The sequence below is a fragment of the Nicotiana tabacum genome, chromosome 19 (genome assembly GCF_000715075.1).
Source record: "Nicotiana tabacum cultivar K326 chromosome 19, ASM71507v2, whole genome shotgun sequence".
In the NCBI taxonomy this organism is placed as follows: Eukaryota; Viridiplantae; Streptophyta; class Magnoliopsida; order Solanales; family Solanaceae; genus Nicotiana; species Nicotiana tabacum.
Window position 1 is genome coordinate 83,677,875 of NC_134098.1, and position 72,089 is coordinate 83,749,963.

Consider the following 72,089-nt stretch of genomic DNA (forward strand, 5'->3'; position numbering starts at 1 on the left):
TTTGGTTGATACTGGTGCCCAAAAGCAGTTGTCTGAACGAGACACTGGGTTGGTTGAAGAGGTAAGGATGCTAAGACAACACATGGCAGACATGTATCAGGCTTGGATGACTGGGAAGGCACCACCCCCGCCACCACCTAGCTTCCTAGATGCTACCCTCACCCAAGCCCCAACCATATTGTCAGATGATCTACCATATTCTCCAGATTTTCCCGCTTATCATAGCTTTCCTAACCTCACTAGTAGCTTCATTGTTCGTCCTCCAACTACATTTCCCAAAAATAGCCCTCCTGTCATGTCCACTATTCCCTCCATCACAAATTCTCAACAACCTCTCCTCAGGTCCAACAATGAACACCAGTTCAAACCTCATGATGCCCAATACTACCCCCTAGAGGTGGTCCACCAGGTCCCGGACTCGTATAATCATAACCCTCAAAATGAGCCTTATGTTGAAAATGAAATGTTCGCAGGAAAAGGAGGGCGGGATGAGATATCCAGAAAGCTGAAAGGCATAGAACAGTCCTTAAAGAACATGCAAGGGATGGGAAATCCGACTAACATGTCTTACAATAACTTGTGTATGTTCCCTGATGTTCATCTGCCCACGGGGTCTAAAATGCCAAAGTTTAACTTGTATGATGGGCGTGGAGATCCAGTGGCCCACCTGAGGGATTATTGCAGTGAAATGAGAAGTGCTGGCGGGAAAGATGAGTTGTTGATAGCGTATTTCAGTGAGAATTTGAGTGGGGCAGCCTTGGAATGGTATACTCGTCAAGATGTGAGTAAGTGGTATGCATGGGATGACATGGCTCAAGATTTTGTTCGACATTTTCAGTACAATATAGACATTATCCCAGACCGTTCCTCCCTATCTAAGATGGAAAAGAAACCTGTGCAAAGTTTTAGAGAGTTTGGGCTCAGATGGAGGGAACAAGCTGCTCGGGTCAGTCCCCCGATTGATGAAGAAGAAATGGTTAAGCTTTTCCTACAAGCTCAAGGACCCACCTACTTTAGTCATTTGATCCCGGCTTTAGGTAAGCCTTTCAATGATTTGATAAAAATGGGGGAAATGGTAGAAGAAGGAATCAAGTCAGGCAAAATCATGGGCTATGCTGCATGGAAGAGTAATACAGAAGACATTTAGAACATCTCTGTAAGTTTGGGCAGAAGGAAGAGAAATAGATAAGATGTTGAGCCTCGCCAACAACAAGATCCGGCGGGCGTTCTTACTCAACGCTTTCAGCCTCAACATCGACCCCATGAATATCCCCGTATTCCAGATAATCCTCCCCAATGCTACTTCTCTCCACAAAATCCCCAAAGTCATACCTCACCCTCCCAGTACTCTATCCACAATGCACCGCCATATGCTCCACATCCATAACACCCACAACGGTCGGCACCACCTCCACAAATGTCTTACCCACCTCTACAAGCATATCAACCACCTACCCATAAGAGGTTCCAACTGAAGACTGAGTACAAACTGAAAAGGCAGCAACAAAAGGAAAAGTCTTTCACTCCTATTGGAGAATCATATGGTAGTTTGTTCCAAAAGTTGAGGCAATTGGACATGTTGAAGCCGATTCAGATAAAAATGCCGAACCCTCTTCTAAAGAATTTTGATTATTCTCAAAGGTGCGCATACTGCTCTGATGCCCCGGGGCACAACATAGAAAAGTGTTGGCATCTGAAAAGAGCAGTCCAGAAGCTTATTGATGCAGGTGACATTACCGTGCAAAATCCAGTCGCAGCAGATACTAGCCAAAGTCCTTTGTCTGTTCATAATGAGATGCATATAGTGGGTATGATTTGTGTTGAAAAGGAATATGAGAACTCTTCTGAGCTCCTTGGAGGGCCACTTGCCACAAAGTTTTCAGCGCTATCAGTCTCGGTTCCAGAAGTTGATCTTAAGAACGAGTCGGCAAAAGGGACCCAAAAGCTATTCGATGAGGTCAATGTGATTGAAATTGGTAATGGTCTTAGTAATATTGATGTGGAACTCAGTGGCTAAGATGCCGAGCTTGGTAATTGGAAAGACGTTCCTTTCTTGGCTAGCTAGGAAGGAGTCTTGGTGGTTTTTTTTTGTTGTCATTTCTGTTTGTCCGGGTTATTTCAGGGTTGTAATCCGGATATTGTCTTGTGACTCAAACCCTTTTATCCTTTTGTTTTTCCTAGTTCGTTTAGTTGTAGTAACTCATCTAGTGTTATCTAGGATTGTTCCGGGGTTGTAACCCAAGTTTATTTTGCTTGTTTTTGTTGTTCACACTTTTTCACCATCAGTTTAATGTAATCTCCGTTTTCTATTATTTCTTGTCCGTTTTGTTTAGTTCATTTTTTTCCTTTTTATAAGTCTTTCCATGTTGACTCTAGTGACATGACATGCATGCGTAATTCTCAGCCTGGTCTTAAAAGTTTGTCTAATCATGAAACAATAAAATAAGGTTTGAAGATGACATGGACATTTGAGGGAAATAAGAAAAGATTTGGACATTTTGAGATCATTTAAAGCCTTAATTGTCTGAAACTGGGGCAGATAGTTTGGGAAGTTAATAGGACGACAAGAATTTGTTACAAGAGAGTGCGTCCCAAACAGTTGAAGAAAGAAACTCTGAGTTCAAGTGCACCTCAAGTTACAAGATAAAGCCAAGGGAGTTTGTCCCAAACTGATGGAAGGTGTCCATTGCGAAGAAGAAATCACCCAAGGAGAGTTCTGTACTTGACAAGGCACTAAAAAATGATGGAGGGCATATCTGTGATATCAATGTTGATGTTGCAAAAGAAATATTGTGCATGATCTTCATTTTTCCTCCTCAAGTTGCATGTGTTGTACTTGGCATTTTCAGAGAATGGGAGGCCCTCTTTCAGCTATCCAAACACTTTATACCCTTCGGTACCCTTTTGAGCTTAGGCTAATTTCTTTGACCTCCCCTCTTTTGGAATCAAGTTACAGTAGTAAAAAAAAGAAAAGAAGATAAAAAGTCCATGTCCCCATAAGTTTGTTTTAGAAAGTTCATTCCAAAAGAAAACTTCAAAAAAAAAAGGATTTACAAAAAAAAAAAAAAAGAGGAAAAAGAAAGAAAAAAGGAAAAAAAAAAAATAGCAACAACAAAAAGTATTCTTTTGAACTACGTTCGACCTGATTCTTGTCACCACAAGATACGTAGGCAGCCTTACGGTTCGGTCGCACCAAATAAAATATTTCATAATCCCACGAAGTCAAGAGCGGGCAGTTTTCTTAGAAATTCCATTTCAAAAAAAAAAATCAAATTATCTTGTTTAGAAATTGGGGCAAAGTTTAAAATGGATTCCAAAAGTTGTAAATAAATTAACCCTGTTCTTTTAATTATTTTGAGCCTTCATGATATTCTTTCTTTCTAACCCCGTCCAAAAGCCATGTTACAGTCCAAAAAAAAGACCTCTCAGATAATTTTTGAGAGTGCCGAGATAGACATGCTAGGAGCATATGATGTTTGTACTATGGTCAATGCCTTGCCATCTGCAGAATTGGAGAAGATAAGAAGAAAATAATAATATGAGAGAGTCTTATTGGTGAAAACCCTCACGGGCACCATAAGACGACGGTGAGTTGAGAGAAAGAGCAAAATGAGAGAGGCTTAATGGTGAAAACCCTTCGGGCACTACAAGTCGAATAAGGATCGTGAATCAAACAGGATAATTAGAGCATTGAAGCCCAGTTTCACGGCTTAGAGGTACAACAAGATTTGAAGATCAGACTTGCGTGACAGATCATGCCACTTAATCCAAAATGCATGTCATGGTCATTAGAGTTGGTATCCACATTTGATAGGCAACACTTGGTAATTTTCTTGTTAGATGTCATTTTTTTTCATTGTCCCCTTTCTCTGTTTTTCTTGCTTTGTTAAGTCCTCTTGGGTCTGTTTTATCAGAACAAGTGAGAAATGACTTCAAAATTTTCTACCAGCTTTCCGATTTCACAAAGTGGTGCTTTGGCTAGCACATCAAAGTGGCATAAGTCAGAAAAGAGCAGTATGCGCACTGAGTTGGCGACAATTGACGTGCTTCGGGATTCATGTGAAATGTAAAGGTTCGGTAAATGTCAATTCATGAGCACAATGCAAGAGATAGAAGGTATTGGTTCTGAACGGATCAATGTTGTTTTCTGTGACAAGGGTTGGCAGATAAAGTGGTTAGTCAATAACAATCAAGGTCTTCCAAGTTGAAATCAAAGTTATCATGTCAAGTGTAGGAGCAATCACCCTCACGATCAAGGCCACAAACCAACCACCATGTTTTAAACTCACAAGTTTTCTTTATTTGAAATAGGGACGAAGACTATGTCCAAATCAAAGCTCGAAAGCTTGAAACTTTCGGGTGTCGTACCCAGATTTTGTCAGCACAAAGGCTGTTTGAGAAGGTTTGTACCCTTTAGACATCATCCATAGTTGAAAAGAACCGTACCTCCTAGGCAGTCTCCCTAGTCGAAAGAGTCTTTAGCTTTCTTTGCGTTCAGGGGTCCCGCCTGGAAAATAGGGCCAGTCTTTAATTCTCTTAAGTTGTTAATCTTAGTTTTCCTTAGTTCAGGGGTCCTGCCTGGAAAATAGGGTCAGTTTTCAGTTCTTAGTTGTTAATCTTTAGCGCTCCTTAAGTTCAGGGGTCCCGCCTAAAAAATAGGGTCGGTTTTTATTCTAGTCAAGCTCAGTTTATAGTTTTCCTCAGGCTCAATCTCACATCTAGGAGACACACTTCCTAGTTTGAGTTATTCAGTTTATAGGAAACGCACTTCCTGGTTTGGGTAGTTTGAGTTCATCTTTAGGAGGCACACTTCCTAGTTTGGGTCATTCAAGTGTCACCCCTAGGAGATGCACTTCCTAGTTTGGGGCATTCAGGTTTAATTTTTAGCAGACGCATTTGTTAGTCAAAATTTTCTTGGTTTTACTCACATGAGACGCACATCCTAGTCGAGTCTCTAGTTTTATTCTCATCATTGCATCCTTCATCGTCGCATAGGTGATTTACAACTTTGCTAATAACTCACGAATCTTCCTAGTGCAAACTGGGGCAGAAAATTTTGTTTGTTTTGATTGAAGTCACCCACTTGGAGAACGAGGGTCAATATTTCAAAAATCGATTTTAAGTTCAAATCAGAGAACCATCAGGAGCCCACCTGAAGAACAGGGTCAACTTTTAATTTTCAAGTTCAAGAGGCATCAGGAGCCCGCTTGAAGAACAGGGTCAACTTTCAATTTCTAAAATTCAAGTTAAAGAGGCATCAGGAGCCCGCCTGAAGAACAAGGTCAATTTTCAATTTTCAAGAGGCATCAGGAGCCCGCCTGAAGAACAGGGTCAACTTTCAATTTTCAAGCTCAAGTTAGAGAGGCATCAGGAGCCCGCCTGAAGAACAGGGTAAACTTTCAATTTTCAAGTTCAAGTTAGAGAGGTATCAGGAACCCGCCTAAAGAACAGGGTCAACTTTCGATTTCAAGTTCAAGTTAGAGAGGCATCAGGAGCCCGCCTGAAGAACGGGGTCGACTTTCAGTTTTCAAGTTCAAGTTAGAGGCATCAGGATCCCTCCTGAAGAATAGGGGTAACCTCGAGTCTTTTTAATTTAAATCAGAAGTAGCACGAGCCGCCTGAAGAACAAGGTTTGCAAGCTCAAGTCTACTCCAAGTTCAAGTTTATTTCAAGTGCAAGCAGCAGGATGCCAGCCTGAAGAACATGGTCAACTTCCAGTTTTCTTCAAAATCAAGTCAGCAGGACGCCCATGTGAAGAATAGGGTGAATTTTCAGTTTCAAGTTGAAGGATCAAGTGGAGATTCAAGGAAGATACAAGACAAGAAGTAGATAGGATCTTGTATTTTTCTTTTATTCTTGCTGTAATTTTTGCTTTCAATTTATGATGTAATGGAAGGGACCGCGGACCGGAACCTCGACAGAACCTCACTCGACCCTCTCATCCTCTCCACATACTCCATCACTTCATCTACCTCTGAACTACACGTAGCTTGATTCCTTTATAGCCAAGGATATATAGGCAGCTCAGATACCAAGGCCCGGTCACAATCTTTTACCCATATTTCTTTTCTTTTGAATAAGTGTCGGGTCAGAAATCAATTACGGCGCTTACTTGTTTCTTTGCTCAAAAACACTTTGTATTTTCAAGCAAAGAGGGGCAGCTGTAAGCACGTAATTTTTGACCCGTACATTAGAATTACCTTTAATAGTCCTAGTATTTTTAGAATATTTATTTGAGTTTATTTCTATAGGATTTTACTTTATTATTAATTTTAATTCTATTTTAAAGCACAAAAATTGAAAAATACAAAAATAGTTTCATTTTTCTATTTAATTCAGGTATTAGGTATTTTTAGAAAGATATTATTTGTAACCCATTTTTTATTTCAGTATAATCCTTGAAAATAAAATACAAAAAAAAGTAGTTTCATGTCATAACATAGTTGTTTTAATTAATTAGGATTAATTTTACATTTTTATAGTATGATATTTTAGGAAAAGAAATTAATATTTTAGCTTTGTAGAATTAAAGGGCCACTTTAAAGGCAAATTTGGCCCAAACTTGAGCCCAATTTCTGACAGCCCACTCCCTTCAGCCCATTTACCCATTCCCTAACCCACAACCCTTTTATAATAAAAAAACCCTAAATCCCTACACTAAAAAGGCCAGCCTCAACCTACACAAAAAAAGAGCACGAGAGAACAGAGAAAATAGATCTGAAAAAGGATAGAAAACGAGCAACCATTTTCTTCCTCTTTCTTCCTCCAGAAAATCCAGTGAAAAACCTCAATTCTCACCATGTAAAAGCTCCTCCTTCAGCCATGCAAAATCGTCACCTAAAACTAGCCATGAAAGTGTAGCCAAAAGCTTCACAGAAATTAGCATAAACAATGTCCCAAAACAACTTCTTCCTCAGCCAAAAACCACCGATATTACCATGAAAACATCGATGGAGTTTGAGCTCTTGGGCAAATCCAGTCAAGGCGGGTTCGTTTGAGGTGCAGATTTCCGGCGCGATCTTAGATTGGTGGTCTGAGCTTTGGTCTGTGATACCGTCCTTGGTTGGGATCCATTTGATTTTGGGTATTGGTCAAAGTGTCTCAATTTGCTCTATGTCTTTCATTTGAGCTTTTGCCCAGATGCTTCCAAAAAAATATTGTCAATAAAGGTCCAATTTTCTTCTCATTTCTCTAACATCTCATTATGTCTACCTCTTTTTTAATATTGTTGTCTTCAAATGAATTCATGAGATATTTTGTTGTTATCATTGTGATTGGTGAGATATTCTATTCTTCTTTTCTTTTTAATTCTTTGCAGTAGGATTATATTGATGTCGGTGTTTATGGGTAATTTATCTTCCCCATAAATAATTTCATAACTCTTAGACCTTCTCATTTAATCTTAAATTTAGGAAATGAATAATCTGAATAAACATCGTAACTTACTTTAGGCGCGATTAATAAATTATTGTGGCGATGGGTACGGTTCCCGTGGCATGGTCACGATACGTAATCCCAATTCGGGTGTACATTTCATGTGGCCCGATCATAACTTCAAACAATAACTAAAACAAACATGTCATAAATTGTGGGTGCATTTCATGTGACGCGGTTTGCAATATGTACCAAAACGACAAGTGTACGACATCGTAACTTGTTCCAGGAATAATTCCGTAAGCATTAAAAGGCGATTAAATTAATTGAAAGTGGTTAGAAGTTAAAAATGCAAAATATGTTTCAAATATGAATTAAATCAGATAATTAGGCCAATTATTACAGTTGAGCGACCGTGCTAAAATCACGGAACTCGGGAGTGCCTCACACCTTCTCCCGGGTTAACAGAATTCCTTACTCGGTCTTCTGTGTTCGCAGACCATAAATAAGAGTCAATTTTCTCGATTTGGGATTTAAAATACACCGGTGACTTGGGACACCATAAACTATTTCAAGTGGCGACTCTGAACAAATAAATAATCCCATTTCGATCAATGTCACTTTAATTGGAAAAACTCCCCTATTCCCTATCCCCCTCGGAAAAAAGGAGGTGTGACAACCGACGCTCTTGCAAACTTAGGTTCGTCATTCGAAGATGACGAACTTAACTCAGAGGCTGTCGTACAACTCATGAGATCAGTAATCGAAGAAGGTCACGTCGAGATAAACTCCATGAGTTTAACTTGGGATTGGAGAAACAAATACATAGAGTACTTCAAGAACGGGAAGCTTCCGTCATATCCAAAAGATTCGAGGACTCTGCGCACAAAGGCAGCACGGTTCACCTTGTCCGAATACGGAACGCTATTTAAGAGGACGTTCGATGGTCCACTGGCAATATGTTTAGCACCAGGAGACACCAATTACATCTTATGTGAAATTCATGAAGGCACTTGTGGAAATCATTCCGGTGCCGATTCGTTGGTCCACAAAATAGTCAGAGTAGGATATTATTGGACCGATATGAACAAGGATGCAAGGGAGTTCGTTCGAAAATACGATAAATGTCAAAGACATACGCCCATGATTCATCAACTCGGGGAGCTCCTGTTACAACCCAAATTCGCATACCATAGATCACACCGTAAGTTAGTCGACGTAAATCCAAGAAGAGATTATCTTTGAGATGATAAGAAGTTAATCCTATTGGTCTTAAACGATACAAGGGTGTATAAGAGTGGTTAACAAATATTAGAAGTTAAACGAATCAAGGATGTTGTAACCCGTATTTTCGGGTAACACTAGAGGTGATTAACTGTCCCAAGAGGTCTTGTTTTAATGTATTTGAATCATATAATATCCGCATCATAAGTCTTGAAGTCAAGCGAGTTATGAAACAAAAGTCGATAAAAGTTGTCGCAACTTAGGTTTATAATTTTACTTAAACTTTAGGTCAAATGTTACTGCATTTTTCTCCCAATGTGCTTGGAATTATGGGATGATCTACCTATCAAATTGAAGATCTATGAGTCTAGTTTCCAACTCATTAAACCGTTTGTTAATACGATCTCGGAATAGAGAGATATTCACATTTTTGCGAGAGTGCGCCAAGCTACTCTCTATGGGGCCCACAAAGGCGATTTAAGACATATGGACATATATAAGATACCTCAACCCCATTTTAAGTCATTATTTTTCAGTATATTCAGACCTTATAACCCTAAAATCAGTCTCTCAAGGTTCTCTCATGATCCAAGAACCAAACAAAGGGCAAACAACACAAATCAAATGTCAGGAATCCCGTGGCGCTAGTAAGTTTCTTGTTCTTCTTGTTGTTGCTGATTTTTGTGTTGTTCCAGCTCGTGTGGGAGGTTGTTTTAAGTGTTTTATGTCCTGTAAATACACCTTCAAGTTTTTAATATCAACCCTAGGTGATTTCAAGTCTTCTAAAGTAATTCTAGTGCCGAAAAACCCGAATTAATTGCTAGTTTTGCTTCCTTGTTCTTGTGGCAGAATTGAAGGGATATTTCGTGGAAAATTAAGATCAAATTGGAGTTGTTCTTTCTGTTTAAAGGTAAGGAACCTCTTACTCTATATATATATTTAAGATTATCCAAGTTGCAGCTAAGTCGTTGAAGCTAGAACTTGTGAAATATATATCGAAAGGCTTGGTAGTAATGTTGTTGGTTGGTAGACTATTTTGGAGGCTCAATATGATTATTAATGATGTTGTTTGGGCTGTTTGGTGATTGTATTGACTTGTGGGAAGTCATATAAATAGGGGAGGTGCTGTCCATTTCATCGTAAAATAGGTTGTGGTCGATACATAATAGTTACGACGCTTAAACGATAATGATAGTGTCATTTGTCTTATTGTAGACTAAGGAGTCGTGACATTTGCATAGCTTGAGGTTGGGCAGTATATACAAGGTATGTGAGGCTATCCCCTTCATTCTTTTGCACGACTCCGATTGTACATAATGTAATGAACGAGCTCCCAAAGATACTCTACTCTTAGAAGCTAGCAGTACTTACATTGCTGCCCTTCTTATGAAACGATTGATATTGATGTTACTTCTCTTATTCTTATATTATCAATGTTGTTGGTAGTTCCTTATTCTTATAAGATTCTTGATGAAGAGTTAATCCTAATAACATGTACGAAGGATACCGACCTTACGTCACTCCGAAAGGTTCAAAATGTGATTCCAATGAGTCCAGCATGCATCATATATATGTATCTATTTTACTCTACCGAGCTGCGCTATAGTCGGCCGGGTATGGCACCTATTGTGCAACCACTGATCAGTTGGGTTTTACCGAGCTCCACGTGACCGGGTATGATTCTACCGAGCCCTATGATGGCCGGGTACGTTTTACCGAGCCTATTACGGCCGGGTACGATATGATGATGGTGATGCCCACAAAGGCGTATGTTTTAAAAGTTTATGTATATATATGTATGTATCATGTATTTCATGTCAGTAGCCCTCAGAGGTACCCAGATGTCACAGGTTGTATATTCTCTATTCCTGTTTACATTACTGTTCTCACTTATGCTTTCCTGCCTTACATACTCAGTACTTTATTTGTACTGACGTCCTTTTTATTTGTGGATGCTGCATGTCGTGCTGCAGGTCCTGATAGACGGGTAGACGCAGCTCCCCCATCACAGTAGGCTATCCGGTTCAGCGATTATTGGCGAGATCCCTTCTCCGGACTTGCCGTGGTCTTGGTATGCATTTTTGTTATAGACATTATGGGTATGTCGGGGCCCTGTTCCGACAATGTTGTAGCATTTATGTTCTTTTAGAGGCTCATAGACAGGTGTCGACTTATGTATGGTTTAGAATGCCTTGTCGGCTGATTTTTGTTGTATAGTCTTTCATGGCATCATGGTAGCTCGTACCTTATATATAGTTTCTTGACAGTCTTGTCGTCCCATGTTATGTATGTTCATGACATTATCTTTCATTGTTGGATGTTCATGATCCATGTCTACTATTTATATTGATCTTGTTGGCCCTTAAAGATAATAAGGAAGGTTAGATAAAATGTACGTTGGTGCTCGGCAAGTATGGCCCGGGTGCTAGTCATGACCCTCCAGTTGGGTCGTGACAAACTTGGTATCAGAGCACAAGTCTGTCCTAGGGGTTGTCTATGAGCCGTGTCTAGTAGAGTTTTGATTATGGATGTGTAGCGCGCCACATTTATAATTAGGAGGCTACGTGACATCTAGGGTTGTTACCTTCTTCCTGAATCTAGATCGTGCGTAGAGTTGAGTAGTAAGTGTTCATATCTAATATTCACCTTGTTTTCTTTCAGCGATGCCTTCGACTAGGAAGCAAGCGATTAGTAAACGGCTTGATACAGCTATGGGAGAGGGTAACATTCAGGTGCCTCCAGCCAGAGCAGGCCAAAGTGAGGCTCAGAGTGAGATGCCATCTCATACCTCTCCGTCTCCTCCAGAGGATATTAGGAGGCACCCAGTATATCCAGTTCCTCCGTCTGGCACTACAGACCACGATATACGCAGTGCGGTGCAATTGTTGACTCGCTTGGTAGCTGCTCAGGCTCAGAGGCAGAATACCGGTGCTGCTGATAAACCGGTTAGTGCGAGAGTTCGTGATTTTATTAATCTAGACCCTCCAGTGTTTACCGGATCAGACCCCAAGGAGGACCCACAAATATTTATTGATCAGATTCATCGTACATTGCGGGTTATGCATGCTAGTGATACGGAGGCAGTAGAGTTGGCTTCTTATCGGTTACGGGATTTAGCGATTTTCTGGTATGATAGTTGGGAGAGATCTAGGGGTCCGAACGCTCCTCCAGCCGTGTGGAAGGAATTTTCTAAGGCCTTTCTTCGTCACTACTTGCCAGTTGAGATACGACGAGCTAGAGTTGATAAGTTCTTGAACCTTCGACAGGGTAATATGATGCTCCCCATATGGTGGCCGAGATGAGTGATAGGGTGCATCTGTTCGTGAACGGGTTGGGACCACATCTGATAAATGAGTGCACAACAGCCTCCTTGGTAGAGGGCATGGATATTTCCCATATTCAGGCTTATGCCCAGACCCTAGAGGATCGTAAGCGCCAGCAAAGGGCAGATAGGGAGCAGGATAGGGGCCAGCATAAGAGGGCGAGATTTGCAGGGTATTCTGATGAGTTCAGAGGCAGTATCAGGCCCCAATCTTCGAGGAGTTCGGCGCCACCTGTAGCTAGTGCTCCTCCACAGTTTCAGAGGCCTCGGTATGATCGATTTACCTATTCTGGTTCAGGTCAGAGTTCGAGGGCATCAGGCTCACAATTTCATAGAGATACTAGTCAGACGAGACCCCCAACACCTCGTTGTGATCAGTGCGGCAAGGCCCACTTTGGACTGTGCCGTCGAGGTTCCGATGCGTGCTATTCTTGCGGACAGCGTGACCATATGATGCGGGATTGTCCTAACAGAGGAGGTGGTGGTATGGCTCAACCGACTGGATCTGTGTCTGGTTCTTCCTCATCAGTTCGACCTCCAGCACAAGGTTTTCAACAGTCGACAGGTCGTGGTAGAGGTAGAGGTTCAGTGCCGAGTTCGAGTGGTGCTCAAAATCGAACCTATGCTCTAGTAGGTCGACAAGATCTCGAGTCATCTCTGGATGTTGTTACAGGTATATTGTCTGTGTTTTCTTATGATGTATATGCGCTAATTGATCCAGGATCTACCTTATCATATGTTACACCCTTTGTGGCTAATAAGTTTGGCATTGAACCTGAATTGATAAGTAAACCACTTGCGGTATCCACTCCGATAGGAGATTCTGTGATTGCTAGAAGGGTTTATAAAGGTTGCACTGTGATGATTTGTAGTCGTCAAACCTCGGCAAATTTATTTGAGTTAGAAATGGTTGATTTCGATGTGATAATGGGAATGGACTGGTTGGCCTCATGCTATGCAAATGTTGACTGTCGTACGAAGATGGTTAGGTTTCAGTTTCCAGGTGAACCCGCCATTGAATGGAAGGGGAACATTGCTACGCCGAAAGGTAGGTTTATTTCCTATCTTAAGGCAAGGAAGATGATCTCAAAAGGTTACATTTATCATCTTGTTCGCGTTAGGGATGCGGAGGCGAAGCCGCCTACTCTACAATTAATCCCCGTGGTCAATGAATTTCTAGATGTTTTCCCAGATGAACTCCCAGGCCTTCCTCCTGAAAGGGAGATTGAGTTTAGCATTGATGCATTGCCTGACACTCAACAGATCTCTATCCCTCCATATAGGATGGCCCCGGCAGAGTTGCGAGAGTTGAAAGTACAGTTGAAGGACTTGCTGGATAACGGTTTCATTAGGCCTAGCACTTCACCTTGGGGTGCGCCAGTCTTGTTCGTGCGGAAGAAAGATGGGTCGTTAAGGATGTGTATCGATTATCGACAGTTGAATAAGTTTACAATAAAGAACAAGTATCCACTTCCAAGAATTGATGACCTGTTTGACCAACTCCAGGGTGCCAAGTATTTCTCCAAGATTGACTTGTGTTCAGGGTATCATCAGGTGAGGGTTAAGGAGAAGGATATTCCAAAGACGGCCTTCCGGACAAGATATGGGCATTTTGAGTTCTTGGTGATGTCGTTCGGGCTAACAAATGCCCCAGCAGCTTTTATGGATCTCATGAATAGTATATTCAGGCCCTATCTTGATGTGTTCGTGATCGTATTCATTGATGACATTCTGGTGTATTCTCGTTCGGAGGCGGAACCTGCGGGCCACTTGCGGATAGTATTACAGACCCTTCAGGATCATAAGTTATATGCTAAGCCCTCTAAATGTGAATTCTGGCTGAACTCAGTAGCATTCCTTGGCCATGTGATATCTGATGAGGGTATTAGTGTCGACACTCAGAAGATCGATGCAGTGAAGAATTGGCCGAGACCGACAACACCGTCAGAAGTTCGCAGCTTCCTGGGGCTAGCAGGATATTATAGGCGGTTTGTAGAAGGGTTTTCCTCTATATCAGCACCATTGACTAAGTTAACACAGAAAGCTACCAAGTTCCAGTGGTCTGATGCTTGTGAACATAGTTTTCAGGAGCTAAAGAATCGATTGACATCCGCGCCAGTGCTCACTCTCCCAGAAGGAACAGAAGGTTATGTGGTATATTGTGATGCCTCAGGTATAGGTTTGGGGTGCGTATTGATGCAACGTGGGAAGGTGATTGCTTATGCATCAAGACAATTGAAGAAGCATGAAAAGAATTACCCGACTCATGATTTGGAATTGGCTGCAGTAATATATGCTTTGAAGATATGGAGGCACTACTTATACGGCGTCCATGTTGACATCTACACAGATCACAAGAGTTTACAATACATCTTCAAGCAGAAGGAGTTGAATTTGAGGCAGCGTAGGTGGCTTGAATTACTGAAAGACTATGACATCGAGATATTGTACCATCCCGGTAAAGCCAATGTTGTGGCAGACGCTCTCAGCCGTAAGTCAATGGGAAGCTTAATACATATTGAGGCAGGTAGACAAGGGTTGACCAAAGAGCTTCACCAACTGGCCAATATGAGAATCAGATTGTTGGACTCTGATGACGGAGGTGTTACTGTACAGAATACAACAGAATCATCTTTGGTAGCCGAGGTAAAAGCACGGCAATATGAAGATCCTACCTTAGTAAGATTGAGAGAGGGAATTCAGCAGTGTAAGATTACAGCTTTCAAGATCGGAGGAGATGGGACACTGAGATACCAGGGCCGATTATGTGTACCTAGTGTGGCAGGGTTGCGAGAGAAGATTATGATTGAGATTCACCAGTCCCGATATTCTATCCATCCTGGCTCGACAAAGATGTATCATGACGTTAAGGAGCAGTATTGGTGGGATAACATGAAGAAGTCTATTGCAGAATTTGTAGCCCAGTGTCCTAATTGTCAACAAGTAAAGATCGAGCATCAGAAACCTAGTGGATTGATTCAGAATATAGAGATTCCGACCTGGAAATGGGAGGTGATTAATATGGACTTCATTATTGGATTACCTCGCTCTTATCATAAGTTTGACTCCATCTGGGTGATAGTTGATCGACTTACAAAATCTTCCCATTTTCTACCAGTTAAGACAACTTACACGGCTGAAGATTATGCGAAGTTATATATCAAGGAGATTGTTAGGCTTCATGGTGTGCCGGTATCTATTATATCAGACCGAGGAGCTCAATTTACGGCTAACTTTTGGAGGTCTTTTCAGAAGGGTTTAGGTACACAAGTAAATCTCAGCACTGCATTCCATCCGCAGACTGACGGACAGGCTGAACGTACCATCCAGACGCTTGAAGATATGCTACGAGCATGTGTTCTAGATTTCAAGGGGAATTGGGATGACCATCTGGCACTTATAGAATTTGCCTACAATAATAGCTACCATTCCAGTATTAAAATGGCCCCGTATGAGGCACTGTACGGGAGGAGATGTAGATCACCAGTTGGATGGTTCGAAGTCGGTGAGACAGAATTATATGGGCCAGATTTGATTCACCAAGCCATTGAGAAGGTGAAAGTGATACAAGAGCGACTGAGGACGGCACAAAGCAGGCAAAAGTCTTATTCCGATGTCCGGCGTCGTGATCTGGAATTTGAGGTTGGTGATTGGGTTTTCCTGAAGATCTCGCCGATGAAGGGTGTTATGCGTTTTGGGAAGAAGGGTAAGTTGAGTCCGCGGTATATTGGGTCGTACAAAATTCTTCGACGAATTGGACAGGTTGCTTACGAGTTAGAATTGCCATCTGAATTGGAATTTGTCCACCCGGTATTCCATGTATCTATGTTGAGGAAATATATTGGAGACCCTTCTCGGGTCGTCCCTATCAAAGATGTACAAGTTACAAAGGATCTATCATATGATGAAGTGCCAGTGGCTATATTAGATCGACAAGTCCGCAAGCTGAGAACAAAGGATGTAGCTTCCGTGAAAGTATTATGGAGGAACAAGAATATAGAAGAAATGACATGGGAAGCAGAAGAGGAGATGAAGTCTAAATACCCTTACCTATTCCAGAGTGAAGATAACGAGGATGCCGGGGGAAAGAAGGACGCATTATAAGGTGAAACGGCTCTATGAGGTAAGCAATAGCTTGTGAATACTCTTTTTTTAATACAAAATGGTGATATGCAGATAATGTACATATCCATAATGCTTTGTATAGTCTTGTAAGGCCATAGGTTGGGTTTAACTGCTTGCAATTTTGGCTAGTGTCCATTTTATGGGGGAAACTCAGCCGGAAATCTCCGTTGGAATCCATGATGAGTTAGACACCCCATAAACCCTTACATTCGAGGACGAATGTTCCTAAGGGGGAGAGGGTGTTACAACCCAAATTCGCATACCATAGATCACACCGTAAGTTAGTCGACATAAATCCAAGAAGGGATTATCTTTGAGATGATAAGAAGTTAATCCTATTGGTCTTAAACGATACAAGGGTGTATAAGAGTGGTTAACAAATATTAGAAGTTAAACGAATCAAGGATGTTGTAACCCGTATTTTCGGGTAACACTAGAGGTGATTAACTGTCCCAAGAGGTCTTGTTTTAATGTATTTGAATCATATAATATCCGCATCATAAGTCTTGAAGTCAAGCGAGTTATGAAACAAAAGTCGATAAAAGTTGTCGCAACTTAGGTTTATAATTTTACTTAAAATTTAGGTCAAATGTTACTGCATTTTTCTCCCAATGTGCTTGGAATTATGGGATGATCTACCTATCAAATTGAAGATCTATGAGTCTAGTTTCCAACGCATTAAACCGTTCATCGATACGATCTCGGAATAGAGAGATATTCGCGTTTTCGCGAGAGTGCGCTAAGCTGCTCTCTATGGGGCCCACAAAGGCGGTTTAAGACATATGGACATATATAAGATACCTCAACCCCGTTTTAAGTCATTATTTTTCAGTATATTCAGACCTTATAACCCTAAAATCAGTCTCTCAAGGTTCTCTCATGATCCAAGAACCAAACAAAGTGCAAACAACACAAATCAAATGTCAGGAATCCCGTGGCGCTAGTAAGTTTCTTGTTCTTCTTGTTGTTGCTGATTTTTGTGTTGTTCCAGCTCGTGTGGGAGGTTGTTTTAAGTGTTTTATGTCCTGTAAATATACCTTCAAGTTTTTAATATCAACCCTAGGTGATTTCAAGTCTTCTAAAGTAATTCTAGTGCCGAAAAACCCGAATTAATTGCTAGTTTTGCTTCCTTGTTCTTGTGGCAGAATTGAAGGGATATTTCGTGGAAAATTAAGATCAAATTGGAGTTGTTCTTTCTGTTTAAAGGTAAGGAACCTCTTACTCTATATATATTTAAGATTATCCAAGTTGCAGCTAAGTCGTTGAAGCTAGAACTTGTGAAATATATATCGAAAGGCTTGGTAGTAATGTTGTTGGTTGGTGGACTGTTTTGGAGGCTCAATATGATTATTAATGATGTTGTTTGGGCTGTTTGGTGATTTTATTGACTTGTGGGAAGTCATATAAATAGGGGAGGTGCTGTCCGTTTCATCGTAAAATAGGTTGTGGTCGATACATAATAGTTACGACGCTTAAACGATAATGATAGTGTCATTTGTCTTATTTTAGAATTAGGAGTCGTGACATTTGCATAGCTTGAGGTTGGGCAGTATATACAAGGTATGTGAGGCTATCCCCTTCATTCTTTTGCACGACTCCGATTGTACATAATGTAATGAACGAGCTCCCAAAGATACTCTACTCTTAGAAGCTAGCAGTACTTACATTGCTGCCCTTCTTATGAAACGATTGATATTGATGTTACTTCTCTTATTCTTATATTATCAATGTTGTTGGTAGTTCCTTATTCTTATAAGATTCTTGATGAAGAGTTAATCCTAATAACATGTACGAAGGATACCGACCTTACGTCACTCCGAAAGGTTCAAAATGTGATTCCAATGAGTCCAGCATGCATCATATATATGTATCTATTTTACTCTACCGAGCCGCGCTATAGTCGGCCGGGTATGACACCTATTGTGCAACCACTGATCAGTTGGGTTTTACCGAGCTCCACGTGGCCGGGTACGATTCTACCGAGCCCTATGATGGCCGGGTACGTTTTACCGAGCCTATTACGGCCGGGTACGATATGATGATGGTGATGCCCACAAAGGCGTATGTTTTAAAAGTTTATGTATATATATGTATGTATCATGTATTTCATGTCAGTAGCCCTCAGAGGTACCCAGATGTCACAGGTTGTATATTCTCTATCCCTGTTTACATTACTGTTCTCACTTATGCTTTCCTGCCTTACATACTCAGTACTTTATTTGTACTGACGACCTTTTTATTTGTGGATGTTGCATGTCGTGCTGCAGGTCCTGATAGACGGGTAGACGCAGCTCCCCCATCACAGTAGGCTATCCGGTTCAGTGGTTATTGGCGAGATCCCTTCTCTGGACTTGCCGTGGTCTTGATATGCATTTTTTTTATAGACATTATGGGTATGTCGGGGCCCTGTTCCGGCAATGTTGTAGCATTTACGTTCTTTTAGAGGCTCATAGACAGGTGTCGACTTATGTATGGTTTAGAATGCCTTGTCGGCTGATTTTTGTTGTATAGTCTTTCATGGCATCATGGTAGCTCGTACCTTATATATAGTTTCTTGACAGTCTTGTCGTCCCATGTTATGTATGTTCATGACATTATCTTTCATTGTTAGATGTTCATGATCCATGTCTACTATTTATATTGATCTTGTTGGCCCTTAAAGATAATAAGGAAGGTTAGATAAAATGTACGTTGGTGCTCGGCAAGTATGGCCCGGGTGCTAGTCATGACCCTCCAGTTGGGTCGTGACAGCTCCTCCACTCGGTCTTATATACACGGCCTTTCATGAAATGGGGGATGGACATTGTCGGCCCCCTCCCATCGGCCCTAGGTAAAGCTTAGTTTATTTTGTTTATGACTGGTTATTTTTCTAAATGGGTTGAAGCACAGACTTTCGAAAAAGTCAAAGAAAAAAAAGTGATAGACTTCATTTGGGACCACATCATATGTCGATTCGGGGTGCCAGCCGAGATTGTATGTGATAATAGTAAACAATTCATCGGTAGCAAAGTAACTAAATTTCTCGAGGATCACAAAATCAAAAGGATCCTATCAACACCGTACCATCCCAGCAGAAACGGAAAAGCCGAATCAACCAACAAAACCATCATCCAAATCATAAGAAGAGATTGACCAACGCCAAAGGAAAATGGAGAGAAATACTGCCCGAGGTCCTATGGGCATATCGCACAACATCGAAATCCAGTACCGGAGCAACGCCATTCTCGTTGGTTTATGGCGCCAAAGCTTTGATCCCGGTTGAGGTCGAAGAACCTAGCATCAAGTTTCGATATGCAACAAAGGAGTCGAATAACGAGACCATGAACACGAGCCTTGAATTATTGGATGAAAGATGAGAGGCCGCTCCCGTCCGATTGGTCGCCCAAAAATAGCGGATCGAAAGATACTACAACCAAAGAACCAATCTTCGATATTTTAAAATCGGGGACTTGGTACTAAGGAAAGTCACCCTCAACACCCGAAATCCGAATGAAGGAAAACTGGGTTCGAACTGGGAAGGACCATACCAGGTCCTCGAAATCGTCGGAAAGGGGTCCTACAAGCTCGGCGTGATAAACGGCAAACAACTACTGAGCAATTGGAATGTTTCGCACCTAAAACGATATTACTACTAAGGTACGATCCTCCCATGTTCATTTATATTTCGAAATTAACACTTGCAGGCGTTCGACCAGAAACAGTGATGGATTATTCAACTCTAAGTCTTTAGGTCTGAAAGCACGCGTTGCACTCTTTTCCCCTTAGACTGATTTTATCCCAAATGGGTTTTTCGGCAAGGTTTTTAATGAGGCAACCATTGATCGTGCTAACTTAGGATAGCTCAACAGTATCCGAGTCCTCTTTACAATCAACCTCGAATACTGGGGTGCATTACCCTTGAATATATTGAGTTCGATGCAAGAAAGTTATATCATGACAACAGTGTTTCGATAGGAAAAATTGTAAGGGCCAAATGGTCAAAACGAACCATGCCCGTGTAGTTTGCTCGAGCCCTGTTACAAAACATGAACACGTGTATAATGACTTGTAAAGAGAAATTTCTTCTTTACCGATACCTCATATCTCAGAAAGTTTTTTCTATTTCATGATCTATTATGCAAACAGGCTCAAGGGCCGACCATGACCGGAGTGAAAAATTACCCCAACAAAAAAATCAACGAGATCAAGCTCCACATAAGCCCAAGGGATACATTACTTCGAGTTCGAGCAAACACTCACTCGACCATCGAGCCTAAGGGCTATTCTTATTTCGAGTTCGAGCAAATCCTCACTCGACTGTAAAGCCTAAGGGCTACCCTAACTCGAGTTCGAGCAACCATTCTCACTCGGGCACTATCTATCGAGCCCAAGGGCTACATTATTTCGAGTTCGAGTAAACACACTCATAAAACCCTAACTCGAGTTCGAGTAACCATTATCACTCGAGGACTATCTATCAAGCCCAAGGGCTACATTACTTCGAGTTCGAGCAAACACTCACTCGACCATAAGGCCTAAGGGATACATTACCTCAATTTCGAGTAACACTCACTCGACCAATAAGCCTAAGGGCTACATTACTTCGAGTACGAGCAAACACTCACTCGACCGATAAGCCTAAGGGCTACATTACTTCGAGTTCGAGCAACACTCACTCGACCATAAGGCCTAAGGGCTATATTACTTTGAGTTCGAGCAAACACTCACTCGACCTTAAAGCCTAAGGGCTACATTACTTCGAGTTCGAGCAAACACTCACTCGACCATTAAGCCTAAGGGCTAACATTATTTTGAGTTCGAGCAAATACTCACTCGACCATAAAGCCTAAGGGCTGTTTTCACTTTGAGTTCGAGCAAACACTCACTCGACTATTAAGCCCAAGGGCTACTCTTAATTCGAGTTCGAGCAAATACTCACTTGACTACTAAGCCTAAGGACTACATTCTTCGAGTTCGAGCAAATACTCACCAGACCATAAAGCCCACGGGTTACATTACTTCGAGTTCGAGCAAACACTCAATCGACTATTAAGCCTATGAGCTACTCTTATTTCGAGTGCTAGCAAATACTCACTCGACCATAAAGCCTAAGGGTTGTTTTCACTTCGAGTTTGAGCAAACACACTCGACTATTAAGCCTACGAGCTACTCTTATTTCAAGATCGAGCAAACACTCACTCGATCATAAAGCATAAGGGCTACATTACTTCGAGTTCGAGCAAACACTCACTCGACTATTAAGCCCAAAGGCTACTCTTAATGAGAGTTCGGGCAAACGCTCACTCGATCATAAAGATTACAAGGTTCGACTTTGATCAAACTTTCATAAGGCATGAATGAAACAAAATTTTCACAAGGTAGAAAATGAAATAAAGACAAGTCAAAAAAGAAAAAGATCTTTATATATATAAGAATATTTACAAGATCCGATCAGGACCCTATACTAAAAGATAAATAAAAAACCCTAAGTTTCCTTTCGGGGGGCAGCTTCCTCTCTATCGAGGTCCTCCCCGCTCTCGGACCTGCTCTTGCTCTCGTCATCATCATCATCATCATCAGAAGCCAGGGCTCCAGCTTCGGCTTCAAGCTCTTTAGTCTTTATTATCTCTTAGGTAAGATCGAAACCTCGAGCATGGATCTCCTCGAGGGTTTCCCTCCGAGATTGGCATTTGACAAGTTCAGCAATCCAATATGCTTGAGTTTGAGCGGTCTCAGCTGCCTCTCTCGCTTGGACTTTAGCGGCTTCGGTATCAGCCCGGTAGACGGCCACGATCTCCTCAGCCTCAGCCTTTGCCTTTTTGGCTTTAGACTTGGCCTTTGCAAGCTTGGAAGCCAACCAGGCCTCAGGTTCCTCTATTTTCTTTGCCTGAATCGAGCTTTTTTCATTCATGCCTCGAAGCTGATTTTCGGCCGATGACAATTGGGATAAAGCAGTCTCTTTTTCTACAGAGAAGCGGTCCATACATTGTTTCCACCCCAAGGTCTCCGATTTTATCATGTCGACCTCCTCACAGAGCTGCCCGATCATCTTTATCTTCTGCTGCAGCTGTGAGATCGAAATATTAGCCACTGTTCCTGAATTGAGCCCATGAGTTTTTAAGATTTTCATTACCTGCTCGATCAGGTCGGACTAATCTTGGTGAGCCTTGGCCAGCTCGGCTCGGAGGTCCTTGATTTCCTATTCTCTTTTATCCACAGAGAAGTTTAAGGGCATTTCTCTCCTCCGTGACCCCTCGAAGGTCGGTCTCATACCGACTCAGCTCAGCTCGAGACCGAGAATATGCTTCCCGATGAAACGTTGAGGCCTACGCAGAAAGAAGAAAAGAAGTTAAAAGAGAAAAACAAACTTAAGGGTAATACCAACAAAGGGAGTTAAGGCTTACCCGATTCAGAGCTCGATGCACTTCGTTAAAAAGGCTCGATGCCTCACCTGAGTCCTTCCTCGAGACCTCCAAGTCGCTCAGACCGGTAGCATTATTGACCCTAGTAAAATAATCACGGAAGGGATCTTCCTTTCCGTGGCCTCCTTCGATGGAAAGGGTCTTCAAGGCCCGAGCCTCACGAATTATATCCTCTAAAAATGAGGGGAGCAACGGGGAGTCTCCAATTTCTATTGCCCCAAGTGAATCACTTGGGGCGTTCTCTCCATCTCGAGGGGCCTCGAGATCAGCCCCTACAACTTTACCCGCCATTGGCTCATTATAGTGGGAGGTAGCCTCGATCCTCGATGACTCGAGGACTTCGATCAATTCTCTTTCCGAGATTCCCTCATCACGAGATAGAATCTTTGTTGCCTTCACCGATTTAGTAGCCTTTGGGGGCCTCGGTGCTCATTTTCACTCGGGCCACCAGCTTGGAGTCATCATCTTCCTCTTCTTCATCTTCATCCCAAAGACATGAGCAGAGTCTTCGGTCAGAAGGATGATATTCTTCCTTGGCTTACGAGCCTTCTTCTTCTTAGGTTCCGGATCCTCGGAGGTCGAGATCTTTTTCCTCTTTTTGTCCTTCGCCGGTTCCGATGCCAGGATCGAAGTCTCCTCATCATCAGATAAGGGCCTCATAACGGCATATATTCCAAGGCAAGTATAAAAAGAAAATAAGAAATGCTTTACGAAGTCAACAAAGACGAGGGAAAGAAGCTTACCATATGTTTTGGCCTCCCATTGGCCTTTTGATAAATCACGCCACGAGCACTCGGTATATGTAGAGGTCGAGGCCAGTTCCCATACGCAATTCTTAAGGTTAGGAATTGGACCAGGCATCCAAGCAGCCGCTACATCACAAAAAAGGATATCGGTGAGAAAGAAACAAAGGAGCAAAACAATAGGAGCTAACAGTAGGATTGTACTTACGCTTCATATTCCATTCCTCGGAAAATGGCATCTTCTCGGCCGGGATTAGGTCGGAAGTCTTCACTCGGACGAACTGGTCCATCCAGCCTCGGTCCTTGTCCTCGTCTATACTCGAGAACAGCACTTTGGTGGCCCGGCGCTGGAGTTTTATTAACCCACCTCGATAGAGGCGTGGGCTCTACAACCTGATGAGGTGGTCGAGGGCGAAAGGCATCCCCTTGATTTTGTTTACAAAGAAGCGGATCAGAATAATGATTCGCCAAAAAGAAGGATGGATTTGGCCTAGGGTTATGCAGTATTGGCGGCAAAAATCGATGACAACAGGGTCGAGGGGGGCCAACGTGAAAGGGTAAGTATAAACACTTAAAAACCCTTTCATATGAGTAGTAATATCTTCTTCGGGAGCCAGGATTATCACTTCTTTGGTCTCCCAGTTGCAATCTTTCTTTACCTGCTTGAGGTATCCCTCAGTTATCGAGCATATATACCTCGATACTGGCTCGCATCGACCGGGAACCGACGAAACTTTATCGGTCTTAAAATCAGAAGTGAGAATACACACACCCCGGGAACACACTCCTCAAGTCTTGGCTCCACCGGTGTTTTATCCCCGGCACGCCGCGATGAAGAAGCGTTCTCTTTTTAAGGAACAATTTTTGACGTTTTGGCAATCTAAATTTCTATGAACAAAGATCAGAAGTATTTTGGTGTTTTGAGAAAGAAATTTGCAGTGAAAATCACAGATTTACAGATGAAGAACTCAGAAAATGCGAAAAAGAACTTAGAAGATTTAGAGATTGAAGATCTAAAAGTAAATAATGGTAAAGAGGGGGACTATTTATAGAGTTGGCAATGACGGTTCAATATCAGCAGTGGTCGACCATCGTCTGACACACATTTAATGCCTTGGTAACTGGACCGACGAGATAGTTATCACATACGTCATGGTCGAGCTCGATGCAAACGTCGGTGTATATCTAGTCGTATCATTGGAAAATCATGTCCTTTTTCGCCACATTCTTCCCAAGAAACGAGGGGACTATCTGTATACGGTCAAAACCGGTGTTGCCCTTCATGTGATTAGTCGAGATTGGAACATGATGGACCGAGAGTCATTTTTATAATACCGAGATGAGATCCGAAGCCAGGTTATCAAGCTCAAGATTCAGGGACCGATCAATACCGAGCTCGAAGTCATTATCGAGCTCGAGTCCAAATCGAACTATGATGTGAAGTGGCGTCATCGAACTCAAGACTCGAGCCCGAGTCAATATCGAGCCCGAGTCAACATCGAGTTCGAGTCAGTATCGAGCTCGAAATCTGGAGATCGGTCAATATCAAGTCCGACCAAGATCGATCTAAGAGACAAGAGCCGTTGTAGCCGCACTTGGGGAGAGAATCTCGGCAGGAATTAAGGAAAAGCTTAATTAACTAATCTATCATGAGATCCTCACTATGTATTTTTTATTATATCCAAAGTAGGATCCCTCCATTATAAAAGAGTGGCTATCATTTCTGTAAATGAAAAAATATTAAGGCATCTACACACTCCCTTATTGAAAAGATTATTGAAATTCACATATAGATACAAGAGAAATTATCCTTTTATGAGCCTTGTACATTGATTCATCTTGCTTATCCGTAAATCGTTTTCTACTTAGTTTAGTTTGTATTTCATTCCTTTTTTACAGTCAATATTCGATATATTTCTACTTATTTTTACGATTTGTACCGAATTATACCACGTATCCTTAGAACTGCGTATAAATTCAACTCTATTCGATTTTCGGGTAAACATTATACTTCCTTAAAATATAAGATTTATAATTTTAAAAATAGCACGAGCTACCCGTTTCCGTAAATAAAAGTGATATGATGGTATACAAATTCTGAAGTATGTAACTTAAACTCATTTTTATTTTCTTCTCCCGAATGATTATCAAAAGCAAAGACAAGTAGAAAATGAAATGTGGATAGCCAATTTTAGCGCGTTTACATTACCAGGGTCCAGGTAAGACATGTCATAATAGGATTCAGATCTGATTGATCCGTCAAATTATTGATGCTAAAAATGTGTGTAATAATAAGTTGATTCTCTTATTTAATTTGAGGACCTACACTAAAAGTAATAAATAAGGCTATAAATTATGATATGACTGTAACAAGAAGCTACTTGAGAATTTATCTTGAATTGAGCATATTTGACCTAACTACGCTACACGCACATGTTTAACCCGAATAAAGACAAGTTGACAAGGAGGATCATGTCTTAAGCACTCAATGATATAGTCTAATGGTGAATAAAGTGAGTAAAAATCTTAAAAATTAACAAATCTCAGTAAAGATAAAAAATACGAAATAATTTTTTTTATCTTTGTATAACCCTTGTTTGATAAAGTTATCCAATATATATATTAAAGAGAATAATACGGATATAATCAAATAATCGAAATGGTGCAAACTGACACTTTCATTAAAAAAATTGGATCAGATCCTTAAGTTTACTTGAATCCACTTGACCCGCATAATCTTGACCTAACCTGGTATGTTAACACACTATTTGAAGGCAAAAGTTTTTTCTCCTTTTTTAGTTATTGCTACTTTTTATATTGGAAGATCAAGGAAAGGTAAAAAAGAAACGGAACAATAAAAACTTGGATAAAGATTTATTTAAAATTTATTTAGTTTAATAAATTAAACATCTGTCAATAAATTTATATTTAGTAAATAATCTTATCATCATTTAATTCTCATTTTATAATATTAGTATAATTCCGAAACTAAACATTCCCCAAAGGAAAATGTAATTCCCAAAGATCATTTGCCGCCAGGGCAGTAGGTGCCAGCCAACGATGAATGAAAGGAAGATCTGCTTGTCTCCTCATTGGATCCGTTTGGTAAACATCTATTCCACTTTTGCTCTGAAAGATTGGTTCACACAAAAAAAAGAACCTTTTTATAAAATAAAAAATTTGCTACAAAATTACCCAATTCATCGACCTGATGTAATAATGTAAGAATTTCATTTACTTTTCTTTGGTGATCGGAAAGGTCAAGGTTAACCGAGGTCTTGGATTGAGTATGGAGTTGTCCTTGCTTAAGGGCATTTTCGAACTTAATGGGTGCCAAACACCGAATAAAATATATCAAAAAAAAAAAAAAATCAAAGGTAAACTAACACTTTAAAAAAGTCATGATTACTTTATCCTTATCGTGACAAAAAGTTGCCGAAAGAAATTGAAGTGATCTTAATCGCCACGTATGAACAAGAGATAAAGTTACACAAAACTCATAATTAGTAGAAACACTTGTAGTTAAATTAGCAGAAAAGGACATGATAGTTATCACAAATTAGAAGGTAATTGGATCAACCTTGCTTTTAGATCTTACAAAAAAGGTCACAATAGTACCACTAAGAAAGAAAGAAAGAAAGCATCTTTGCCCTCTAAGTGGAGTCGTTATTATATTAAAACAAAGTTTGAAAAAGATGGCAAAAAAACAGTGCTTTAATTTGCTTGTTGCTAATAAAAAATGGGACATCTCATTTGGCTCTGTCCTTGATCAAATCAATTCCCATCTCAGTTGGATCAGTCGCTTGAAGTTCATAGCTAATTCCATCTAGCACTCTTCTCAGTCCAGCTTTTGAAGTTGCATACAATATTTTTGCTCTGATTCTTGATTCTGTTGGTGACCTATTGAGTCAAAAAAAATCCCCAAAATATTCAATAAATGTATCAAAATATGACAGTCTAGAGGGATTAACTTAGCAATATATCATGGTCTGAAAAACTTTGAGCAAGTGAAGAATAAACGTAGCAAAATCAACCTATTTTTCAGTTATTCCTCCAACCCGTCCAAGTTTAAAAGGGTTGAGTTATAATCGATTTGTTCACTTGATCCGACGAGTTGAACCAAGAATGATTCATCAAATTACTAGGTCAAAATACTGTAACTCGACGAGTTAAAATGCAACTTAATTAACCCCAACCATTCAAAATCAAATATAGAAATTAGATGGGAAATAATTTAAACTTGGAATATTAAGCTAAAAATAATACATTAACTTTCACTTTTTTTTTTCTCAAGAAACAAAATAAGAATAGATGAGGTTGCGTCAAGTTAATTAGGCGGGTTGAATTATGACATGTTATTTGACTCAGACCTAAGCCAACTTTGGCAAATCGTGTCATAATTTAACTTGTTTTGATCAACCTAAATTTGATCCAACATATTCATTTGCAACCCCTAATGAGAATAAAAAAAGAAATATTGATCAAAAAGTGAAAGTAAGAAGAGCTACAAACCAGGCAATGAAGAAGATCTTGCTCTTTCGACAATTATCAACAGTAACAAAATCGAAATCAAAGACAGCATATCGACAATCATCTTTGGGTAGAGCTGCAGCAAAATCTTCATAGTTTTCAGCAGGTCCACCAACTTTGTCAACTGTGACCAATCTTGATTTCTCATCAATCTTATAAACTATGTACCTATGAACCTTCTTCCATTTCATTTCCATGTACGAGTTTTTGCATTCATCAGTCACCCACATGCCTGTCGTAGCCTGTTTAATTAGTCACATCACAAAAACAACAGTTAATAAACGCAAATTCAGAATTTAAAATCAGTGAATTTCGCTTAATATTTTACCATCTTAAATGCCATAGCCATAGTGAGAGTGGAGGATGCAAGTAAAAAAGAGCAAATTTGATGTTTTGTTTTCTTGTTCTCTAAGCAAGTGAGGAGGGTGAAAAATTAGAATTGGGAGAGAATGGTTCAGGAGTAAAGGGTATTTAAATGGGATATGGGTATTGAAATGCCATTAAATTATGGGTAATATTACGAGTTTATCTATAATAGATCTAAGAAATTTATGATTGAATGACTAAATTGACCTCCATTGGGATTTCTGCTTAGCCTTGGAAACTGTTGCCTAACTCAGAATTATATCGGAAAATGGATTATTTTTCTAAACATTTTTTCTGCTTGTAGGTCCTTACTTTAACCAATAATTGATTATAAGAATGATCAATGGGTTCGGAAATTTTACGGGAGACATAGTAGTTTAGCGTTTATCATCATTCTCACAGTAAAAATGGTTACTGAATACTAGTATAAACATTACCGCTCTAGTCACTTTAAGTGATTTTTTTATTTTTATTTTTGATCCATAATATTTGATTTTTTTAAATATAAAAAAAGAACTAACTTTTTTTTTCTTCTAAAGTTGTCATTGGAGTAAAGAGTCTAGGAGTATTTATTGTATTTCCTATGAACAAATTAAGGTTAATATGATCAAATACATTGTTAAGTAATGTTAAAAGATGAATTCTTTAATAGTGTTCGAATTAACTTGCGTGCATCTCGATATTTTACTATACCCTCGCTATCTCTTCTTTAGGGTAATCGCTAAATAACTTTACCACTTTTATAAGAAAAATCAAATTATGGTGGATGTCTACTCTTCCTCCATGATCTTCTCAAATGCTTAATGACATATTCAATGACATGTTTTTCTTCACTTTTCATGCCTATATAAAGGTCTTGTAATAGATAGAAAAATACACACAATTGAAGAAGAAATACTCTTCCTTCTCTCTATCTCTATTTCTTGTTCATGTTTTACTAAATTGCTTTTATTTCATATCATGTTCTTGTTCATGTTTTACTAAATTGCTTTTATTTCATAACACGTTATCAGCACGACTGTGCTCCCATTTTCGTACACCTCCATATAGGCATAGACTGTGCTTTGTGTTTGCTATCCTTATACCAACAATTCTGTGGCTATCAAACAAAATAAAGATAGAAGCCAATGGGCTGGATACTGATACAAGATAAGTTCTCATCTTTCTAGCTTATTCATATTTTTATTTTTATCTTCCACTAATCACAAAATTTTTCTATTTTGCCATGATAACTCACAATAAGCTTTCAGTATTTTATTTTCATTTTGTTATAGCTTGAAAGTGTGCGAGCCCTGCATTGGCAAGTATAGTTTTTGCTTATTCTTTCTTGACGTCTCATATGAATTTTTAGTTATCGTTTGGCTATCCTTCAAGGGATCTATTCATGAACCAAATCAAAATGCATGAATATATATTTTGTAATTAAGTTTTGAAACAGGTACTTTCTACTCAATTCTTTAACTTATATTTAACGTGTTGAATAGTGCTTACATATATGTGCGCAGATATCAGACAACCAATGTCCCCTTTACCCTTTTCACGCTAAGATGAATGTTACTATGGTAATATTTAATGAATAGAACTAAACTGGTACTATTCCTGCATAGTTGGTTAAATACATGCATAAATAAACATAATATTATGGCAGGATAGTTGTAAGCATAATAGATATTCTGATTTACAGTCAATCTTAGCCTTTGACTATCATCTATAATCCATATATTATGATGTGAATTGGATCGCATATGTAGATACTGGAAGTACTACATGAATTATATATATGCTTCCAAGTCCTAGTCTTTATTCATACTTTATTGATTTGGTTTATCGTTTACAAAATTGGTAAGTGTTCTAACAGATTATCTAGTATTTATTTGAATGCATTTCTATTTGAATTCACGTAAATCTAAAAGTGATAACACTTAGAAGGAATGAAACGCTTTCGTCCCACAACCTTAAAAAAAGTGGTTATATTTTTAAATCTTGTTATAACTAATTTTGTTTATGTTTCTGACCATAAGATTGATAATTTAATCTTGTACTTTGGCCTATTATGCAACTAGTTAAGATATATTTAAGTTCTGGTGCACTATAATGATAAGAGTTGGGTTTGAGTCCTAACACATTTTGCCTAACATGCCTTTATATGGGTAAGGCATTGAATTTGAGTCACAATGTACAGTATCGATGAAAGAATCATGAAGCCCGCCCTATTTGATATGCTCCATTCAGTAAAGTGAATGTGACAATAATATACGATAAGTTTGAAAGACAACAAAATAATTTTTCATGACTGTATGAATGTACGAAGATATGGCAAGGGACGAAATAATAATTTGTCTTCATTATGGTAACTATAAAATGAGAAAAATAAGAGTTCTCGATGTAATCCTTCAAAAAGGTGAAGGAAATATTTACCATCAAAATGGTATGAAAAATTTATAAAGCATGTCACACTAATTATACTCCTTTTTTTAAAGAGAATGTGACTTGTGATAAGCATTGAGAATGCAGACTCATTCCTGAAGGTGAATGTAGCAGTATGTAATAAAAGTAATGAATAAAGACATGCAATGCATGATTGGATACATACCACAACTCACCTCTAAGGGAGGTTTGAGACAAAGAAAGATAATGAATATTACTGTGTAGTTACATGAATATATCATTGGTCACATATAGGTGATACGCTAAAAAAATTTTGTCATGCCTTATGAAAGTTATTAAAAGCAAAATTAAAGCAAAAAATTATTTTGCTTATGATGATTTTGAACATGACAATTATTATGATATGATTCTCTTTGTGAAGGAGACATTCATTATATGGATGGTGTGACAAAAGATCTTATAGTACAAAAGTAGTTAAGAGCTCTCAAAGAACTAATTTATTACTACCAGAATGAATCAAATTGTTCATGACATTAATATTGTAGTAAATCTCGAAAGAAATATTTTGATTTACAAATATATTAGCCAAAGTGGTTAGCATATTGAGACTATAAATGAAAAGAAGATTGAATATCTTTATATTACTATAATCATACCGGGTAAATATGAAAGGTTACCTGACTTTTCTTCTATTTGTACTACACAAGTATAAGCATGATGATGCAATCACAAGCCACAAGTAAACTAGAGGTTTACTGAAATAAATATTAGTTGGCATGACCGGTTGACCATCTCGGTTCAATTATGATGCGAAAAAATTAATTGAGAATTATATTGGCATATATTGAAGAAATATAAGATTCTTTAACAATTGTGCTGCTTATTCTCATGATATACCAGTTAAGGTTGGGATTGAATCCCTTGATTTCTGGAACGAATAAAAGGTGATAAATATATGGGCTCAGTCACCTTCCATGTGGACCGTTTACTATTATATGATTTTAATAGATGCATCTATTCCATGGTAACATGTACATTTGTTATCAACTTGCAGTTTGGCTTTTGCAAGATTGATTGCTCAAATTATTAGAGCACAGTTCCAGAATATAAATTATGATGATTTATCTTGATAATACTGGTTTAAATTCAAGTTGGTTTAGCAGAAATTGTATGCCTCCAATTATATCTAAACCATTGGTTATGAGAACAAAACTGCCAAAATAAAATTTTGTATGTGATGTATTATTTAATATACAACAACACTTGTATGCATCTAGCCTAGTTATGATAAGTTCTCCCTATCACAATCGGTTCAGGGTCAGGAACAAAATAATTTTCATCTAGAAATATGAATGTGCTATATGATTTAATTGTTCCACCACAATGCACAAAGATGGATCCCCCAATAAGGCTAGGGATATGTGTTGGCGATCCCAAGAATAGGGAAAAAAAATGGGCAGCTGAAAAAGTAATGCATGTAATGAATTATTATGAGTACATCTAGATCCTCGTACGAGAAAATATGAACTTGAAGTTCAAGTGATAATTCATTTGCAAAATATTGCCAGGCGTATTTGCTGACTCAAAGCTAAATGTCATATTCAACTGCTAATGCTCCAAATAAAATAAAGTTCATAATGAATAGAGTCTATAGCATGCATGAAGCATAATAGACTAATCGGTTCCAAAGATAAAACTCCTTGAAAAAGGAGAGGAGCAAATGTTCAAAATGGTCATAATAAGGAGGCAAGTGCTCTAAAAGAGCACCACGACATAGCACTTCATAAGACCTCATGGGAGAGGTTCAGGTACCTGAAAATAATAAGATAAAAAGATCTTAATAAGTTATGTCTTTATTGGGTAATAGTAGAACCGATATAAAATGATCGTCGACGATATTGTTAATATAATGTAGCGCTCAATATTATTAATATTGGCGAGGATCTTGAGCTCAAATCTGTCATGAAATTTGGACAGTTTGGCCAAATGAAAAATACGCAATGAAAATTGATTTCACCTAAAAAAATATGAAGTTGGACGGATAGTCCCAACACCTGAAAGTATAAAGCCAGTGGAGGTATAAATGTGTTCTTGTGCGAAAAGAAAGGTCAAGTCGACAGACATAAAGACGACTTGTATCACAAGAAGATTTGTAAATATCCTGGCGTTGATTATATAGAGACATGTTCTCCTGTGGTGGATGTCGCCATTTCAGGTTTTAATCTGGCAATACAAGAAAAATGTGATATGCGTATAATGGAAATCATTGAAGGATTTAAATTGTTCTGAAGCATATTAAGGTTTTCAAGAAATTTATTAAATAAAGCTTCAAAAATTCTTATACGGACTGAAACAACCAGGGCGCATGTAGTATAATCGCCTGAGTGAGCACTTGTTGAAAGAAGGGTACAAGAATGATTCAATTTGTCCTTGTGTCTTTATAAAAAGATATGGATCTAAATTTGTTATAATTACTGTGTATGTTGATGATTTAAATATCATTGGAACTCCTAGGGAGCTTCCTAAAGCAGTAGACTATTTAAAGAAAGAATTTGAAATGAAAGATCTTGGAAAGACAAAATTTTGTCTTGGTCTACAAATTGAGTATATGAAAGATGAAATTTTTGTTCATCAATCAGCATACACTAAAAAGATTTTAAAGCGATTCTATATGGATAAAGCACATCCATTTCGACCTCATAAAAATAATGAAGAGCTTCTTGGTCCCGAAGTACCATATCTTAGTGCAATTGGTGCACTGATATATCTTTCTAACATTACAAGGTTTGACATAACTTTTTCAGTTAATGTCTTAACAAGATATAGCTCTGCTCCAACAAGGAGACATTGGAATGGAATCAAATACATATTGCGGTATCTAAAAGGGACTACCGATATGGGATTACTTTATGGCAATGATTGCAGTCCCGATCTTGTTGATTATGCCGATGCTGGGTATTTATCTGACCCACACAATGCTCGATCTCAAACAGGCTATATGTTTACATATGGAGGCACTGCCATATCTTGGCGATCGACTAAGCAATCAATCGTGGCTACGTCATCTAATCATGTTGAGATAATTGCTATTCATGAAGCAAGTAGAGAATGTGTATGGTTGAGGTCTATGATACACCTTATTCGAGACAAATGTTGTTTGAAGTGTGACAAACTACCCATAATTTTGTATGAAGACAATGCAGCATGCATAGCCCAATTGAAGGGAGCATTCATAAAAGGGGATATGACAAAGCAAATTTCACCGGGGTTATTTTTCATGCATAATCTTCAAAAGAATGGTAATATCAATGTGCAACAGATCCGTTCAAGCGATAATATGACTCATTTGTTCACCAAATCTCTACCGACGTCAACCTTCAAGAAACTAGTGTACAAAATTGGGATGCGAAAGCTCAAGGATGTGAATTGATGCTCTCATCAGGGGGAGTTAATACGTGTTGTACTCTTTTTCCCTTACAAGGTTTTGTCCCACTGGGTTTTCCTTGCAAGTTTTCTAACGAGACAACCAAAAGGCGTATATCTAAACATGTGTACTCTTTTTCCTTCACTAGGTTTTTTTCCCATAGGGTTTTTTCCTAATAAGGTTTTAACGAGACACATTATCTATGGACATCCAAGGGGAAGTATTATAAGAAAAATTAAATTATGGTGGATGTTTACTCTTCCTCCATGATCTTCTCAAATGCTTAATGATATATTCAATGACATATTTTTATGCTTAATGACATATTCAATGACATATTTTTCTTCACTTTTCATGCCTATATAAAGGCCTTGTAATAGATAGGAAAATACACACAATTGAAGAAGAAATACTCTTCCTTCTCTCTATCTCTATTTCTTGTTCATGTTTTACTAAATTGCTTTTATTTCATAACTTGTTTTTGTTCATGTTTTACTAAATTATTTTTATTTCATAACAACCACTAGAATTTAAACGGGTGAAAGAAATCACCTAAAAATTCCATTGGTCACGACATATCAGAGAATTTTTTGAAATAGTGGAGAATCCTTTAAGAAAGCATAATGCATGTTGAACATTAATATAATATAGCCGATCCCAATTTGTTAGCAAGCAGTTAATTGATTCTACAATCCTTTTTAACCCAAAAAAAAACCTCATTCTTGAAGTTGAACTAACCAGGGACAGAAAAACTATCTTTTTTGGCATGCCTATAAAGCTTCTTCTTCTTTTTTTTTTTTCTAAGGAAATATCCTTCGTTTTAGCTGCAAAATTGGAATATAAGTGGTCCATTTTTAGGGTTGCACAAGCACATCTCGTTTCTCTTTTTCTCTTTGAGTTCCTCAAAAGTCTTGGCGTGAAAGCAAAGGTAAAAAAAGGGATGGGTCTCACCCTCTTAGGTCTCACCCTCTTATCCAATTCTACAAGTAAACAATTTCTTTCTTTGAAGACCCCAAAGAGATCAAAAGAAATAAAATAAAGGATGAAAGAACATAAAGTTCCATTTTTGCCTGATTTCAGCTCATTGGTTCAAGAAATGCATCATATCTAACCCTTTCAATAGGTTCATTTGCCAAATTGAAAACAATGAATGAGTATAAATTTCAAAGATTGCAAGTCCCTATGTTTGAGTTTACCCACAAGATTGTCTAGGAATGTAGTAGAAAATCTCATTATTTTAATGTTTATGTCATCAAATAGTGCTGCAAACCACTGTATGTATCAAGTACATGAATCGCAATTACATGAGTTGCAACAAGATATGCTAGGAAAAGAAATAATCAAAGAAATATTAGAGCATTACAAACACTAAAATCTAAGACAGCCCATCAGAGCAAGTAAAGATTTGGATTTGGATGAGGAGACATGTCATATTTCAACTTGGCCCTATGCTCTTTCTTTGTGAACCTAAAAATTTATCAGCCCACAATTGTATCATTTGTTTTGACTATACTTGTCTTCCCAATATTTTACGCATTTGGATTTCCGAATACATAGAGCTCGAATCAGACACCTCTGGTTATTCATCCGACCACACTCCTTGGTAATTTTATTTTTTATTACATTAACCAGGTAACTATGCTGCCTGCGTGACCCACGATAGGAAGGTGTGGATGTCGATGATTAGTGTTGAAGGTTGACAAGTAATCGTGAGGTAGGAGTAGGCTTATCAGTAGTACTAATACTATTCTTGTATTTTCTTATTCTTGGTTCTTTATTATTACATGTTGTGTCATTCGCTTCCATTACCCTATTACGTTGTTGTTGCTTTATTTTCATTATTTCTTGAGCCGAGGGTATATCGAAAACAAACTCTCTATCTTTATAAGGTAGGGATAAGGTCTGCGTACAACCGTACATACTACCCTCCCCAAATCCAACTAATGGGATTATACTCAGTTTGTTATTGTTGTTGTTGTAAAGAGAAATAGTTGCTCTTGTATGACAAGACACTTTAACACCTCTAGCCTCTTAAAAATGAAACTTTCTATTCGAATTTCTTGGTTGTAAAGTGACAAAGGGGATTGTGGTTATAGATGGAAAATAAACTACTATTCAGGATCTTAATGGATGTACTCAAGTGGTAGAGCATAATTTTCCCTTACTGTAGATGGAGGCCATTCTTTGTTTGGTGGCTGAATTTTTGGTAATTGGAAAAACTTGATACCACATATATGATCCCATGATATAAACAAGCTGCAGTGTTATCCCTCTGGCTTTTTCTTCTTTGTAGTTTTGGATGTGATGGCAATTGCTCTGCAAACTTGACTTCCTATTTCCTTATCCTTTGGGGATCATACAATGACTATGTGACAAAAATTGTGTAGCCCAAATAGTTTCCAACATAGGATGCTGAAACAACTGTCCGCATCATATTTCACAGATCATAAAGAGCATGTCCAAATCAGCAAAGTCATTACCCATGGACCAAATGTCATGGTTCACCACAAATTCTAATTGTTGCTAGCAGATGTAATTTAGCAGACACAAGCTATCCTTTGTCTATTTACAAGAGAAGCACCAGAGAAGGTTCTTTGGCAACAACTACGCCTCGGTACCAAACACATTGGGGAGAAGGTTCTTTGGCAAATTAAAACTAAATAGACAATAACTGATTTTGTTCTGTGAGCGAGCAATGCATCATGTTGACACATGTCACAAGTTCAAAATCTGTCACGGGATGAAATCCGAGTATTTAAGTGTAGTACTTAAGTGGAGTACGGATGGACCGAGCCATTATCCATCGAACCGTGCGCAAATTGACCCTCTGAAGATTTTTAAGGTATCCCAAAGAAATAATGGAAGTAGTTACTTCCTAACTCGATCCCTTGTAGACGCGATGAATGAGTATCAACAAGCAAACATATCAAACAATCAAACGATGCAAAAGTAAGGCTGACAAGTGGGCCTATACGATCCTAACCGTTTAAGACCGGAACCGGGGGAGGTGGGCCGCAAGTTGGCCGGTCCTTTGCGTGAGGCCCGCGAGACCGGACCGTTTGGGACCGGGACCGGACCGGTCCTAGCGGGCCTAAACGATCCCAACAGCTCCAAATTTTAAAAAAAAAACAAATCTGCTCATTGGGGCATTTAAAATGTAGTTGTTTTCTCTGCCAAAATAGTCGTTGGCTATTTACAAAATAGCCATTTAACCCCCCAACTTTGTTTTAACCTCAAACTTTTTATAATTATACTTTTTTCCTATTTTCAACTATAAATACCCCCTCATTCTTTCATTTTCTCACAAAATCATCAATCTCTCTCTAATTTTCTTCTATAATTGCTTACTTTATTGTTACAATTTGTGCAAAATTGTGAAGTTGCTTAATTGAAATCTTCAAATCTTCAACGATAATTAATTTTCAATAAGTTATTCGTCAATTCGGTAAACTCGTTCCAACTCTTAAGTTTTAATACTATAGTTTTGTTTGTTTTATTTACTTTGTATTGCTTGATTAATTAAGATGGCTTATTACTTAAAAAAATATTTAGTAAAAATAAGGGAAAATCCAAGAGTGGTGAATCTAGTGGCCAGTCTGTTCCCCCTCCACTTCTCCCGGCTCCCCGACCCAAACCTGTTACCCATCCTACTAACTCCTATTCTTGATAGAGATAATATTTTATTACAATTTACCGAGAGTCAATTTTGCCATAATATTACACCCGGTGAACAATTAAACCATGAATATATGAATGCTCTTTATGGTAATCCAACTATTGATGAAAATGATGATTAAGAAATAGATTTTGATGAAACAAAATCGGATGATGATACACCCACTAGTCCTGCTCCTAAAGTTAACCCAACTAATAATAATCCAAATGATGCCCCGTCTGACCCTCTTGTTATTGCCTTACTTTTTCTAGACAACCTTTTAAACGGGCAGAAACATATGTTGTTTGGCCATTTTTTACTCAACTAAGAGAAAAAAATAGGGCTAAGTGTAAAATTTGTGGCAAAGAGTTAGTTTTTAAATATGTTGAAAGTCGCGGGGAGGGGGGAAGAGTTTGACTAGACACATATTGCTACACCCTCAAAATAAAGCTAGATATTTTCGTATGAAAGCTTTGGTCGAGGGGACACGTGCACCTAGTTAGGCCGACCTTAGTACCAGGTCAAATCAATTTCAATCGGGAATTAATACTGTTACCGGTGGTATTTTATATTATAATCCAAAAAAAGATCGGGAAGAATTGACAAAAATGGTTGCTGTTATGTGCTTACACTATAGTTTTCCTTCTAACCCTCACTTTGTGCATTATATTAGAAAAGTTTATAATCCTACTTATAAAGGTTTTCTCGCACAACCGTAAAGAGCGATATTTTTAAATATAAACATGAATACGAATAATATTTGCGCTATTTATTTACTCATATAAATTATCGTGTTGCTATTACAACTGATATTGGTAGAAGTGGTAATGGCTGTGATTACCTTACTGTTACCAGTCATTGGATTGATGAGGATTGGATAATGCAAAAGTGCATTATTTCTTCTAGAATAATTAATTCACGTCACACAGAGCAGTTTATTTCTAGCACGGTTACGGATATTTGTAGATATTTTTGCATTAGTGATAAAATAAAGCCAGTTTCAATGGATAATGCTACTAGTAACACAAATGTTGTAGCCTTGCTTACCACTACACTAAGTCCTGCATTTAGTAATATTTTTCATGTTAGATGTATTTGTCATATTTACCATTTAATTGTGGGTAATGATATGCGAATTTTAAATGTTGAAATTGAACAGGTTAAAATGGCTATTAATTGACTTTTTTATTCAAACAGTAGAAATAAACTTAGAAAATATTTTAAAAGATGCGATGAATTTGGCCTAAGAGAAAGAAAGATTCTTAAACCTTGTCAAACTAGATATGAATATAGAAACCTCATAAACTCAACGTTTAATGCTCATGTAAGTGATAATGATGAGCACCTTACAAATACGGATTGGGCTAATGTTAAAATGCCTGTAGAATTTTTAGAAAAATTTTATATTGCTACAAATGAATTTTCTGGGCAATATTATCCTACTATTTCTAACTGTTTAGTTTAAATTGCAGAACTTGCAAATTTGTTTGATCATTTTTCAGAGGGTGGGGAAATTTATCAACTTGCTATTGATTCTATGAGAAAAAAGTTTTAAAAAATATTTTCCCCTATTCCCCCTATTTATGGTGTTGATGCATTGTTAAATCCTACTATGAAATTAGGAGGTCCTCAATTTTGGTATGAAACTGTTTATAATGGTTTAACACTTGAAGATGAGGAGTTGTCTAAACTTCCGGACGCAATAGCCTCAATTAAAATAAATGTCCAAACTATTTATAATGCTTATCAAGTTGCATTAGATCATGCTAGACCAAATGTTCCAACTCCTTCTTCTAGTTCTCAATCATCTAAAAGAACTGCGGGAGTAAGAGCACTTAGTGGCATCAGAGAGCGCTTTCAGTCAAGCAAGACTTCAACTCGGTGATTATAGAGCGTCCATGAGGGAGAGCTTGAAAAAATCAGTACTTTTCAGAGATTGGATCCGTTCGGAAAGAAGAAATTTTGGACTTGCTAAATCACAACCAGAGGGTTTACGAAGAAATGCTAGCTGAACTTGCGGAGGATGCTGCTTCGCCCGGAAGCGGTGATGACCAAGCTTCTTTTCCGCCACCACCAACGAAAATTCCTCCGAACCTTGAAGGATTTATGAAATTTGTAAGAGATACCATGTAACTTATATGAACAAAAATTAATATATAACTTGTATTTTGGCACATCTTGATTAGTTTCTTTTTCTTCTCAATAGTGATATTAGCACCTTGTTGTGCTCATTCCATGGGGGGACTAAGAAAGATATTACCATATTTTTTTAATGATATAATAAAATGATAACACATTGCTTTGAATATCTCTTTAAAATATTTGTCTTAAATTTGAATTAAAAAATTTAGGTCACAATTCTATAATATAATTTACAAGGAATTGCCTTACATATTTTTATTATCATTTTTTTTCTCTAACTTCTATAAATTTTTTAAAAAAAAATAGAAAGTATATGTTGGGCCCACTTAACCCGGGATCGTTAGTTCGTGGTCCCAGTCCCGGACCGGTTCCAACAAGAAGCCTGAAAAGCCCAAACCCACTTAGGACCGGGCCCACGAAGCCACCCACTTAGGACCGAGCCCGGCCCACATGCCACCCTTGCGCAAAAGCATGATACAGTATAGCCTAAAACCACTGACGACCAATGAAAGCCTGGATCCATCAAACGATTTGATTACTCTTTCCACGCTTTGAGTAATCTGAACGTGAAACAGGAACTAACAGAAATAATGGCACAGATAGCATATTTTCATCTTTATTGGAAAAACACTGTGATACAGAATAAATTTACCTCAATGCACAACTTGCCTAGCAGGCAAACTCAGCAATCACAAAATGAACCCGGAAAAAGGAAAAGAATTACAGACAGAATACAACACATTGAATTTAACCAAAGGTTTGTTATACAACAAGGGGACCTCTAGCACCGTAAGCGGTGGAACTATGACCCCTACTGATAGGAAGGTGCACATAAACATCATGAACTTCCTGTTTACATACCTCTCCTCTGTCTCTGTCAATCGCGTAGCAAACATATACTGTGTCGATAACGTTATCCAAAACGTGCACGAAGAAACCAAGAACCACCATCAGCAGCAGCCATGCTAGAGCAGCAATAAGGTATGCTTCGACACCAAGATGACTGACAGCTCTTACCACAACAAAAACCTGGAAGCAAAAATAACCAAAAGTATTTTTTTATTTTTTTCTTCCTTTAAGTCGGATAATGAAAAGCATTTAACCATATAGCATATATTGTAGATCAATACCCAGAACGACTCACCAATATTGCATATATTGTTGAGAGAACAAAGATTATTCCAGCCAGTATGCGAGTGGAGACGGTCTCCACAAAAACTGGAGAGAGAAGATTGCGCTTTAGAAGTTCATACGTCATCCTAGCAGAAGTGCAATATGCTTCACCAGTTATAGCTGCAAAGTTTATGGTGAATTTATTCACAAACTCAACTGCTGACAGCAAGGTATTGGCACAAAATCGCAGAATAAGGTTCACAATTCCAGAATCTTCTTGTCTTGCATTATCAACCATAGCACGAACCATACGAACCACACAGATTAGTAACCCAGAGAAACATACTGTGCCCGAGGATGGACCAAACGCATGTCTGCGAATTTCCACAAAAAAATCATGAAAAAAGAAACTAGCACCAAAAGAAAGCTCTCGAGAAAAACCAGAAAAATTAGAAAAGATCCAGGCAGTTATTCATGAAGCTGAAACAAGAACGTATAGCAAAGCAATATCGACTTCATCATTTAGACATCAATAACTTCGGCAAAGATTTCATCATTGAATTGGAAAAAAAAAAAAATTCGCCCCAGTCCAAACAAGTTGGGGTCGGATATATGAACCCTTACGGACCATGTTTCTCCATTTTTAACTAATCTCAGCCAACATAACACAAAATAAAAATATAAACATAAAGTACTAGAAGTCCTATATATTTCTACTGGTACAAAAATCTCTAATAGAGCACAAAGACTCCTAGAAATCATACAACCTAAAGTAAACGTATTAACCAACTAATTTCTTTTTTGCTTAAATGGACATGTAAACTACCAACTAATTGGTATCGCTAATACATATATTTTCCTTCTATTGTGCCCTATCTTTCACAGACTCTGCATGGACTCCAAGGGATTGTAAATCTTTCGAAACAATTTCCTTTACGTCTACCTCCTCCCCTTTTAAACGCCTTCAATTACCATGGTCTCACACCTACGGACCTGTGAATCAGACATAACCAAATCAGCTCAAGCGACCTCATTTTAATTTTGTTTAATTTTGTATGGCTACACATCTATCTTGACATCGCATTTCCGTGATACTCATCTTGTGGATGTGTTGGACTTTAGCAGCCCAACCGTCACTGCCATACAACATTGCTAGTGTTATGACTGTTTTTATAGAACTTACCATTCATTTTGGTCTGCGTCCTTCTATCACCTACGACCTCGATAGCACTTCTATTTTTCAACCATCCAATTTTGATTTTATGCGTACATATTCGTCTATCAAGCCATTTTCCTGGAATAATGAGTCTAGATATTTGATTTGCTTGCATTTAGGCACCACAAACCTGTCTAATCAACCTCAATTCCACTCCTCTTATACTGACTAAACTGCATATATTCAGTCTTACTACTACTTATCCTAAAACTCTTACTCTCTAAAATGTTTCTCCATAGTTCATACTTTTGGTTGACAACCTCGCTGGCTTCATCAATTAGCACAACATGTTAGCAAATAGTATACACAACAGAACCTCATCTTGTATTGTGTTGATTAACTCATCCATAACTAGAGTAAATGTCAATCCTGGCAGTGGCTTATGCTTGTCCCTCCTCCCTCCCTCCCTCCCTCAACTCTCCTTCCACACGGTTTGATTACGGAAAAAATAATGCCTAATAATAAAACAGCCAAACCAAGGGATTTCAAATTAGATTTGAGTTACACTTGGAAAGAGTACTTGTAGGTTTCTTTTTTCTTTTTTGATAATCGAGAAATCAGCTCCACTTTAAATACCATACTTGGTTCACCAGCAACATTCGAACTTGTGATGTGCACCTACCACACATAAAACGTCATACTACCTTTGTCGTTGAACCAAAGCCCTAGGGACATGTTTTTCCTATATTCTTCTTTTTTTCTTTTTTCTTTTCCTCCGGACACATTTTCTGGTACTTAATCATACTGATTTTGAGTAATGATTAAAAGCATGAACAAGTCGAGTGGTTAAGTTCCAGTTAGTCTACAACCATCTAGTCTATGCACCACCACTGACTACTTGTACAGTGTTGATTAACTCATCCATAACTAGAACCTCATCTTGTATTGTGTTGATTAACTCATCCATAACTAGAGTAAATAATGCCAAACCTGGTAGTGGCTTATGCTTGTCCCTCCTCCCTCCCTCCCTCAACTCTCCTTTCACATGGTTTGATTAGAAAAAAAATAATGCCTAATAATTAAACAGCCAAACCGAGAAATTTCAAATTAGATTTGAGTTACACTTGGAAAGAGCAGTTGTAGGTTTCCTTTTTCTTTTTTAATAATCGAGAAGTCCGATCCACTTTAAATACCATACGTGGTTCGTCAGCACTATTCGAACTTGTGATGCGCACCTAGCACGCATCCAACGTGGTACTACCTTTGCCACTTTGCCACTGAACCAAAGCCCTAGGGACATGTTTTTTCCTATATTCTTTTTTTTTAATCCTCCGAACGCATTTGTTGGTACTTAATCATACTGATAGCTGAGTAATGATTGAAAGCATGAACTAGTCGAATGGTTGAGTTCCAGTTAGTCTAGGACCATCTAGTCAATGCACCACCACTGACTACTGTCATTTGTTATTTGCCAAAGGGAGTAAAACTGCCTAAAATGCAAGGGGCCAGCAATGAAATCTAGACATACTACAAAAATCCTTCCGAATTCCAGGATCAGAACTATAACAGAAACATAGCCATTGCATGCAAGAAGAAGGACAATAAGGTGCTCTCTACAGTTATTTTTTTCTGCCATCATTTGCATAGATAATTAAGAATAAGCTGATACAATGATAGGCACTTAACAATCGAAGTTAAGAGTATTCTGCTATCATAGAAATTTGCTGCAAAAGAATAAGCTCATACAAAGATAGGAGCTTTATAATCAAAGTTAAGAATATTCTGCTATCATTTGCATAGATAATTAGCTATAAAAGAATAGGCTCATACAAAAATAGGCACTTCACCATCGAAGTTAAAGAGTATGAACTAACCTCAAAGCACTTCTCATAGACTTTTTGGGACCTGATTCATCCTTGGAGAAATACCATTGTGCAATTGTCCCACTTATCACATAAACCTGTGCCTCAATCATCGCGGTCGCAGACCACAGCATTGTTAGAATAGCAAAAGTATAATAAGCAGGAACCCATCTATCCTGTTTCCATACACAATAGTACTCCCCATTCTTTTCCTTAGGTATAACCTCTCCATTAAACCTAGCAAAAACCAAGAAAACAACAATGGGAGCATAATACACTAACAGTCCTAAAGTCAATGCTGGAAGCACTCCAAACAACCCCAAATTCCTAGAAAGGGCATATGAAGCAACCCCAATAATCTTAACAGTCAGCTCAATCCTATGCCAATTAGCTACAAAAATCCAAACAAGAAGCCCAATTAACAACAACACAAAAACAAGCACCAAAATCCTATAAGCCAAGGGGAAATCTTCACTACATTTGGAGCTGACAGTACAAGCAACGAACCAGTAAATATCAAGAAACACAGGTACAATTACAAAAAAAGGAAGTGAAGCATAAACTATCTGCTTTGTGTAACGCTTGAGCAAGAAAAGCACAAACAGCACAAAGGGTATGCTTAAAATTAAAGTAACTACAAGGGTCCAAATCAAACTCTTCAAAAAACTAGAATCAGAAGAGTAAAGTTCAAAAAAGTTGTTACTAGAACTAGAACTTTGAAGGGTACAAGAAGAGGAGGTAAAATTGTAGGTAAAAGAGGAAACTTGGGAGTGATGAGGATTTTTATGAACAGAAGCAAAGATACCAAAACCAAAAGTGGATAAAACAAGGAGAGCAAAAAGGATAAGAAAGGGAACATCTTTAAAGGGTCTTGGACCAAAGTTGTAAGAGATCTGAAGGAACTGAGTTTGGTCTTCTGGGTCTAAAGAAGATTGGCCAGGGTAGTTATGAGGGGTTAGAAGGGGTTGGGTGGTGGGGTCAACAAGAGTAGAAGAAAGCTTATTTGGGTCTTCACTGGTTTCCATGGCAACAAAAAAAAATCAAGAATCTTTGTTGGTTGGGGGCTTGAAAAATGGGGTGGTGGTGGATTTCATAAATTTCATGGTGGGTTGTGGAGATGATGGTGATGATGACGAGGTTGTGGTCGGTGGTGAAAGCTAGCCACGTGAGACAATTTGGTGTTATTCTATTCGGGAATAGATCGGTACTAAGCTAGCTAACAACGTGCCACTGCCAGTATAAGGTTTTGTCAGTGTTGGATAATTACAATCAGATTATGTTGGTGTAATTCAAAATTTATAACCAGCTTTGAAATTTGGTGTTATTAATTGGAGTAATCGGTTTATTAAATCCTGTGTATTTATTCGTTTTATTCGGCTCATATATGTATTATGTAACAAATTCATTATAAGTACTAAATTATTTATATATTGATGCATCGCATATTTATCACTTATCTGATCTTAATTTGGTTCGCAAAATTCTAAGAGCAATTTCTTAGTCTCACTCACCTACCTTTCAAATGACGAGCCAAGTGGATTCAATATTTTTAATATTGGATTTATTGTAGTTTCAAATATATATACTACGACTTTTTCTTACTCTCAGAGCATTTTTCTTAAACCAGAAAGTGGATACCGTAGGATTGAGGTCGCAGAAAATAATAATAATTTTAGGAAGATCTTTTTGTGTTTAAAATTTATTTACATGTTAAAGATCGGATCTAAGACGTACCTGATGAAGAGAATCTCATTTCAAATTTTTTTCAATAGTGCGAAGACCCTATGCGTATCCACATCGAGACCGATCCTTGCTATCAATTCTTTGATCAATGAAACCCGTGAACAAATTGAATGAAATTGTGTACTAAAATTTTTCTAAAAATTTTCAGCCAAGAAGAACAAAGAAAACTATTTTCTTGTCAAGAACGTATTTCTCTTAGAATTTCGTGCGATGCATACACCTTGTGATTTTTCAGACCGACTACATCTTCACATTCACAAATATGTGTATATATACATGAAGTAAAAATATTTGTCTAATAGGGAAAGTCTAGATGGAGGCTTCAAAGATGGTGGCTTCCTTTTTGTCTTTCAAAGTCCATTACAAATTGAACTTCATAGAATCCTCCTTTTTGAAAAAAAAATTCAATCCCATATTAATTAGTCCAATTGTGATGACCGCACGTTAGTTAGTCTAATTGGATTTTCACGTCCCTTGATACAATTCAAATTAGAATCCTCGTTTATTTCACCGTATCAATATCAACAACAATAAATTTTTATATATATATATATATATATATATATATATTTCACATATATATTTTAATTGAGAGATATAATTTTAATTTTCTATTCCAAATAGAAAACTTTCAACTTGTCCACAATAGTAATTATATCCTATGTGCTAGCAAAGAATATAATAATATTTTATTTGCACTAATAACTAAATTTATTTGACTAATTAAATTCTTTAATTTAATTATCAAATAATAAAGTAATTAATTCTTTAGCAAAAATCAGAACACTCGTTAGTGTGCGACCCCATTGGTTCAATACTAAGCCGGTAGTTAATTGATCACATCGATATACTAATCAAGGGTGGCGTCTAGCAACACTCCTTAACGACCGGATAGAATGAAGTATACAATTTACTCTTAAGAACCAGTAGAAGAATAATGTAGTAATTCTTTATGTCCTTATAGCTCTGGGTCACCCTAGGATATGGTTCAACTGTCAAATCCTAATAGGCGACCAACTATGTGTTCATATCAAATATAATCGACCATTGAATGACCTAAGAAACTCTTTTTTTCTTTCATTCAATTGCCCTTGCCAAGGTCTTAATTTGATCGGTTATAATTCATGACAACATGGAGCTTAAACTCATTACCAAGAGTTGACAGATTCCATTTTGATCAATCACTATTTCTACAAGTATTTAATCGTACCCAATATCCTTTTAACTATCGCCCTAGGGCCATAGGTGTCTAGTATCAAAGCACAATAAATAACTTGTCAATTACTATGATGATCTCAGGTCAAAGGAAACTCTTACATCACATCCTTCAAGAGAATATCATATTGTCAGTTTATGATAATTCTAACCATTAGGAATTATCCAATGAATCAGTTCAATGATCATATCTATATGCATCATCTATTTATGTGATTTAGTTAATGAGATCAACTAATCTTTATCCCATAAAGACAATCACATAAATATTGATCTAACCGGATTACTAATGTCCAAATTAATAATCCTACGATACAATAACAACAACAACAACAACACACCCAATATTATCCATATCATGGGGTCTGGGGAGGGTAGTGTGTACGCAGGCCTTACCCCTACCTTGCGAGGATAAAGAGGTTGATTCCAATAGACCCTCGGCTCAAGAAAGTATAAGCACCACATGGATGAAAACATAAACAAGAAGGGACGGTACCAAAAAGCCATATAAAAGCAGAATAAAAATAACAAGACAGTAAGGTGATCAACAATGAAAGAAAATAATGGTTAGTCATAAAAATCTACTACCAACAGAAAGCGAGACTGCGTGTCAATACTACTGTTATGAATACTCTAGACCTCCATACCTTCCTATCAAGGGTTATGTCATCGGTCAGCTGAAGCTGCGCCATATCTTGCCTGATCACCTCTCCCCACCTCTTCTTTGTCCTACCTCTACCTCTCCGTAGGCCCTCCAATGTCATCCTCTCACACCTCATCAACGGGGTGCCTGTGCTCCTCCCCCTTACATGACCAAACCACCTAAGCCGCGATTCCCGTATCTTGTCCTCAATAGGGGCCACACCCACCTTATCGCGAATAACCTCATTTTTTATCTTATCTAACCTAGTGTGCCCGCACATCCATCTCAACATCCTTATCTCTGCTACCTTCATCTTCTGGACATGAGCGATCTTGACCGGCCAACACTCAGCCCCATACAACATCGTTGGTCTGACCACCACTCTGTAGAACTTACCCTTAAGTTTCGGTGGAACCTTCTTGTCACATAAAATACCAGAAGCGAGTCTCCATTTTATCCATCCCACCCCAATACGATGTGCGACATCTTCATCAATCTCCCTATCCTCCTGAATAATAGACCCAAGGTACTTAAAACTCCCTCTCCTAGGGATGACCTGCGAGTCCAACCTCACCTCTCATTCCCCTCCTTGAGTCTCGCCACTGAACTTACACTCCAAGTATTTTGTCGTGGTCCTGCTCAACTTGAAACCTTTAGATTCCGGGGTCTGCCTCCAAACCTCTAATTGTGCGTTCACACCTTCTCGCGTCTCGTCAATCAATATAATATCATCTACAAATAGCATGCACTAAGGTACCTCCCCTTGGATGTGGCGCGTCAGTACGTCCATCACCAGAGCAAACAAAAACGGGCTGGGTGCCGACCCCTGATGTAACCCCATCATAACCAAAAAATGGTCTGAGTCCCCACCCATCATCCTCACTCGAGTCTTTACTCCATCATACATGTCCTTAATCAACCTAACCTAGGTAACAGGTACACCTCTAGCCTCCAAACATCTCCACAAAACCTCCCTCGAAACTTTATCGTACGCATTTTCTAAGTCGATGGACACCATATGCAAGTCCTTTTTTCTCTCCCTATATTGCTCCATCAATCTCCTAACAAGGTAGATGGCTTCTGTAGTCGAACTATCACGACCCAATTTAGGTTCATGACCGGCGCTTAGGAGCAAGTGCTCCCAAGAAAGCCTTATCGGTATTTTACAGAAAAACGGGCAGTGTTTCTCCTGTTTTTGGACTATCCAACAAAAAATTTCCTGTCTCAAAATCAACAACCAGCCATCCTAATATCAAACCAAACAATCAACAATTTATCAATTAACCAAAACAAGTCTCCACCATTACTAATTAACCCACTAACAACCAGACATACTAATTTATCTCCAAATTCGATAAGAAAGAGCAATACTCATCATAAGTCTATAATAACAAAAGAATATTCATGACACTAAAAGAATGACTATGGAGCGACTCTAAGAGTTCAAAGAAAAGACCATAACAATAAATAAAATCTCCGCCCTCGTGAACAAGTGAGAGGCTCACCTAGAACTATAAACTTGTGCGCTCTAATTAACGAAATCCTCGTCAGCATCAACTGCTATCTCTGTAAAAAAAAAAAAAAGTGGGTAGTGAGTCGCTAGCTCAGTGAGTAATAACACTTAACCACAACTATTTTTATTGGGGACAAGTTAGAAAACATGCTAGTATATTAAACAGAAAATATCATAAAAATGGCCTTTTTCAGAAACAATAAACAATTTTCAGTCTCATCATATTTTTCTTGTAGTATAATACAATTGACAATTTAGTAATAAGCTCGGTAACCACTGTATAATATCAATATTCATATTTGGGAGGTTTCAATGAACAGATCATGTAATCGGTAAAACTGTGAACTTCTTCGCAAGAAGTCAAATATAACGATAGTCCCTACTCGAGGGAAATCGATAACGATATACTAGTTCTACCTTCCCACTAGTGAGGGTTGTAACGATAATCGGTAATTATAAGGTACACCGGGTCTAACGAACCAGCTATTAGCTACGAGATCCTTCAAAGTCTACTCCCATTTATACTTGTCTTTGTAACAATAAATATTCACATGAAAGCATTTTCAAAATAGTACAGGGCATTTCAATTCTTATCAAATCATGTAATCCAATTTCGGTAATGGTAATCATATCTCAAATAACAGTAAAATATGTCTATCAACAGTGAGAATATTTTAAATAGTTGTAAACCTCTCAAGTAAACTATTCAGTATCATATCAAGTAAAAGACCTGTCCCACTTGCAATTTCAAATATTCATTAACATATTTTATTTTCAAAATAATGTATAAACCATGAAGGTTATGAAAACACAAATTGCGGTAAGATTACTACTCACAGTACTCATATTAAATACCAAACTCGTCACCTCGAGCGATCCGTACAACCTCTTCCGATCAATCTATAATCACGTCATATCAATCTTGCATCAATTTTCTAGTTTAAACTAATTCATAACTAATTTAAAATATATATTAACCCTTAGAGGTTCATGTTTGACCATAATTGCTGAATTGTATTTACCCATATTATGAGTAATTCAACTAGTCCATAATCAATAACTTTTTAGTATAGTCATATATTATGCCCGCTAAATTCATGAAAAGGCTTATGGATTTCTCTCAGTTCCCTAACCTCCTCTTCTAACTCATAATCAAATCCCACATTATAGTTACTTAGTCTCGCGAGGAATCATGGATATAAACTACTAGTGTTTCAAAATAAGTAAAATATATGTAATTACCTGGGGCTTATCGTTGAGACTAAAGATTATATGCCAATGGTTTGAATGGACACGGTATTTTGCACGAGGCAACACCAGAAAACTTTTACCCCTTTTTGTTTTCCCTGTTGTGCATTGGCTAAAGGGGATTTCTCTTATTTTTCAACCCCTTTTTGCTTCTGTCTATCTTAGCCACAACTTGTTGCGTTCCCCTTTTTCCCTTTTCCCTTTTCCCTTTTCTTTTAGTTCTAGTGGACTTTGCCCCTTCTTTTAATTTGACTAGGTTTTCTTCTTTTTGTTTGGTTTTGTTTTATTAGTTTAATTTGTTCCCTTCTTTCATAGTATGACTAAGCGACTTGATACCCTGATAGTTATTACAATTTTGGATATCACCCTTATTCTTGTATACAGGAACTATCGTGCTCCACCTCCACTCCTTGGGCATCTTCTTCGTTCTAAAAATGACATTAAATAACCTAGTGAGCCACTCCAGGTCCGCCTTGCCTGCTGTCTTCCAAAACTCCACCGGGATTTCATCCGGCCCAGTCGCTTTGCCCCTACTCATCTTACGCATAGACCCCTCAACTTCATCAACTCTAATTTGCCTACAATACCCAAAGTCACAACGACTCCCGGAGAGTTCCAAATCACCCAGTACAATGCTCATGTCACCCTCCTCGTTCAAGAGATTATGAAAGTAGGTCTGCCATCTACGACGGATAAGCCCCCCATCCAACAAAACTATACCTTCTTCATCCTTGATGCATTTTACTTGGTCCAAGTCACGCACCTTCCTTTCTCTCGCCTTAGATAACCTGAACAACCTCTTATTCCCACCTCGGCCCTCGAGTTCCTCTTACAAACGACTAAAATATGCAATCTTGGCCGCCTTAACTGCCAGCTTTGCCTCTTTATTAGGCAACTTATAATGCTCCCTATTCGCCCTCTTCTCTTCCTCGTCTACACTTTCCACTAGCTTCAGATACAGTGCTTTCTTGGTTTCCACTTTTCCCTGCACCTCTTCAAGAATAGCTTGTCTCAATCCATCTACGTCTTCTACATATAGCATGTCACCCATTCGAAGAACACCATCATTTAACAATCATATTCTTGCTTTTACCAGCTAAGGCCTCATCTCTGTATTTGCATAATCGCTCATCCTTATATTGGGTGGCCTTAATGCGCTCAACTAATGAAGACTTAGCCTGATCACAAGCCAGGAATGCCTCTGAATTTCCGACACTAAATATGATACCTGTATCTTCTAGTCTCTGAATATCTTTGGCCAAAAGTCTCTTTGCAGGAGCTATATGTGCTAAACTCCCCATAGATTTTTTGCTCAATGCATCAACCACCACATTGGCTTTTCCAGGATGATAAAAAATAGAACAGTCATAGTTTTTGAGTAGTTCCATCCACCGACAATGTCGAAGATTCAGATCTCTCTACTAAAAGATATACTTCAAACTTTTATGGTCAGTATAAATCTCACAAGTTTCGCCGTATAGGTAATGCCTCCAAATATTTTGAGCAAATACCACTGCAGCTATCTCCAAATCATGTGTAGGATAGATTTTCTCATGTTTTTTTAATTATCTCGAAGCATAAGCTATAACATGACCATTTTGCGTGAGAACACATCTTAATCCCACACTCGAGGTGTCACAAAATACTATAAATCCTCCAGAACTTGAATGGTATGGCTAATATTGGTGCAACTGTCAAACATGTTTTGAGTTTCTGAAAGCTCTGCTTGCATTCCTCTGTCTACTAAAACTTTACATTTTTCTGTGTTAGCTTAGTCAGTGGCGCTGCTATTCTAGAGAAATCCTGTACAAAATGCCTGTAATAGCTTGCTAAGCCTAAAAAGCTGTGAATCTCTGTAGGAGAAGTAGGTCTGGACCATTTCTGCACAACTTTTGTCTTCTTAGGATCTACCATAATTCCATCTTTGGATACAACATGCCCCAAAAATGCTATTGAGTATAGTCAAAATTCATACTTCGAGAACTTAGCATAAAGCCGATGTTCTCGCAATGTCCGCAACACAGTCCTGAGATGATTCTCGTATTCTCCTTGGCTACGAGAATATATCAGGATATCATCAATAAATACTATTACAAATTTATCCAGAAATAGCTTGAACACCATATTCAATAAATCCATGAATGCAGCTGGAGCATTAGTCAGTCCGAAAGGCATCACAAGAAACTCATAATGCCCGTATCGAGTCCTGAAAGCAGTCTTAAAAATATCTTCATCTTTGATTCTAAGCTGATGATAACCAGATCGGAGGTCAATCTTTGAAAAGTGGGCAGCTCCTTGTAACTGATCAAACATGTCGTCTATACGAGGCAAAGGATAATTATTGCGTATTGTTATCTTGTTCAACTTCCTGTAGTCAATACACATTCTTAGAGATCCGTCTTTCTTCTTTACGAACAATACTGGTGCACCCCATGGTGATACACTAGGTCTAATAAAACCCTTATCTAACAAATCCTGTAGCTATTGCTTTAGCTCCCTCAACTCTATTGGTGCAATCCGATATGGGGGTATCGATAAGGGCAGTGTGTCAGGTGGAAAATAAATTTAAAAGTCTATTTCTTGTACTGGAGGCAATCCTGGTAAATCCTGAGTAAATACATAAGAAAATTCTCTCACTACTGGTACATTTTCTATACTAATTATTTCCTTTCTTTTGTCATTTACAATAGCTAAGACACCCAAGAAACCTTTCTTCAAAAGCTGTTGAGCCTTCATAAAAGATACAACTTTGCAAATCTCTGGAACCTGACCCCCTTTTAAAACAAAACTAGGTTCGTTTGGTATCTCAAACTTAACTATCTTTGTATGTCAATAGACGATAGTATAGCAAGAAGATAAAAAATCCATTCTCATCAGCATGTCAAAGTCAATCATATCAAGTACAATAAGATCAACTAGAATATCTCTACCCTCAACCCAAATCTGACAAGCACGATACACGTATTCAGCTAATAGAGACTTTCTAACAGGAGTAGCAACTAGAAAAGGATCATTCAATAGCTCAGGCTGTCTACTAAACCTCAAAGCAAAGTACTAGGATACATAGGAGTGAGTAGATCCCGGATCAATCAACGTAAGTGCATCAAATGAACAGACATAAAGAATACACGTAACCACAACATTCGAGGCCTGAGCATCCTGTCTAGTAAATGCAAAAACTCTCGCCTGACCTCTCACAGCATTCCCTTACCTGCAGCATCTGAAGTATTTATGAGTAGTCTGAGCAGGTGCAGCTGACTGAATAGAAGCCTGGTTGCAATTTCTCGGAGGCTGAGGGAAATCCCTCAAATGATGTCCCAACTGGCCACATCAAAAGCACTCTCCAGTCAGAACACGACACTGGCCCAAATATGATCTACCACAGGTCTGGCAGACTGGAGTAGTGGCATGTATTTGTCAAGAATTACGATGTCGAGATGATAATGGCGATGGTCCCCTAGTACCCTGTCTGTAATGTGGTCTGTATGCGGACTGTGAAGACAAATATGTCCCTGTCTGAGAACCCTGTTGTTGTTATCCCTGATTTCCTGCTCTGCGATTTTCATGAAAACCGCCATTGAAATATCCTCATGTCTTGGCCTTCTTACGTAAATCATTGGTTGCACGCTCATCACGTCCCTTATTTCAATCTTTCTTGAGAGATCTACTGCATCAGTGTAGGACAAAGTCTTCATCTGTGGGGCTACTGCGGTGTATAGATGACCAACTAACCCATCAACAAGCCTCTGAACTCGAGCTTCTTGGGTAGGCACTAAGTAAGGAGCATATCTCGCTAGATTGCAAAACTTCGTGTTGTAGGTTGACACATCCATATCTGGAGTCTGAACCAATCTCTCAAAGTCTCTAGCATATTTTTGCTTCAGGCTATCTGGAAGAAAATTATCCATAAACAACTTACTGAACTTGTCCCATGCCAGTGGGGTTGCTCCTACTGTCCTTCCCAGCAATATAGTTTCATGCCATATGTTATCCATATCCTCTAGTTTGTATGCTGTGAGCTCCACTGCCCTCTCACTAGAACATCCTAGAGCACGTAATGCCTTGAGTTTCCCATCCAAGAAACTTTGAGGATCTGCTGAATTATCAGAACCTGTGAATTTTGGTGATTTCAATTTCAGAAACTCTTGCAGGGATACCTCCTTATTCCCGAAAGTCTGAGTCTGTGCAGGTGCTTGTGTCTGTAAAGTAGCTTGAGGAGTTGAACTTCTACCCTGGGTAGTGACTAATACCTCCAACACATTCAACAACCTTGCCATTGTGTCTACAGGTAAAGTAATAGTAGGTACAACAGTTGGCACTGGTGATGGAACGTCCTGAACCCCCTATTCTTGCACTTGATCTGGCATAGTAGCTTGGGTTTGACCCATGTTCACAACTTCAGGTTGAAGAGCGGCATGTCTTCTAGTCTGATGAACCCCAACTTGACCGCCACCTCAGGTTGTACCATGTCCAGCAGATGAGGGTGTGCGAGTCCTAGCCATCTACGAAAGAAATACTCCAAAGTCAATCTCAAGTTATCTCAACGCACGATCAAGAGTGAAAGAAGGGAAAACATTCCTAGATGTTCGGTAGCCTCAAGATCATAAGTATGGGAGCCTACATACCCATGAACCAGACTCTACTAAACATTGCTCCATGACTCGAGACTTAAAGCCTAAGCTTTGATACCAATTTTGTCACGACCCAATTTAGGATCATGACCGGCGCTTAGGAGCAAGTGCTCCTAAAAAAGCCTTATCGTTATTTTACAGAAAAACGAATAGAGTTTCCCCTATTTTTGGACTATCCAACAAAATATTTTCTGTCTCAAAATCAACAACCAACCATCCTAATATCAAATAAAATAATCAACAACTTATCAATAAACGGAAACAAGTCTCCACCATTACTAATCAATCCACTAACAACCAGAAACACTAATTTATCTACAAATTCGATAAGAAAGTGCAATACTCATCATAAGTCTATAATAACAAAAGAATACTCATGACACTAAAAGAATGACTATGGAGCGACTCTAAGAGTTCAAAAAAAGGCAATAACAATAAATAAAATATCCGCCCAGGCGAACAAATGCGAGGCTCACCAAGAACTATCAACCTGTGCGCTCTAATTAACGAAATTCTCACCTGCGTCAACTACTGTCTCTGTAAAAAAAATAGCGAGTGTGAGTCGCTAGCCCAGTGAGTAATAACACTTAACCACGACCATTTTTATTGGGAACAAGTTAGAAAACATGACAGTATATTAAACAGAAAATATCATAAAAATGCCCTTTTCAGAAACAATAAACAATTTCCAGTCTCATCATGTATTTTTTGTAGTATAATACAATTGACAATTCATTATTAAGCTCGGTAACCACTATATAATATCAATATTCATATTTGGGAGGTTTCAATGAACAGATTATGTAATCAGTATAATTGTCAACTTCTTCGTAAGAAGTCAAATATAACGGTAGTCCCTACTCGAGGGAAATCGATAACGGTATGCTAGTTCTACCTTCCCACTAGGGAGGAATGTAATGATAATCGGTAATTACAAGGTGCATTAGGTCTAACGAACCCGCCGTTAGCTACGGGATCCTTCAAAGTCTATTCCCATTTATACTTGTCTTTGTAACAATAAATATTCATATGAAAGCATTTTCAAAATAGTACATGGCATTCGATTCTTATCAAAACATGTAATCCGATTTCAGTAATGGTAATCATATCTCAAATAACAGTAAAACATGTCTATCAACACTGAGAATATTTTAAATAGTTGTAAACCTCTCAAGTAAACTATTTAGTATCATATCAAGTAAAATACTTGTCCCGCATGCAATTTCAAACATTCATTAACACATTTTATTTTCAAAATAATGTATAAACCATGAAGGTTATGAAAATACAAATTGCAGTAAGATTATTACTCACAGTACTCTGTCACCTCGAGCGATTCGTACAACCTCCTCCGATCAATCTATAATCACGTCATATCAATCTCGTGTCAATTTTCTTGTTTAAACTAATTCATAACTAATTTAAAATATATATTAACCCTCAGAGGTTCATGTTTGACCATAATTTGCCGAATTATATTTACCCATACTAAGAGTAATTCAACTAGTCCATAATCAATAATCTTTTAGTCTATTCATATATTATGCTCGCTTAATTCATGAAAAGGCTTATGAATTTCTCTCAGTTCCCTAACCTCCTCTTCTAACTCAGAATCAAATCCCACATTATAATTACTTAGTCTCGCGAGGAATCATGTATATAAACTACTACTGTTTCAAAAGAAGTAAAATATATGTAATTATTTGGGGCTTATCGCTGAGACTAAAGATTATATGCTAATGGTTTGAATGAAAACAGTATTTTGCACGAGGCAACACCAGAAAACTTTTACCCCTTTTTGTTTTTTCCTGTTGTGCGTTGGCTAAAGGAATTTCTCTTATTTTTCAACCACTTTTTGCTTCTGTCTGTCTTAGCCGCAGCTTACCGCGCTCCCCTTTTTCCCTTTTCCCTTTTCTTTTAGTTCCAGTGGGCTTTGCCCCTTCTTTTAATTTGACTAAGTTTTCTTCTTTTTGTTTTGTTTTGTTTTATTAGTTTAATTTGTTCCTTTTTTTCCTTTCTTTGGACTTAATCATTTTCTAAATGTCCAATATATCCTCACTTAAAATATTGGAGTATTACACGAACGCCCCGGCATAAACTCAAACTGGTTCTCGAAAATAGTCACATTCCTCCTCACCCTTAGCTCTACCACTCTCTTCCCCACTTTCATAGTATGGCTAAGCAGCTTGATACCACGATAGTTATTGCAATTTTAGATATCACCCTTGTTCTTGTATACAGGAACCATCGTGTTCCACCTCCACTCCTCGGGGATCTTCTTCATTCTAAAAATGACATTAAATAACCTAGTGAGCCACTCCAGGACCGCCTTGCCCGCACTCTTCCAAAACTCCACCGAAATTTCATTCGGCCCGGCCGCTTTGCCCCTACTCATCTTATGCATAGACCCCTTAACTTCATCAACTCTAATTCGCCTACAATACACAAAGTCACAACGACTCCTGGAGAGTTCCAAATCACCCAGTACAATGCTCATGTACCCATCCTCGTTCAAAAGACTATGAAAGTAGGTCTGCCATCTCTGCCCTTCATCCAACAAAACTCTACATTCTTCATCCTTGATGCACTTCACTTGGTCCAAGTCATGCGCCTTCCTTTCTCTCGCCTTGGCTAACCTGAACAACCTTTTATCCCCACCTCGGCCCTCGAGTTCCTCATACAAACGACTAAAAGTTGTAGTCTTGGCCGCCATAACTGCTAGCTTTGCCTCTTTCTTAGCCAACTTATAATGCTCCCTATTCGCCCTCTTCTCCTCGTTGTCTTTACTTTCCACACTTTCCACTAGCTTCAGATATGCTACTTTCTTGGTTTCCATTTTTCCTTGCACCTCTCCATTCCACCACATGTCTCCCTTGTGACCACCAGAGTAACCCTTTGAGACCCCTAATACCTCTCTCGCGGCTTCCCTAATGCACTGCACAGTCGTGGTCCACATAGCGCTTGCGTCCCCACTACTTCTCCAAGCCCCCATAGTCACCAGCTTGACCCCCAACTCCTGCGCTTTAGCTTCTGTCAAGGCTCCCCACTTTATATTATGTTGGCTATACATAGCCCTCTTTCTCTTCTTCCTCATGATCCCAAGGTCCATGACGAGGAGCCTATGAAGGGCTAAGAGGTTCTCACTCGGGATAACCTTGCAATCAGTGCAAAGACCTCTATCGGACTTCCTGCAGAGTAAATAATCAATCTAAATCTCATCCACCGCACTTCAAAAGGTGACCAAGTGGCCCCTCTTCTTCGAAAAATTCGAGTTTGCTATCACCAAATCAAATGCTCTAGCAAAGTCCATTAGAGACATTCCTTCTCCGTTTCTATCTCCGAAACCAAAGCCATCACGCACATTATCATACCTCCCAGACATCACTCCAATGTGGCTGTTGAAATCTCCTCCTATGAAAAGCTTCTCAATATACGGTATACCACGCACCATCTCATCTAAATCCTCCCAGAAACGCCTCTTGACTTCCTCATCCAAGCCTGCTTCGGGTGCGTACGCACTTTTTATGTTCAAATTAAAGTAAAACCTCCAACAACTAGCTTAATAGTCATCAGCCTGTCATTCACCCTACTAACCTCAACCACTAGTTCACGGAGGTCCTTATCAACCAAGATACCTACCCTGTTCCTGCCCCCACCCTCCCAGAATACTAAAGTTTGGAACTGCCCACATCCCGCGCTTTATCTCCTACCCACCTAGTCTCATGTACACAAGCTATATTAATCTTCATTTTCTTGAGAATCTTCGCTAACTCTACAGATTTTCCAGTCAAAGTTCCTATGTTTCAAGACCCCACTCTCAGCCTAGTAGCTCTCTTAGCCCTCTTACCCCCTGCACCCCCTCCCCTACGCTGACACCCCCGAGGACAAGATCTTACCCTATCATCATTCACCAAAGCCACTATAATCTAGCAGTCACTACGCAAGCACTATCCCGAAAAAAAGTGATAAAAATAAATTGAAATACCGAAATATAATGTACCACTAAAGGTCGCAAAACAGGTGAAAAAATAAAATAAAAGAACTAACGGGAACTATAATCTACAACTAAAGGTCAGAAACACAGGTGAAGAAATAAAACTAAGGAACTGAAGGAACTATAATCTACAACTAAAAGCTAGAAAAATAGGTGAAGAAATAAAACAAAGGAACTATAATCTATGACTAAAGAATAGAAAAACAGGTGAAGAAATATAACAAAGGAACTAAAGGAACTATAATCTACAACTAAAGGATAGAAAAATAGATGAATGCACTAAATAAGAGTACAAGTAATTAAAAGAACTATAATCTACATACTAGAGAGCCCAAAATAGTTACTATCAAGAAAGTCGACAGGAAACTGCACTAATTAAGAGTACAAGTAGACAATCAAGAATTAAGCTTAATCTATCCCAAACCAATTGGTTAACAAGGAAAATAGAAATACCGATTGAAGAATAGGAGGTACCAACTCCCGATAAAAGTAAACAAGAGCGACGGAACCTGGATTGTAGACGGACTGCCTAATCGACTAGACCCTAGTTGAATGTCGCCTTGAGCCAAGATACTAGTAGGAAATATGACCTCCAACTGCAACGACGACCACCGAATGGAAAACTGCTAACCGAAAAACTGTCTGACCTTAATTCCACGGCCGACGCTTGTAGTCAGAGCTGGAAATCTGATCGAATAACCTATTTACAAACACACACCATACCCACGCAGAATGAGAGGGGAGGGAATAGAGTTGGGGAAAGAGAGAACACCCGATGCGCCAGAGTTTCGCCAAAAATTGTAGTTAGGGTTTACAAGTTCACCGGAAAGAGAAAAGTAAGAGAAAGAGAACAGAAGCGATCCTGTCGTATTCTTTACAGCCAAGAGTTTTCTAGTTTTTGTAAAGCTCAAAGACTGGCAAGTTGCTGAATATTGATGGGATAAATAACATCAGGACCACCACTGAAAGCCTTCCTCCCAAACAAGATGTTAACTGCCTCAATTGGATGAAATGCATCCCAAGAATCGATCACAATATGATTATATAATAATCTTATGATCAAGAACAAAATTTAGATTAAATTGTAAGAGACTTTACTCTCATTATCATGATCTCCATCACGATGACAAGTCTCAAAATTTAATCAAGGACCTTACTAAATTAATCAAGCAATTAATAATAACTATGATAAATGAATATCAAATGCCATATATTTTTATATCAAATAATATTCATAAAAATATGTTCAAATCATCAAATATGAGATTGGATCTAGGGCATATCTAATATATCCCTAACAATATCCCACTTGCACTAGAGCTAATTGCTCTTATACTTCATTCCCAATTTCTACTTGTGCTTATCAAATTCCTTTTCTCCAAGAGCTTTAGTGAATGGGTCTGCAACATTTTCTTTTCCATCAACCTTTTGAATCTCGACGTCTCCAAGTTCAATGATCTCTCTTATCAAGCGATACCTTCGCAAGACGTATTTGGATTTTTGGTGTGATCTTGGTTCTTTTACTTGAGCAATGGCTCCAGTATTGTCACACAATAATGGAACTGCACCTTCTATTGAAGGAACCACACCAAGTTTAGTTAAGAACTTTTTCATCCATACAGCCCTTGGCAGCTTCACTAGCTGTTATATATTCTGCTTCAGTCACTGAATCAACTACTGTAGTTTATTTGGAACTTTTCCAACTCACTGCACTACCATTTAAGGTGAATACATAACCAGAAAATAGATTTGCTATCATCTCTATCTGAAGAGAAGCTTGCATCAGTATAACTTTCAAGTTTCAACTCAGAATCTCCATAAATTAGGAATTGGTCTTTAGTCTTTCTTAAGTACTTAAGAATGGTCTTTACCATCTTTTAATGTTCCTCACCAGGATTTGCTTGATATCGGCTAGTCACTCCTAGTGCATAAGCCACATCAGGACTTGTACATGTCGTGATATACATGATAGCTCCCACTGCACTAGCATATGGGATCCTACTCATGCGTTCTCTCTCTTAAGGTGTTTTAGGACAATCCTCCCTACTGAGAGTAATTTCAGTACCTATCGGTAGATAGCCTCTTTTGGAATTATCCATGTTATACCTCTTTAAGATGTTATCAATGTACAAGGATTGGGAAAGCCCAAGCAGCTTCCTAGATCTATCTCTATAAATCTTTATTCCCAATATATAAGCTGCTTCTCCCAAGTCTTTCACGGAGAACTGTTCAGATAGCCAAATCTTGGTACTTTGCAATGCCAGTATATCATTTTCTATGAGAAATATATCATCAACATACAGTACTAAGAATATGATTGTGCTCCCACTAACCTTTTTGTACACACAAGGCTCTTCTTCGCATCTAACAAAATTGAACTTTTCAATTGTCTTATTAAAGCGAATACTCCAACTTCGAGAAGCTTGCTTTAGTCCATAAATGGATCTATGTAGCTTGCAAATTTTATTATGATCAAGCGGAGATGTGAAACCTTCAGGTTGTATCATGTACACATCCTCTTCTAGATCACCATTAAGAAAAGTTATTTTCACATCCATTTGCCATATTTCATAATCGCAGTATATTGCTATAGCAAGAAAAATTCGAACTGATTTGAGCATTGCCACGGGAGATAAAGTCTCATCATAGTTGACTGCTTCTTTCTGACGATATACCTTGGCAACAAGACGGGCTTTGTAGGTCTCCACCTTTCCGTTTACTACAATCTTTTTCTTAAAACCCATTTACAACCTATAGGTTTTATATCCTTTGCAGGTTCAACTAAAGTCCATACTTTATTTTCCTTCATGGATTCCATTTCGGATTCCATGGCCTTTTGCCATCTCTCATAGTCAGAACTTTGTATAGCCTCTTTATAGGTCTTAGGGTCATCATCATTACAATCAACTTCATTTGATACATCATTTTTTACCATTAGAATTAATCTAGTTGGTACATGATGTTCTCGTGTAGACCTTCTAAGAGGTGCTTGTACAACTTGCTCACCTTGTGTTGGATTTGATTGTTGTTCAATTTGGTCTGGAACTGGTTCATTAACCTGTTCTTGAACTACATTTAGTTCTTGAACTTTAACCGTTGAATATGGAAACTTCCTTGTCAACTTCAAAACATCCGATAAAGGTTCTTCAACTGGTGTCTCATGATCTTGATATTGTGTTGATTCATAGGTTTCTTGAACTTCATTAAGTTTTATTTCTCTACTATAATTTCCTTCTAAAAGAAATTCCCTTTCCAAAAAGGTTGCTCCTCTAGCCCCAAACACATTATGGTCAGAAGGGTGAAAGAAATAATACCCCATTATTTCTTTGAGATACCCAATGAACCTACACTTATCAGATCTTGAGTCAAGTTTATCAGATTGCAGTCTCTTAACATAAGTTGGACTTACGTCCTTTCCATATCTTATATGATATTGTAGAGACTGACTTAGTGGGAACTTTATTAAGTAAGTATGTTGTTGCTTCCAAAGCATATTCCCATAAATTTATTGGAAGATCAGTGAACCACATCATAGATCTCACCATATCTAATAAGGTTCGATTTCTCCTTTTAGACACACCATTATGTTATGGTGTTCCTGGAGGTGTCCACTGTGAGAGAATCCCATTCTCTTTAAAATACCTCGTAAAATCTTCACTAAGATATTTTTCACTTCTATCAGACCTTAGTACCTTCATACTTTTATCCGTTTGTTTGTCAACTTCACTACGGAACCTTTTGAACATTTCAAAAGATTCAGATTTATGTTTCATAAGGTACACAAATCCATATCTTGATATATCATCAGTGAATATGATGAAGTAAGAATATCCACCTCTAGTTTGAATTTGCATGGGCCCACAAACATCTGTATGAATTAGTCCCAATAATTCAGTAGCTCTTTCTCTACTTCCAGTAAATGTAGATTTGGTCATTTTTCCTTTGAGACAAGATTCACAAGTTGGATATGATTCAAAATCATACTTGTCAAGGTACCCTTCCTTGTACAACTTGTTAATTCTTTTCTCTCCAATACATCCTACAATGCCAAAGGTATGTATGATTTACTTGATTATCTCTTTTCCTTTTAAGACTTGAAACATGCATAATCGAATTAGCATTCACATTAGGTAAGACATAAACATCATGTTGGAGATAGCCATTCAGATATAAATTATCACCATAATAAATAGAGCAAATACCATTGCTTATAATAATGCGAAAACTACGTTTGTCTAACATAGAAGCTGAAATTATGTTCGAAACAAATTTAGGAACGTAATAACAATCATCCAATATGAGTACTTTGCCCGTATGCATTATTAAAGAAATTAATCCTACAACTACGGCCAAAACTTTTGCACAATTTCCAACTTGTAGATTAATTTCTCCTTTCTTCAACCTTCTACTTATTTGGAACCTCTGCAATATATTGCAGATGTTATATCCACTACCAGTATCTAATACCCATAATAAAGCATCAGTAGTAGTTAAAGAAACTTTGAAAATATTTTTCATTTGAGTCTTACCTTGTTTCTTATCATTTAGAGTTGCAAGATACTCCGTGCAGTTTCTCTTCCAATGTCCTATCTTTTTACAATGGAAACATTCAGCATCAGATTGGTCAGCTTTCCCTTCTTTGCCTTTGGGTTTGGTTACACCACCCTTAGGCGCAATAGGCTTATTCTTGGGTTTATTTTTACCCTTACCCTTCTTCTTAGAAGAGTTTCCAAACAACATGACAATTCCTTTCTTCTTTTCAGATGCAGGTTGATTCTCATAATCAATCAGCATGTTAAGCATCTCATGAAGATCACAATCCATTTTATGCATATTGAAATTAATAACAAATTGTGAAAAAGATTCAGAGAGTGCCTGCAAGATCAAATCTTGAGAAAGCTCTTTACCCAGTTTGCACCCCAACTTCTCAAGTTCTTCAATAAGATCAATCATATGATTGACATAGGGTCAAACTGGAGAGTTTCTAGTTAATTTGGATCCAAATAAAGCCTTAGATATATGGTATCTAGCTGTCCTGATTTTTGTACCAAACATCTTCTTAAGATGTTCAATGATTGAGGTTGGATCCATATCCTGATGTTTCCTTTGGAACTCAAAACTCATAGAAGCGAGAATGATACATTTGGTAGTAAGACATTCTTCCAAGTATTTCTGATAAATCTTGGTGGCATCATCATCCTCATCCGGGACTTCCTTGGCAGACTTATCTATCACATCAATAAGTTTTTCATGCATGAGAACAATTCTCAAATTTCTGTACCAATCATCAAAGTTTGGTCCTACTAACTTGTTGGTCTCAAGTATTTCACGCAGTGAAATAACAGACATATTGAGAAATCTAAAATTAGAAAAGAAAAGACAATATTATAATAACATATTTACACATATCATAAAGATATGGATTTTTATCTAAATCATATTTTCACTAATTATTTTAAACTAGTTACCCTCATTATAGTTTAGAAAATCTTTATTTTTGTTAGTGAAGTAAAGGAATCCTTTAACAATATGTATGAGCCACTTGGAAGTTTAAGTTGTTTCTCACATATATTTTAAAGGTAGGTACACTTACCAATTGCATCCCCATATAATTTTCTTAAATAGCTCTATGTCAATTAGTCCCCAGGTAGTCAGGTCGATCCTATTGGCATAGTTGAGTTCAACCATCATGATAGCTAAGAACTTATTAAATTTTTATACTCCCTGGATAGTCCAGGCATCTAGTGTAAAATTAAATAATTCTTTCAATCCATGCATCTAATGCAATAAATAATTTAAACATATTCTCGAACTATAAGTCTCCTGGTTGTCAGGCCATTCTTTATAAACAAGAAATAAATAACATGAATAACATGGATTGTTAATCTGATGATCTAAAACAACTTTTAATAACATGATGATCTAATCTTTCATAGAACATGAATTTTGTTCAAGTTGTCTACATGCTTTGTCCTAAATTAATTTACATCACATGTAATAATAATTCAAAATTATATAATAAACAAGTACGTGACATAAAAACGAAATTCAACATACTTCTAACATGTTTATCTTATATATCACATAAAATAATTCATGCCAGAATATTATTATTAATTAATATCTCATAAACTAATAACAATTAAAATAATTGTATAATCTAATAACCTATTATAGATTACCGTCGTATCTTATACGAAATTTCAAATTCAAGTTACAAAGTATCCCAGTAGTTTAACTTATATGAATACATATTTTATTCACAGTAAAATAACATCAATCCATATGTATTCAAATAATTTGACTATTGCACAAGACACAAGGATAATGATTTGAACTCTTCAAACAAAATCTTAAATATTTCGTAAATAAATTTTAGACACAAGAAACCATGGCTCTGATGCCACTATAGGATTGAAGGAGGTGTTCGTAACACTCAGTGAAAGACAATAACAATCCTAGGAAGATCTTTTCGTATTTAAAATTTATTTACATGTCAAAGATCAGATCTAAAACGTACCTGGTGAAGAGAATCCCGTTTCAAAATTTCTTCGATAGTGCGAAGACCCTATGCGTATCCACACCGAGACCGATCCTGGCTATCAACTCTTTGATCAATGAAACTCGTGAACAAATTGAATGAAATTGTGTATTGAAAATTTTTAAAACTTTCTAAAAAAATTCAGCCAAGAAGAACAAAGAAAACTATTTTCTTGTCAAGAACGTATTTCTCTTAAAATTACGTGCAGTGCATACACGTTGTGATTTTTCACACTGACTACATCTTCACGTTCACAAATATGTGTATATATACATGAAGTGAAAATATTTTTCTAATAGGGAAAGTCAAAGATGGAGGCTTCAAAGATGGTGACTTTTTTTTTGTCTTTCAAAGTCCATTCCAAATTGGACCTCACAGAATCTGGTATCAGAGCATAATAAATAACTTGTCAATTACTATGATGATCTTAGGTCAAAGGAAACTTACATCACATCCTTCAAGAGAATATCCTATTGACAATTTATGAAAATTCTAACCATTAGGAATTATCTAATGAATCGGTTCAATGATCATATCTCTATATGCATCATCTATTTATGTGATTTAGTTAATGAGATCAACTAATCTTTATTCCATAAAGACGATCACATAAATATTGATCTAACCGGATTACTAATGTCTAAATTAATAATCCTACGATCAAGAACAACATTTAGATTAAATTATAAGAGACTTTACTCTCATTATCATGATCTCCATCATGATGACAAGTCTCAGAATTTAATGAAGGACCTTATTAAATTAATCAAGCAATTAATAATAACTATGATAAATGAATATCAAATACCATATATTTTTATATCAAATAACATTCACAAAAATATGTTCAAATCATCAAGTATGAGATTGGATGTAAGGCATATCTAATAGGGAAAAGGTCCAAATATACACATATACTTTGATATATTGTTCACATATACCCTCTGTTATACTATAGGGCCAAATATACACCTTCCGCTATATTTTGGATTCAAATATACCCCTCATTTAAACGGAAGGACACATGTCATCGTACTATTGGCCAATTCTAAATATCTCCTAATTAATTAAAAAGACCCATTACCCATATTCGAAAATCAATTTTCTAAAGCAATTTTTTTTTGTAAAGACTTGAAAAAACTGAAAACGTTTTTACTAAAAAAACTGAAAAAAATAAAAATATTTTTTTTTCCAGTTTTTACAAAAAAAAATGCTTTAAAAAAAAACTGAAAAATATTTTCTAAAGCAATTTTTTTGGAAAACTGAAAATTAGTAAAAGAAACAGTGTTTGATGGAAAACAAATTTGCAAAAAATAGCGTTTGCTTTAGAAAATTAGTAAAAACGTTGTTTTCCATCAAACGCTGTTTTTTGCAATTTTGTTTTTCCATCAAACGCTATTTTTTTTTTTTTTTACTAATTTTCAGTTTTTACAAAAAAAATTGCTTTAGAAAATATTTTTCAGTTATTTTTTAAAGCAATTATTTTGTAAAAACTAGGAAAAAACATATTTTCGTTTTTTCAGTTTTTAGTAAAAACAAAATCAGTTTTTTCCATTGTTTACAAAAAAATTGCTTTAGAAAATTGATTTTCGGATATGGGTAATGTGTGTTTTTAATTAATTAGGAGATATTTAGAATTAGCCAATAGGACGATGACATGTGTCCATCCGTTTAAATGAGGAGTATATTTGAACCCAAAATATAGCGGAAGGGGTATATTTGGCCCTATAGTATAACAGAGAGTACATGTGTCATACCTCCTTTTTTCCGAGGGGATAGGGGATAGGGAAGTTTTTCTAATTTAAGTGACATTATTTGAAATGAGATTATTTATTTATTCAGAGTCTCCACTTGGAATAATTTATGGTGTCCCAGGTCACCGATTTATTTTAGAATCCCAAATCGAGAAATTTGACTCTTATTTATGGTTTGCGAACACATAAGACCGGGTAAGGAATTCTGTTAACCCGAGAGAAGGTGTGAGGCACTCCCGAGTTCCGTAGTTTTAGCACGGTCACTCAACTATTAATAATTGGCCTAATTATCTGATTTAATACATGTTTTAAACCTATATGTGCATTTTTATTCCTTTTAACCGCTTTTAATTATTTATGAAACTTATTTGAACAAGTCGCGATGTCGCAAACTCATTTATTTTTGTACATATTGCAAATCGCGTCACGTGAAACGCACCCGCGATTTACAACATGTTTATTTTAATTATTATTCGAAGTTGAAGTCAAGTCGCGTGAAACACGCACTTGAGTTGGGGTTTACGTATCGTGACCATGTCACGGGAACCATATCCATAGTCACGATGATTTATTAATCGCGACTAAAGCAACTAGCACGTGTTCATGATTTGTTTTTCCTTACGAGTTTGAGATCTGTGTAAGATCAAGAGCTATGAAAATCAATTGTGAAAAATGGGTCAGCTTTTGCTCTTACTAAATTGGGCATGACAGAAACTATTTTGGACCAGATAAATTAAATTGGATCGTAGTATAACTGGCCCTTTAAAGCCAATTAATGAGTATGTCCAGTTACTAGTTCATCAAGCTACTTCCCTATCAATTAGTCAATTGCAGTAGTATTATTTTTTAAGTCCAAACCTCATTTTTCAATTATTATTTTTCAACACCGGGCCCAGTCATTATTATTTTTTAAGTCCAAACCTCATTTTTCAATTTCAACTAGCAGACATAGATTTTATCACCAAAGTTCAAACATTCACTACGTGCCCAAAAAACTATATTTTTTATCAATCTTCATGTTAATCATCGAGAAAGTAGCAAAATTTAACAAAGCTAATGAGACATAACAATTAATACAGAAAAAAAATTCAATCTTCATGAATCTAAATAAGATCAAATTATATATTCAAGCATAATATCTTAATAAAAAATTGATGAGAGAAATGGACCTTTACAAGACTGTTTTGAAGCTCGGACAATGGACAAGGATATAAATGGAGCCTCGACCAAAATTGACAAATGGAGCTCGAACTCGACGACTCAACTTTGGAGTTGTTGTTTTCTATACAAAAGGGGACTGTTTCGCTGGGTTTTCGGCTCATTTTGTGGTGCTTTTTAGCTTTGTTTCCAGTTGGTACGGGGCTGGAGTTTAGGTGATGAATTGCTGGATTTTTCGAAAGAAAGCCAAAGAAAGAATGACACGAGTAGAAATTCCCTTATCCTAAAAGAAGAAAAATAAATTTCTCTCAATTCTCTCCTCCCTCTTTTTTTTTCTCCTTCTCTCCTCTTTTTTTCCCCTCACATTTCTCTTCTATTTATAGAAAAAAATTCGGAATTTTCAGATTTTTTTTTAATTAAAAAGAATTTTCACTTCTCATTTTTTTAAAAAAAATAATTCGCCACTTTCCTTTACTTTTATTTTTTATTTTCTCACTTTTTTTTTTACTTTTAATATATTTAAAATCCCACTTTTTTTTACTTTTTCTTTTTTATTTCTCACTTATTTTACTTTTCTTTTTTTAAATTTTTACTTACTTTTACTTTTATTAAAAAAAATCAGACACCCTTACTTTTATTTTTTAATTTCAACTTTCTATTACTTTTTATTTTTTAAATTTCCACATTCTTTTACTTTTATATTTTTATATTTTTCACTTTCTTTTACTTTTTTTATTAAACAATTTCCACCTACTTTTACTTTTACTTTTTGATTTTATATTTCTACTTTTCCTATTTTTTAATTCCCATCCGAAATTTGTTTTAAAAAAAAATTATTTAATTTTTATTTATTTTCGTTTTTAATTCATTTTATTTAAAAATAAAGCTAAAAATAAAAATAATACTAATAGTAATAATTGATCTTTTAAATTATTATTACTTTTTATCATATATATGTTTTTATTGTTTTCAATTTTCTTAAGTAAAATATATAAAAGGAGAAATAAGAGCTTAAATATGTAGATTAAACTAAAAATATATTTACAAACTAAAAAGTGATAAAAAAACTCAAATATAGTCAAAAATTAGGTGCTCATAGCTGCCCCTCTTTGCTTGGAAACATGAAGAGTTTTCAGGCAAAGACTAGGTAATACATGTGACTAATTTGTGACCAAACCATTATTCAAAAGGAAAAGAAATAAAAGATAGGGTGCAACCGAGTCCTGATTTTGGACAGCCTACATATCCCGGGTTATAGGGGAATCAGGTCGTGTGTAGTTCAAGGGGAATGGTGGAATGATGAGTTGAGGAGTCGAGTGAGGTTCCGTCGAGGCTCCGGTCCGCGGTCCTGCTATTATATCAAAATAAAAAAGAAACTAAACAAGCCTATCAGTTATGAGTTACAAGATTCCTATATATGAGTCTTCAGAAACTTGATCTTGAGTCTTGACTGGTTCTTCAAGCAGACTCTGATCTAAACCTTGATGCTCACTAGCTATAGGTTCTAGTTCATTGTTCTATAGCTTCTTCTAATCAAAACGGGACTCCAATGCTCGTGGCTTTAGTCCTGTCTTGAGCATTCCACATCTTTTCAATTGCTTTTGTATTTTGGATTCACTTATTTTTTCTTTTCTTTTATTCTGAATTGAGACTTCTTCTTTTGGTCATCTCGAACCCTGTGCCTCGAGGTAAAACCTACTCAGACACCAAAACAAACAAACAAACGAAATGTTTCTGCTCCAGTTTGCACTAGGAAAATTTCGTGAGTTATTGTAACAAAATTCTAAACTACTTCTTTATTGAAAGCAATAAAAGGTCGGCAGTGGTGTACCCTGAAAAAGTCATGTTTTTTTTGGATGGTGTTCTTTTATTGTCAAAGGATGTCCCAACTAAGGATTGGTGTACCTTATGTTGGGAAAATATGGCGAGGGAATGGGATACCCTATATTGGCAAAGATATCGGGAAGTGGTGTACCCTGTATTTAAGATCAATTCAACTAGGGAGTAGAGACCCTATGTTGGAAAAACAGACTAGGGAGTGGAGACCCTATGTCTAAAAACATCATCAACTAGGGAGTGAAGACCCTACGTTGGAAAAACAGACTAGAGAGTGGAGAACCTATGTCTAAAAATATCAACTAGGGAGTGGAGACCCTATGTTGGAAAAGCAACTAGGGAGAGGAGACTCTATGTCTAAAAACATCAACTAGGGAGTGGAGACCCTATGTTGGAAAAGCAACTAGGGAGAGGAGACCCTATATCTAAAATAATCACCAACTAGGGAGTGGAGACCCTATGTTGGAAAAGCAGACTAGGGAGTGGAGACCCTATGTCTAAAATAACATCAACTAGGGAGTGGATACCCTATGTTGGAATGGAGACTAGGGAGTGGATACCCTATATCTAAAATAACATCAACTAGGGAGTGGATACCCTATGTTGGAAAAGAGACTAGGGAGTGAAGACCCTATGTCTAAAATAACATCAACTAGTGAGTGAAGACCCTATGTTGAAAAAGAGACTAAGGAGTGGAGACCCTATATCTAAAATAAAATCAACTAGGGAGTGGAGACCCTATGTTAGAAAAGAGACTAGGGAGAGGAGACCCTATGTCTAAAATAAAATTATCTAGGGAGTGAAGACCCTATGTTGAAAAAGTAGACTGGGGAGTGGAGATCCTATGTCTAAAAATAAAATCAACTAGGGAATGAAGACCTTATGTTGGAAAAGCAGACTAGAGAGTAGAGACCCTATGTCTAAAATAAAATCAACTAGGGAGTGGAGACCCTATGTTGGAAAAGCGACTAGGGAGTGGAGACCCTATGTCTAAAAATCATCAACTAGGGAGTGGAGACCCTATGTTAGAAAAGCAGACTAGGGAGTGGAGACCCTATGTCTAAAAACATCAACTAGGGAGTGGAGACTCTATGTTGGAAAAGGGACTAGGGAGTGGAGACCCTATGTCTTAAATCATCAACTAGGGAGTGGAGACCCTATGTTGGAAAAGCGACTAGGGAGTGGAGATCCTATATCTAAATATATCAACTAGGGAGTGGAGACCCTATGTTGGAAAAGGAGACTAGGGAATAGATACCCTATGTCTAAAATAAATCAACTAGGGAGTGGAAACCCATTGGAAAACGCAGTTAGGGATTGGAGACCCTATACTACTATAATTTTTTTTTTCTTTCTTTTTAATTTCATATTTTTTTTTAAGATAATGATTAAAATGCGGGAAAGATTTTGGAGAAGACTTTCCTTGTGGAGTAGTTGCTGCAAACCTGTTTCTAGCCTTTGCGCAATTTCATTTTGGTTGCACCTGCTTCTTCCAAGGTTTCTTTTGGATTGCACCTGTTTCCCTATTTTTTTCAAACAAAGAACAATTTGTCAGTTTGAAATGGTGGTTGGTTTTGTGGCTTTGATTGTTTCAGTCACTTGGTCTCGATCCTTTTAGTTGCAATTGGTTGTTTCTGGAATATCGATTGCATTTATAACCTCGGAGAACCTCTGGCTTTTTCGGACTTTGCCATGATGGTTAGTCACGTGGGATTTAACCTTTTCAACTTTTATTTTGCCCTTATGGGCATTTGACTTTGAATTTCCTCTTTCAACAGTTTTTGATTTCAAAACATCGGCCAACATGGCCAGTTGGAGTCAACTTGATGCCCCTACCAAGATTGGGTGCCTTTTCTTTTGCATACTAGCTTGTATCAAGTGAGAACCCTATAAATTAGTCCTGCCTTCCCTTCTTTGTCTTAGTTTCGGAACAGTATTAAACCGAAAAGGATTCAAAGAAAAGCAAACAATGGAATGGACAAATGAAT

At 37.6% G+C, this 72,089-nt stretch overlaps 2 protein-coding genes across 2 annotated transcripts; both read right to left on the reverse strand.

The window, feature by feature from the left end:
• Positions 1 to 26,738: 26,738 nt before the first annotated feature.
• On the reverse strand, positions 26,739 to 28,205 carry LOC107781107 (actin-depolymerizing factor 5). The gene is made up of 3 exons (XM_016601750.2): positions 28,048 to 28,205; positions 27,702 to 27,961; positions 26,739 to 27,089 (listed from the first exon to the last, which is right to left on the reverse strand). Exons 1-3 carry the CDS (start codon positions 28,066 to 28,068, stop codon positions 26,939 to 26,941), a joined length of 432 nt encoding a protein of 143 aa, XP_016457236.1. The 5' UTR covers positions 28,069 to 28,205; the 3' UTR covers positions 26,739 to 26,938.
• A 12,080-nt stretch (positions 28,206 to 40,285) lies between these two features.
• LOC107781108 (uncharacterized) lies at positions 40,286 to 45,039 on the reverse strand. Its single transcript, XM_016601751.2, has 3 exons — positions 43,838 to 45,039; positions 40,839 to 41,181; positions 40,286 to 40,723 (listed from the first exon to the last, which is right to left on the reverse strand). Exons 1-3 carry the CDS (start codon positions 44,848 to 44,850, stop codon positions 40,457 to 40,459), a joined length of 1,623 nt encoding a protein of 540 aa, XP_016457237.1. The 5' UTR covers positions 44,851 to 45,039; the 3' UTR covers positions 40,286 to 40,456.
• Positions 45,040 to 72,089: the final 27,050 nt, after the last annotated feature.

Bases quoted from the DNA above. Each gene is read 5' to 3' on its own strand.
- LOC107781108 (XM_016601751.2), bottom strand. From the start codon at position 44,850: ATGGAAACCAGTGAAGACCCAAATAAGCTTTCTTCTACTCTTGTTGAC. The intron at 41,182-43,837 runs GTTAGTTCATAC...GGAAATTCGCAG, and splicing joins TCTATGAGAAGTGCTTTGAG to ACATGCGTTTGGTCCATCCT. The intron at 40,724-40,838 runs GTGAGTCGTTCT...TTTTGCTTCCAG, and splicing joins CAACAATATATGCAATATTG to GTTTTTGTTGTGGTAAGAGC.
- LOC107781107 (XM_016601750.2), bottom strand. From the start codon at position 28,068: ATGGCTATGGCATTTAAGATG. The intron at 27,962-28,047 runs GTAAAATATTAA...CTAATTAAACAG, and splicing joins TGGCTATGGCATTTAAGATG to GCTACGACAGGCATGTGGGT. The intron at 27,090-27,701 runs GTTTGTAGCTCT...TTGACTCAATAG, and splicing joins AAGATCTTCTTCATTGCCTG to GTCACCAACAGAATCAAGAA.